Here is a 72,089-nt window from a genome sequence, read left to right as displayed (position 1 = left end):
ATGTAAAATTCCTAATAGAACTTGTCTTGTGCTTTAGCATTAGTAAGGAGTTTAATAATATTACATGGAGGAAAGGTTTTCAAGACATTTTTGTTTCCATGAGTCAAATGAGTTCGTCTAACTCAATGTTTCTCTGTCTGTTTTGACCTCTGCCACTTTCCTGCTCAGCTGCTGGCTCCCCATATTCGTGTTTGGGATTCCGTGAGTCTCAACACGCTGCATGTGCTCGGGATGGGAGTGTGTGACAGAGCAGTCACATGCGTAGCTTTCTCCAAGTCGGTAAGCAGCTTCACGTCCTGTGGCGTTTACTGAGGGTGTGACACCGTGCAAAGTTCAATCAAGTACTGACGCTGTGATTTACAAATGAGTTCTAGTTTTAATAAACACATCTTAATGTAGATGTAACTGCTTATTCTTGCCTTCAGAACGGCGGCACCTTCCTCTGCGCCGTGGACGATGCCAACGATCACATCCTGTCGGTCTGGAACTGGCAGAAGGAGAAGCAACTGGCTGAAGTCAAGGTATCCTGAACTTTGACCTTTGACCACCTGAGCCTTATCCCATTTACACAGCTCTATTATTATTCATGCCACTTCCTGGTTTGAAAGTTTAATTGCCAAATAGTATGGATCACCAGAATGGACAAAAAGGTTGTAATATTACAAGTTCTCTTCAGAGTGAATCTGGTAGAGATTCATGCCGTGTCTTCTCGCCTCCTGTCTGTGCAGTGCTCCAATGACTCTGTACTGGCTGCTGTGTTTCATCCCATGGACGCCAACGTGATCGTGACCTGTGGAAAATCTCACATCAACTTCTGGACCATGGAGGGCAACACTCTGACCAAGAGACAGGGCCTGTTCGAGGTATAGCCATGATAACAGCTGCTCTGCGCTCCACAAATATAACACACCCTCCTACCTCAAATGAATCTCATTAAACCTCACTGTGATGAAGATACATGTGTTATTTGATTAAGTACACTCAGCCAAAACAAACAGTCTAGTCTGCAACAGCCTCGCAGTAAATCCCATCATCTCTCTCTCTCTCTCTCTCTCTCTCTCTCTCTCTCTCTCTCTCTCTCTCTCTGTAGAAACACGAGAAACCAAAGTATGTGTTGTGTGTGGCGTTTGCTGAGAATGGAGATGCCATTACAGGAGACTCCAGTGGAAACATCTACGTCTGGGCCAAAGGTAAAATCTAATCTAAACTGAGCCCAACCCTTTGTGCAAGATATTAAGAAATTAAATCTCTCAACACTAAAAGCCTGGCTGCTTACTGTGGTATGAAAATGTTAATGCAGCGGTGGCATTCATGTGAGAACATGATTGGATTTTTGAAAAGCAACCAGTAAAGATGCAGGAAACTAAAACCAATTTGTAAGTTATGGATCATTACTGAAAGGTAGCTGTAAAACATGTTGCCCTCTGTAGCTAAATCCAACTATAAGCGTTTATGTTTGCAGAGCAGGTCATTAATTCCATCATAATATTGACTCCGAGGTAGAAAATTGTTCTCTGGGTTCATCATCAAGTGATGCAAATATACAGTTTAATTTGTTTCTCTCACATATTGAAAAGTGTGAAGGATCCAACAGAGGCGGGCATCTTCTGTTTGTCTCCTGATGGACAGGTGGTAACCGCATCAGCCAGGTGGTGTCCGGGGCCCACGAGGGCGGGATTTTCTCTATATGTGTCCTGAAGGACGGCACCATGGTGTCTGGAGGAGGGAAGGACCGCAAGGTGGTGCTGTGGGACCACGACTACAGGAAACAGGCTGAGATGGAGGTAAGAGCACTGAACTGTCCTGTGCATATAAAAAGCACGATCAGAGAATAATCCTGCAGAGAGAGGAAGTCTTCTTTTACTTACAGTGTGTGTGTGTGTGTGTGTGTCTCTCCCCAGGTGGGTGAGTCGTTCGGTCCAGTTCGGGCTCTGGCTGAAGGAAAACCAGGAGAGCTGTTTGTTGGAACCACCAAGAACGCCATCATCAAAGCTGCCTTCCCTGATACATTAACTCCTGTTGTACAGGTACACACACACACACACACACACACACACACACAATTTACCTGTTCTGGTATAATAAGAGTACACAAGGATATAATTTTTTTGTCACTAAATATCGTCAGTATTTCCAAAAGGGAGAAGAAGTTGTTTGTCTGTTGTTGTATGTCTTCTTCTCTAACACACTCTTGTTTTCTGCTTCCACACAGACGTCTAGTATTATGTTTTGGGAAATGCAAATAGATGCTAAATGTGTACACACAGCAGCCTCAGGATGTATTTAATAAGACGTGCAATGTGTTACAGGGTCACACAGATGAGCTTTGGGGGCTGGATGTTCATCCCTCCATGGAGCAGTTCGTCACCTGCTCCCAGGACAAACAGGTTCACCTCTGGGACACCAACTCCCATCAGCCCCTCTGGAGCAAGACTATTGATGTAAGGAGGAATAGGATGAAGCATTTAACTTCAGGATGTTAAGCACTGACTTTACAGCACCTGAATACAAAAAATAATTGCGACACTTCTGTCTTTAATAATAAGAGTAATGAGTTAGATAAACTGGTTGATCCTCTGCTCTGCTCCCCTCGCTGCTCCAGGATCCAGGGAGGTCTGCAGGTTTCCATCCCAGCGGGGCTGTTCTGGCAGTGGGGACCATGACTGGAAGGTCGGCCTCTCCGCTGACATTTTGTTCCCACAGTTACATTTCAGAAACTAAAACACTAACAATTCAACAGCAATTCACAACATCTGGAACAACTCTTACACAAGACGACAACTAATCCATTTCTTAGAACACTAATTCTGTGAAACACATTAAGCTTATTAAAGAATGAGTAAGGAGGTACTTCAATTCAAAAATTCAACTTATGAAAGAACACTAATTCAACTTACTGTATGTAGTTGTGGCAACTGCTCTAATAACAATTATTTAATAATAAAAAAACATCAATCAGAACTAATTAACTAACAGAGGCATCAGTAGGTTGTTTTAATTGTTTCCTGTGTTTTGTTTAATTTAGTTTTCTTCTGTTTTATTGATAGTGATTTTAATTATTGTTTCATTTGTTGTTTTTGTGGGTGGACCTCAAGAAAACTAGCGACCACTGTGTGGAAGCTAGTGGGAATCCAAATAAAGAAATGAATGGGTGCAGAAAGAAAGATAAATTGGTTAATTAATATATTTGTTGATCAACAGAAAAACTAAGAAACAGTAACTTGAGTAATTTATTAAGCAAAGATTACACATTCACAATTTCCATCTCACATGATGGACATTTTCACAGATTTCTTGTATGTGTGTGTGTGTGTGTGTGTGTGTGTGTGTGTTGCAGGTGGTTGGTGCTGGACACCGACACCCGGGATCTTGTTTCTATGCACACAGATGGCAATGAAATCATCTCCAACGTCAAGTACTCTCCAGGTAAAACATCACCTGTTCACATCACTGAGCCAAATCCATAAAACACTTGATTATCTCGACTGCATCGTCTCTGCCAGCAGCACCGTTAACGATGTTGACCTTGCGCCTTTTAGATGGTAACTTCCTGGCTGTCGCTTCCCATGACAATTTTGTTTACATCTATGCTGTGACGGAGAATGGCCGAAAGTACAGCCGTGTGGGGAAATGCACTGTAAGTGTACTTTCCCTAAAATAACAACCTTCTTTCACAATTCATATCTCGGCTGTCTGGAAAAAGAAATATTTATTTAAAGCGGGATCAGCTATTTTTCTCTTTATGTACAACTCTATTACATAACTGGGGTTGAAAGATGAATAGTTTTTCTTTGTTATTGTTTGTTTATTGTTAAACTTCACTTGAAGTAGGAAATAAAAGTTAGATGCAGAAAATCTGACCTCTTCTGCTGCCTCCTCCCCAGGGTCACTCCAGCTTCGTCACCCACCTGGACTGGTCGACAGACAGCCAGTACCTCGTCACCAACTCAGGAGACTACGAGATCCTCTTCTGTAGGCCCCCCCCCCTTCCTCTGCCTCTTAGGGCTGAACCATATGCAAAAAAAAACAATATGTAAACTCACATCACTGTTACAAAGATAGAAAAAATGTGAAAGTGACATTTTGTCCGTGTTTTTGTTCTTGTTTTTTTTCTCAGGGGAGGCATCCAGTGGTAAACATGTGACCAACATGGACACGGTGCGCAACCTGGAGTGGGCCACTTACACCTGCACTCTGGCCTTCAGTACCTTCGGTAGGTCCATAAATCTCACTTGATGTCTTTTATCCACCTGAAGCCTGTGAACCCACCTCAGGTCCAGAGTGAACAACAGGTGAATTATCAGATTCATGTAGTTTTATATTCTGTGTGTTTCAGCGTTAGTTGGCAGATGTTTGATAGTTTTTTAACTTCTAACACTTTGGTATTTTGTAATGTTTACCAAACTGAAAAGACTCTATCTTTCTCTGGACTGAGTATCCACCCGTGGCTTTTGGAAGATAGTTTTGTCTACTGTTTAAATTTCTGACTTGTCATTTCTGTTGGTGAAGTGTCAATATTGACCGTTTGATCAAACTGCTGCACGGCGATTTGAATTTTACTGCAGCCTGCAGACTGTTTGTCTTTCTCACACTTTCACTAACTCTCTCTCTCTCTCTCTCCGTCTGTCTCTCTCAGGAATTTGGCCAGATGGAGCAGACGGCACAGACATCAACGCCGTGTGCAGGTCACATGACGGATCCCTGCTGGCCTCTGCTGATGACTTTGGCAAAGTGCACTTGTTCTCCTTTCCCTGTTCTCAGCCAAGGGTCAGTCATGTTCACCCACAGTTACGCTCTGTTAGCGTATCGGCATCAGTGCCTGTGTGTCTGCGTGCACACATCACGTTTGTATTGTCATGTTTATGTCCTGAAGCTTTCCAGCAACTCATCCCTCCACTGTTTTTTAGGGTTTGCTGCGTTGTGACCTTTGACTCCTCAGAGCTGAGCAGCCACACTGCTCTTCTCTGACCACACTGTGATTACGTGTTTATAAACACTGTAAAACACATTGAAAGCTCAGCAGAAATAACATAACACTCGACCGCAAGGCTTTCAGTGTGGCATCACCACCAGACCTATAATGCCCCCAATTTCTACCAGGTGTTTATTTTGTGCTCACAAACGAGTGCTGTTGACTTTTTTTTCTTTCTTTTTTGCAAGTTCTTCAAGTTTAAACGTTAGACTTTTAAACTGGAGTTGTAAACGTAATTGTCCATTCAGACAAGCTGGGTACCATTATCACAGAAACTGCTGAAAGCTACAGCAGCTGCAAATGGTTACAACATATTGGTATTTTAAGCACTCAGAATTAACTCATCGTAAAAGTTTTACGCACATTTAGCGACTAAAACCAGAAGCAAGTAACAGTTTTACTTCATGAAAAATTGAGACTGATTCAAAAATTAACTGTGTACATATGTTTTCTTAAAATTCTGTCACTGTCAAAGGCTTCAATATCACTGCCCAGCCTGCAGGTCATGAGATGATTCATAGGTTAACCTGATGATGAGGTTACATGTAGATAAAACTCCTATAGACACAGTTACATGTTTGCAATTATTTGACCAAAAAACTAATTAGAAAAGCTGAAGTTTAGTATTTTTCTAAACATGGTCCTCATGCGTCTGTGGCTCAGGACGTAGAGTGGGTTGTCCACTATTCGTAAAGTCGGTTCAATTCGATTCCCGGCTCCTCCCGTCTGCATTTCGAAGTGTCCTTGGGCCAGATACTGAGCCCCAAGTTGCCCTCAGTGTTTCACTGGTGCGTGAGTGTGTGTGGAAAAGATGCTGTATAAATGTGTGTGTGAACGGGTGAATGTGGCCTCCATTGTAAAGAGCTTTGAGTGGTCGATAAGACTAGAAAAGCGCCATATTAGCGCAGTCCATTTACCATTTACCCATGCTAAGTGCAACACCTTAACAGCTGATCCGTTGTTTTTGTCTTCACTCAATACTTCGTCACTTTACTATGTGCTCCGCTCAAATTTATAGGCTCCGAGCCACGAGTGCAGTGGCCACAGCAGTCACGTGACCAACGTTGCCTTCCTGCACGACGACAGCCACCTGATCTCCACCGGCGGGAAAGATACCAGCATCCTGCAGTGGGTGGTCGCCTAGGCAACACTATCAGCCCACATCTCTAATCCCCCCACAGGCGGGGACCAGCATCCTCCCTGACCCCTGTCACCTCTTCACTGTTTAATCATCCTGCCAGCAGGGGGCAGCACCTCCTCCGTGCCTCCTGGAAATTACAAAACCACACTCACAACTTGACCGGGCCACACACCACACCAGATGAGATAATGAGTATCATTGTAATAAATGGAATATTATTTAGTGTCCAGCTGTTTGTAATAGAATGTAGAGAAAATGACTTGTTGCCATGCAGGAAGTGAATCCTAACTGTCCCCCCCAAAAAATCAACTACTGTAACACCGACTGAGCTGGAAGCTGCTGCTGGTGACACACAGTAACCTATGATTTTAGCATTACTACTAACTGTGCCTAAACTGTATTCATCTTAACCCCTTTTAACTGGAATTCCACCTATTTTATAGGACTGATGTGTTTGCAGGCTTTAGCTCCTTAATTGCAAATCATGTGCACTTTACAGTTTTGTTGACCTTTTTGAATGCATGCTACATTGTTAGGGTTACATTTATACGTTTGGGTTAATAGGGTATTTTTCCTTCAGCTATTGGTTTCCATTCATTTTCATGAAGTATGAAAATCAATCTGCAAACTCCTGAAATGAGTCTGACTAGGAAATACAGTATTGATTCTCTGTGATTCATTACACAACTAAAATATTTTAAAATATATTTTCATATCACTGAATCCATGGAACCAATGGATTATTGCAATAAAAAATACACCTAAATATATATAAGACAACAGCTTGGTGTGCAGAATAGTGAGCTGTAGTGTAAAGTATACTTGATTTGAAATAACCAGGTGAAAACATGGGCCCTTTAATGGCTGCGCTCCAGGAGAATGTAGTAGATTGTTGTCAACAAGCACTGCTCTTTCCAGAAGCAAACAATGACTTTAAGTAAACCCTCAAATCCATGTGCAGACATGTAGTCAAACAGAATGTAGCCTTGTCAAGGTGTGATATTCCTGTGCATGACCTTTAAGAAAGAGTGATGTCTGTTTGGAGGAAGTAACTGACCTGTCGTGGGGCAAGGGAAGATTGTATTAGAATTCCTAAAATAGGTGGTTTTCCCCTTTAAAATACTTACTATTACCCCATTGCCTTCTTATACTACACTTTTCCATCCCTCAGCCTCATTTCCAAACTCTTAAGGTGCCGATTGTTATTATCACAGACTGTAAAATGGTACGAAGTGGCTGTTTTGTTTCCCCCGACCCCCACCCGGGCTGCTGTGTTCCCCCCCCATCCCCCACCCGGGCTGCCGTGTTTCTGATTGTACTACTACTGTAACTGTGCTGAGAAGGCACTAGATGGCGCTACAATACAAGAGAATGAGCATGACTGAGGCTGTCCTCCTGTAGATGCTGTTAATGTTGCAAAGGTCTCTAGAGTAAAAATATATATTATGCAGTATATCCGAGTGGCTGTGTTATTTTAATATTTAACTGTAACAATGATGGATGTTATTACTATTCTTGTGGCACTTTTAGCGATTGACAGAAGGGTAATGTTGGCTACTGTGCTGTAGAAGTGAGCTTGAGCTGTGCTTTGCCTTCTGTTTTGTTAATAAAGTTTTTACCCAAGTACAACTGAGGGGAGGCTCTTTTTTTGTTCCTATAAATTAGCTAGAAAAAGAGGATAAGAGATACCCTCATCACAAGGGATGATCCTGGTAGAATCAAGGTAAAAATATTCATGAATATACATATACAATAGTCTTTATTATCTATTACATCTTTAGCATGTGTTGCTGTATATAATAAATCATCTGCTCAATTCAACAGCATAAAATGTGTTATTATTCCCATACAGAAATGTAATATATGACACATGCAGTGTGTCCCTATATCAAGAGTGATGTTGCCATATATGTCACCTATTAGGGAATATATATCATTCTCAGATATATACATACGTGCACATGTACGCTAAGTTTATAACAGTTATATGTTTATAACATGAAATATCCATAGTAAAACTTCTATATGTACATATATTAATAATATCTATATGATGAATGTATTATCGGTGTAACATGTTGTCACCATATATGTTAATGATATATATCAAATTTATATATGAAAGTTTATTTTAAAAAAACCTACATATAAAAAAACTTTATGTTTGTATATGTTTTTCTTATTAATTTCTCATTCATTTTAAACATTCTCACATTCTAGGAAAGTGGTCTCAAACGTTTGGACTCTAGTGTATATTAGATCAACATATATTGACAAGCTTTGGGTTTGGGCTATATACTGTATATATTTTTGTAAAGTCTACAATATAAGCATACATACATAAACATACATAATTGTACATGAAATTGTTCCCATTTCTAATAGGTTTCATATATATAATTTTCACATAAATATTTTTATTTTATATGCACACATATTTCACATTTCACTATATGTGTATATATTACATTTGTGTATGGGTTAATACAAAATATTTAGTGGTAAATTAAGAGTAAAGAGAGGAACCAGGGAGGCTGTTATGGTGACAGCTGTATTGTACATGTGAGTGAGTGTGTTTGTGTCCAAAGGTTCAAGTACCCAGATCACACAGTGTTAACCGGAGTGAGTTGATAGTAAACGAGAACTCTCTCTCACCTCTCTAAACAACATCATACCCCTGACCTGGAGTTTTGTTGAGTGACCTGCAACAGGAGCCTGCTGTTCCGTGAAGACACCTCCTTTCTGTTTCCATAAATAAGAGGCTCCACCTGGATCAGACAGACAATATGTTGTATATTTTCTGCATACTATTGGGAGATGGGAAAAAAACTTTCACCTACAGTCAAAAGTCAAAAAGAAATAAATCTAGGGAAAGCCAGCAGTTTCAAACTAACTGTTGAATAGCAGCTGAAATATGATTTTATTCAGAAGTGGTGTAGTGAGCTGCAGAGAGTGTGTGTTGAATTTAAACATGACTTTAAATTAGCTCTAGTGTTATGGACGTTTCAGGGTTAGAAACATCAAACCATAGAAGATGTAACAGCTTGGATAAGAATCAGATACTGCTACTTTTGAAATTGCAACCGTCTGGGATCAGAGTATCACATTTTCCTTTAATGTAAGAATACAAGTATCAACTTTAATCTCAACCTCCCATCTACATCTCTACATCAATGCCTCATCGACTTTCATTACAGTTGTATCAGTTACATATAAATTAGACGTCCTCTTGAAGGATGTTTATACTGATCAGGGTCTAATGTCAATAAAAATGTTTATGAATATAGATTTGTAATTTTCTCATCTTGTTTTTTTTTTAACATAACGTGATAACAACATGCAAACAGAAGCATATATGTATTCAGTACATAAATTATTAATGGCTTTATTATATCATGTAGACAGGTGGTGCATTGAGCTCAGTGTTCCTGCACTTCTGTTGATTTATGTACATGAGATTCTTCAATACATAATTCAAATATTTTTTATTTGTATTTATGTTGTTTCTCTGTGGGCCTTTTCCCCACTCTGCCATCCTTCTGCAGTCGTTTCTATTCACATGATCCAGCGGTGGATCATGTGAATAGAAACCATGAGGAGTTCTCACACACACACACACATACACATTGTACTCTCTGACCTTCTACAGAAGTCACCGAGATCTCTTTGTACAGCAGCCCATGGACCAGAATGCATTGCAACATGTTGCATTTTAAGCTGTTTTCTCTTCATTGCGCTCTCCATCCACACGCATTAAAATTGAACAAATGTCGGCAGGTCCTCTGGGGATGGCTGAAAGGCATTTTGGAAAATATCAGTAATCAAGGACTCAAACAGAGGAAGATTATGGTCAATTACAAAATCATCCCAAACAGTGAGTGCATTATACACAGACCTACTGTGTAGATGATGTGATGATATGTCGGAGTAGGAGACGATGGGGGGGGGGTTAAATGCAAGAGGGAGGATTCCAGTGTTTATCCAGTGTCAGGTTACGCTGGTGTTGTGGTCATGATGGCCTGATGTTGACTGTCAATACCTCTTAGTGTGAAGATGAGGAGCTGGAAGAGGAGGGAGCCACTATAGAGTCTCACAACACCAACGTCACAGACGCTCAGGAGGTTCTGTAGACGGACTGATCCTTTAAGACACTGCAGCACAACCTCAACAGGATGTAAAACAGCTTCAGGCACTCAGTTCTCGTGTCACGTTCAAGTGCATTTCATATTGATCCGCGTTGGTGTGTACAGACTGATCACAAAGCAAACGTTAGCAAGTGCACACAGAGTCAATGGAGAGACACAAGAGGACACAAATGAAGAGAATTTGCCTTCGTCGAGGTGAAAACTTCCACATGAGCTGAAAATGTTTCAGCTCGTGTAAAAAAAAAAAAAAAAAAAAGTTCTAACAAACTAAAACATCATTAATGGAAATTTATTGTGGGCAAATAATTTTACACATCGTGTAGGAGCCATGTATGATTTCAGAGAAGATGTATTTGTAGGTTTGTGATGGTTTATATTTTGGTGTTGTTATTCATTAGTCTTTGTGATATATCAGTTATTAATGTCATTTATTATTGCACGATTGAGAGCTGGATCACATGGACACTGGTGGCGACATTCGTAGTTGATACAAGCACCTGTCCACCTGTGTGTGTATTTTGCACTGGCAGTGAATTTTTCTTTGGAAATGTGAGACAAAGCAAACCAGACCCGACCTCGGCCTTTCAGCGACTTTCAGCCTGTTTCATGAAGTCACTACAGAGCATATTGATGAATTATTTTTTTAATTATTCATTCATTCATGGGGTATATTCTGTATAATTTCTCATAAAAAATATTTACGTCACATTGTCTTATTATTGTCTTATTGTCCAGTATAGACTTCTGTAGCTTCATAGCTTTTCCATTCCAAATAAACAAGAATTTGTCTCGGGCGCTTCTGGGAGTTTTACAGGACGCAGGGACAACATGGACATCACAAGGACAAAAGGACTTCCCATACAGTACAAGGGAAGAGCATGAGACATACGATACCCTAAACTTTAACACAATAAACATCGACCTTTAGGACAAGGGTGACGCAGAGGACATGGAGGAGGAGGAGGAGGAGGAGGAGGCAGTGCGAAGGCCTCCTACAGGACACTAACACTTCTCAGAGGTGGAAGATAACCATGTTACCAGTGTGTTGGCATTTAGAAGGTAATTGTACTGAGTCTTAAATCTCTCCTGAAGGGCAGGGTCACGCACAGCGCAGGGAGTAACCGGGAATAATGGAGCCAGGAGCAGACACTCTTCAAAGTGTTAAAAACCTGTGTTAATGATTTTTTTATTGATATCATCAGTCACTTTGTCCTCCTTGTTGTTGTTTTTTATTCGTACTACTCTGTGCAGCAGGTATAATGAGCTTTATCTGTCCTTATCTTGGCAGGAGATTTCACGGCAACATCAGCTGATCACAGTTAAAGCCACATTTATCCTCCCATGTTTCCTTTAGCTTCGTTCTCAAGGTACATGACTGATAAATGATGTCATTTAATCATGGGTAAATCAGAAAGAGAGGTGACTTCAAGTTTAGGTGCAGAGTACATTTACTCATCGAGAGGATACTTGCAATTTATATATAGTATATTGAGTTTGATCAATCTTATACCGGCTGTTCAAAGACAAATCTTGTGCTTTTTACTGAACTATATTTATCTGACAGGTTCTCTGTCATTATAGAGTTACTACTAGCTACAATCACAACACTGTGATTTCTTGCAGATTTGCAGGCAGTTGGAGATATTAAGCGCATTTCCATTGACCTGCTTAATGCGCATTTTGAAACTGCAAACTTAAAAACGAGTAATGGAAACAAGTGAATTTAGGAAAAACTGTAAAATGTCGCCAAAAAAAAAAAATGAGATGAGAACTGATGGCTGGACGTCAATTTTAAGCGGCAGTGTGTTCCAGGATTCAGTGAGTGTCAGTGTGTTAATATACGACTGTCTGGCAAAGCAGGGATGAACTTAGATTTATTGACAGCGAACTGGCAGTTCTCCAAACCAGCAGAGGCAGTTTGTGTTGCTGAAGATCATGTTGGTTTGGTTAGTTTCCCAATCACACCAACAACCTTTGGTTTTTTAAAGCAGTGGTTCTCTAATGTTTTCAAATCAAGGATCCAAAAGTGACACAAATTAGAACGACAGACCCCCATAAGATTTTTGCTTGTTTGAAACCCATGAACAATATAGTCAAACATTCTATTACTGTGTTTCTTATGGATGGAATTATAATGGGAATAAATTATTTTCCTTCTTTCTTTTTTTCACCCACTTTGACACTCACTGTTTTCTGCATCATCATCATCATCAGCAGCAGCATCATCATCAGCAGCAGCAGCATCATCATCATCAGTAGCAGCAGCAGCATCATCATCAGCAGCATCATCATCAGCAGCATCATCATCATCATCAGCAGCAGCAGCATCATCATCATCAGCAGCAGCAGCAGCAGCAGCAGCAACATCATCATCATCATCATCATCATCATCATCATCAGCAGCAGCAGCAGCATCATCATCATCATCATCATCAGCAGCAGCAGCAGCATCATCATCATCATCATCAGCAGCAGCAGCATCATCATCATCATCATCAGCAGCAGCAGCAGCAGCAGCAGCAGCAGCGCGTTCCACTGTCTCCTCACCTTTCATACAATTGATGATTGATGGGAGATTTCTTGTAAACAAATGTTTAAACACATTCCCGTCAGAGACCAAACAGCTTCAGCACTGGAGACAAGCACACCATCTGGAACTGTTTCTAGGCTTGCATCCAGCCATGATGCTCCCTCAGACAATCAAATACAACATTAAATATATCATCGTCTGAGGGGAGTTTTTTTTTCCACTGAAAATACACTGATATAAGCTTATTACAATTCATGATCTGGACAGTTTCTTTTTCCCAGAAGACGAATCAGAAAAACTGAATTATTGGCCTCTGTTGGGTCGCTGCGTGTAGTTTGACTGCATACAGTGACCCTGCAGTTTGAAACCAGATTATTTTCATTGATATGACCTTTGAAAGCATCTTAATATATTTTGAAATACATCTAGATGACAGAGAGAATATTTAACATCTTGATAATTCAATGATTATCAAAATAGTTGATTGATTTTCTGCCAGTTAACTCAATCACTCAGCAGCCAGTGAGGGCTGAGGGCTGGAGACTTTTATTTTGACAGTACTGTAGATGGTGATAATGTTTTGGAGTGGATGCGATTTAGCTGGAGATGAAAGATCAATCAGCATTTTGTGCCAAACACTGAAGAGCGGGACTTTAGCTTGGCACCGCGGTGAGGTGGATTTAATGCAAATCAGTCAAGACGTGGGCTGTAATTTATTGATTTTCAATGAAGGAGAGCAGTCTGCTCTCGTTAGCATTGTCTTCACCGAGACAACAGGAGGATGGAGTAAACCTCACATTAGAGAAGATTAATGCAGTTTCTCTCTGCTGGGACCAACAGAGTAACAGTATATTCGGTGTAAACCTGCTCAGTGGAAGGGGGGGGGGGGGGGGCTGGACTGATGGGGAGATAAAGCAGCAGAAATGAAGATGAATAAATGCCAGTCGTGCTAATTTCAAATGATCATCCAATGAGACAATTTTTTTGTAACTTATATTGTGTCTGTGAAGTTTTCACAGTTTCCATTCCTGTTTTGTCTGATGGGAAAAACTTCAGAAAGAAATAACACAGCTGATTGTGATTTTTTTTCCGATGGGAGACGAGTCATGAGAACAGAAAACAGTCGGAGTTGTTCTCAGAGACACTTAATCAAATAACACAGGATGGAAGGTTCTGACAGTCTGGGGTCTCAACCACAAAATGTCCAACCCTGAGGCACACACACACACACACGTGCGCGCACACACACACACACACACACACACACACACACACCATAGCGATGGTTATTGCTATTCCCGTGAGGCTCACTCACTGACACTAACGCATTCCCTCGTCCCATCCCCTCCTCTGAACCATCATAACTGAATGCCGAACCTCTACCCCAGCCCCCTAACCTGAACCTGACCCTGACCCCAACGCCAAGTCCCAACCCTCAAAAACAGGGGTCTCCACCCGCAGGGTTCTCATCATGTCCCCACTGGAGTAATAACCCTGCTGTAGGCTTGGTCCCTCAGTACTGACAACACAAACTTTGCAGTGGAGTGTGTGGAGGCTTTCTTCTCTTGACACACATGAGATAAATATGTTTGTGTGTATATCCTGTATCTCTGCTTTGTTTTTGTTTTTTTGTGCTGCACAGTCTGCTGCCCACCATTTTCACTTCTCATGAAGACATTAAAGCGTCCTCCACAGCGCTGCAGACGAACCCTGTGACACCTAGTTTGTGTTTAGAGCTTCTACATGTTCTTATTTCATCCATTTTTTAGTAAACACAGGATGTCTGATGTTCCTGTCTGATGAGTGTTGAGTTGACCGTGACCATGTGTGTATTCCTTCAAAGGTCATAATGAGGATTTAGATTTTTGTATCAACAAACGGGATACCACGTAATACCTCTGATTCACGGCTTTCTTTTTTTTACTAACAATACTTAGTGTTGTTATTTCAAAAGGACACGTTTTTCAAATATTTCTGCTTTAGTGTTTTTCCACTGTTTCAGAGGGGTTTTGGTGCAGGGAACTGACAGTGATGACAGATGGTGAAGTTGTGATTTGATCCAGGTAAATAGCACAAACACTACTGAGTTAAAAACAAGAAGTGATACTGAAAGATAACAGTGCAATTTAACATGGTTAAACATTTTTAAAAATGGCCTTCTATTCATGTCTTTGGTTAACCACAAACAGCCACGATGACAAAGAAACAAGGACAATGTACGTATGTATGTAACCGCCTGAATTCAGCTTCTACAAAATAACATTGCTCATGAAATTCCAAGTCTGGATCTTATATCCTGCTCTGTGGGAGGTTTATTAGCACCTCACATACTGAACCTCTGCACCGCACCACAGTTTATCATCGGTGCTCATGTTGCAGTTTAGTGAATACACCGCAGCGTCTGCCAAGATGTGGTGTTTGGAATAATGCAAACACCAATTAATATTCCAGACACAGTTTCATAACAAGATCAGAGAGTTTAAAAGTTTAAAAGGAGTTTAAAACTGTATATTAAAATGTATATTTTCTGAAAGTATATTTAGTGGGCTACTTACTGTCTGTACTACTGTATCCATTCAGAAGCAATAAACTCAGGTTTGTAGCTATCCTGGCTCAGGATCAGGACAATAATTAACTATGTACTTTTAGTATCATCCATATATTTTTATTACAAGGTTTTTAATATTGTTCAATTACCCAACAAAGAACAATTTGAAATCTCAAGGGTGACAGTTAAAGAAACTAATATCAGAAAGGTAAGAGACTAAGTAAACCCCATCACAGCAGCTCTCTGCTCATGACTGAGCACCTCTGTTTAGATAATATGTGACATTTTATATAATGAAATACCAAGCCAACACTGAAAATGAAAGGCCTCGCCATCAGCTAGCTAACATTAGCTAAACTGTAAGTGAGTTAGAAACTTGCTAATATTAGTAAGCTACTGCTACTTACATTTTCCTACATGGGAGCAAAAACTTGAGGTGAGCCGCTGATGAAGTGAGGCAGGCAGAGGAGATGCTCAGCTAACATCGAGGCTAAGAAATGGTACAGTCTGCTTGTACAGACACTTGGATTCTTCCAGGCATGAATATAGGAAATATATTTATATAATATTTACAACCCCCCCCTGTAATCCGAACCCGGCTTCTGTTGTAGTTGAATCAGTAACTACATGCTTTGTCATGCTTTGCTTGGATGTAGATGCAAATGTTGATTCCACTCGGTAACATATTCATTGCATTTTTTGGAAAAAGAAAATGTGGACATTGGCTAACTGTGATTTTTTTTTTTTTTCCAAAAGCAACACAGATTCTCAGCCACAATTTTGTGAAAGTAAAAGTTGCATCATGTGGCTTACAGCGTAAAGCCAACATTCAGCCTCACCCCATGAACCTGACCCTCATGTAATATGTAGCTGCGCCTTGCATGATGAGTTTACAGATAATTAGCATGAACAATATGTTTTTCTTTGTGAAAGGGGCAGCGGAGAGGAAGAGCACGGAGAGAAAGAAAACAGATAGACAGATGGAGACATCTGAGGAGAGGGCGGGGTAAAAAGTCAGAAAAAGGGAGTGGAGGAAAGGAGGAGCACAGGGAGAAGGTCAAGAATGTAGATAGTGTCTGACAGTCTATTCTCCGTTCCCCCAGGGTGTCTGAGCTGCTGTCGACGGCCTGTTGAGCAACGTGTTGATGTACGGGGCGTTGCTGAATAACAGCGGTTTGTCTGCTGGTCGTCCTGCAGAGGGGAAAGAAACCGCCATGAGAATCGTTTTATGTGCAGCAGGTTTCCATTGGCTGCTGTTACAAAAGCACATTAGAGCAACAGAGCACTTGTCCACCAGTGTAACTGCTATGTGAGCTTCAGCTGTGGCAATGGAGGCAGGTGCGGATCACATTTGCAACGTTTAAAATTAGGGCACTGAATGTTTATGTTTTTCGCGACTGTTGGCAGGAATCGCTCGCAAACACCCAGAAAAAAAGTTCTGAACTTTCCTGTTCCACATCATAAGCACAGGTACCTTAAATCATTCAGATGGAAAACACGTTTGTCAACATGATGTAATATGTTAGTGAAGGCAGCGGCTTGTCTCTAAAGACTTCCAGAAGGTCAGACCTCCTTGAACTTGAGCAGTGTGAACCTAAACAAACCAAACAACAAAGTAAATTCCTGCAGTTTGCGGCCGCACGGCTTCACACAGTGTCACAGAGAGCTACGCACACAGCTGTGAGAGAGAGACGTGTCACTGCATGAAATGAAAACACTGGCCCTGTTGTTTTCACTCCAGGATCACAAAGTCTTTAGGATCCATCCTCTGGGGACCATGAATGTCATGGCAACCAAGGACAGAGCAGCTGACCGACTGTATGGTGCATACTGTGTATAAAATAGGTTGAAACGGCAGATAGAAATGCACAACTAACCGGCAGTGTTAGTTGTGCTGGGTCTGGAACCACCCTTGTCCAGGTGGTGCAGATGTGGAAGCCGCATTTCTGGGTATTGTTCCAGGCTCGCCCACCTCACAGAGACTCCACGTGCTTGTCCTGAAAAAGCCCTAGAAATGCGGTGTGAGGCCGAGCGATGAAGATGAAGCGTTGTCTTTCATCTCTGCGTGGCGCTGATTCTGTATCTGGATCCACTCTGTGTTTGGCAGACTCCACCTGTCTCAACAGAGTTGCTACAGGGTGCGGGTGTGTGATGGTGAAGTGAGCACAATATTTGATACGATGTCACATACAATGCACGGAGACAGTGAAACACATGAGATGGACTGGAGACCAAAATATTCAACACGAGCACATGGCTGAAGCTGTAGAGGAAATGGTTAAACTGTCAACAAGTTCCCACATTTTCTCTTCAAATATTTGTCAAGGAAAATGTTGACGGTTTGAAGGAAGCTCTCAAATTGTAGACAATTAAGTTTCTGACAAACGAAAACTAAATGAAAATACATTTTTGGCAGCTAAAGCTATTAGCGTCCTGCTGCTAACCTGACTCTCTTATTCACCCTGTTGTTTGGCTTTTCTTTTACAGATTTCAAAATTGCAACTGCAAGTGGAATCAGCGTTGGCTTAGCGCCAAAGTTTAGCTGAGAAACTGAAGAAGGGATAACGAGAAGACAACGTTTTTAAACCTTTCAATGTCATTCACATGAAAAAATGTTTTTAAAAAAGATGGCGGATGCTTTTAGACTAGATGATTTAATCCCCTATTGACTCACATCATCATTCATCTTGTGTGCAGTCGAATGTCGGCAAAACATCTGCAGGATTAGCAACTTCCCGAAATGTTTTTCGGTCCACTTGAGAGGTTATATTTCATATGATCTGTCACAGTTCAATGATGTTGACGTAGTAAAGTGGTTCTCTGAGGCAGTTTGCTGGGAATGGGTGACATGGTTTCATACTGGACCAAACTGGGATGGGGCAGAACCAGCAGGAACACCGTGGCTGTGTGGCATCATTAATGACAAGGAGGGGGACAGTGTAGTCGGGGGCTAAGAACAGCTGTGCAGGAGGATGAGGTCAGATGACTTGAGAAGTGAACAGGTGTGACAGCTGTAGACAGGTGAGGAACAGACCTCTGTCTTTAACATTATAAAACTGCCCTACGACATATTTTGTGCCTCTTGCACTTTGTGACTTGACAGTGACCACTTTTCCTTTTATTCTATTTTCCCTCTTTTCTTGTGTCACTACACTTGTCCTCTGCTGCTGCTGTGACTTCTGTGGTGTTTACTGAGTAACTGCCTTGGTGTACTAACAAAATCCCCCTCATTCTTTCATAACACGAGATCATATAAAGGTTCGGGAGCATCTTTAACCATTTACGGGGACAGATCAAGCGGAGGAAAAGCAGCGGGTTGAGCCACATAAATAAACGGAAATGAAATAAAGGCCATTTTCTCTGCAGTGTGTCTTCATCACTCAGAGGCTCTGCCCTGCTCAGATTCCATAAAAACACAGAGTAAATGAGCTGGATGGTATTTTAAAGTGTCTTAATGGGACATAATGAGTCCACTGCTGGGAGACGTTTTACACCAGCAAGCTTGGCTTTTACTTAACTGTTGTTTAGACGTTACACACACACACACTCTCTCTCTCTCTCTCTCTCAAACAGATATCATGACAACACAAACCCACTTGTGAGAACACTGTATTGACTTAAATTAATTCCTGGAGGCTCATCCTGTCCGACCCCAACCCCTAAGTCAGTGAACAATAATTGCAATACTGGCAACAGTCAACAGTTAGATGTGGACAGTTTTCTCCCACAATACAGTGCTTATTACACTGTCCTGCTAACACAACAGTCCCTGAGAGGAAAACACAGACAGGAATCACTTTGTTACAGGATCAATCAAACAGAAAATTCAATGATAACTCAAGATAAAAAAAAAAAAAAAAATCATTTCACAGACGGACAACTCAGCAGAAAAAGTGAAGCCGCACACAGCCGGCCTCCTCCAGCTTTCGCACAGGGCAAACATCAAACACAAAAACACATGGAGTCCATTCGGAGACACACGCGGACATCAGTTTCTGATTCTCCACAGAAACGACACCGTCGTCTTCCAACTCCAGATTCCCAGACGAGCCAGGAAGAGGTCTGTCGCCAGAGAGCTTCATGTGCCGTCTGGATAACACTGACTGCTGGAACAGTCAGTGCTGATATTCTGCTCTATTTTATCACTCCTCTTTGTCTCTCACATTTAACATCGCCCCTGTTATTCTAAATAATTATCAGAAGGTCAATACTTTTTGTGTGTTGACACTGATGTTGATATCAGAAAAAGCGTGTGTCCACGACCACTGTGAATTGGGTTCTCATCTTTAACCTTTTGTCAAATTGATTATCTGGAGCTTAACACTATAGACAAAAATAGTTGAGTGCTTGTCGCCCACAATATGTATTATACGATAAAATATATGCTCAGCTGCCAGTTTACAATGCAGCTATTGCAGTCTAATAGAAAAGTCCCACAATAAATCCTCCTTCATGAGGGCTCTAATGTTCAGCTGTTGTTGAAGCTGGTGCAGAGAGGTGCTGGTTCAGCTGTATGTGTGATCACTTTGGGTGATGTAGTGAGTTGTGTTATACAGAGAGGTGTTGCATACATTTACTCTATTCTCACTGGTGTAAATGAGGCTGTGAGTCTAGCCTATTATATTGACTGCATTAGTTTTACTTAAAGGAGCTAATTTTAAGTTTTCTCTGCTGTTTAACGCATTTTTTTTGTCGGGGCTGGGTGGTGGTGATTGACAAGAGCTTCGACCATCGTTGCGTTTACAAGACAAGAGGTTGTAATACGTGCTCTGAGCAGCGCTACGTCTTCAGGGCAGATTGGAAGCTGCAGTGAGTCGCTATCAGAAAGTGATGAGATGGGCCGGGGCTAGCTGGTTAGCATGCTAACTTCAATAGGAGACAACACGTGAAAGAGACAAGAGTCAGCACTGCCATTGTTTTCCACCTCTGTTGAGAGCTGTTGGTCAGTAAAGGAATGACGTTTGATGCTGAACTCAATGTTTCTTCAAGGCTGGTGAATAAAAAGCTGTTGATGCTAACATTGGCTATGTAGCCATGGCCAAACTTACAAATAGCTCCTTTAAGTGTTCCTAATAAACTGTCAACTCAGTGTTTATTATTGTATTTTTCTTAGTAAGTGCATAATTCATCAATATTCACATATACGTGAAAACACACACACACACACACACACACACACTTGGACAGAGAGAGAGTGAGGGCGTAACAGTCATCAACTCCGGCTGAGTGCCGCCTCTCTCTCTCTCTCTCTCTCTCTCTCTCTCTCTCTCTCTTTCTCTCTTTCTCACTCTCTCTCTCTCAGTCTGCCGGCTGCAGTCGCGCTGCTCACATTGTCTCGCGCTCTGGAGGCTCTTTAACCATCACTGATATCACTGACCGTCTTATCGCGGAGGTTGAATGAAATTAAAAGACTTTTTTTCTTCCTCTCTCTCTGGATGGATGGGAGCTGTTTTGGACGCTGACAGCAGGAGAGTCCGGGAACCCTGAACGTGAGTACAGCGCTGTGGTTTCACTGAGCTGAGTCTTCACACTGTGTCTCACTCCTTCCTCCTCACAGAGAGGGAAGTGTGAGTAAAACTGTCACCTGCCACACAGTTATTATTCATCTGTGTGCGTAGTATGGATGAATAAGCTCAGTGGTTACGTAGACATAACTTGTATTTTTAGACTAATTACAACATGTGCGTTAAGTGCGTGGACCGCTGGGAACATTGCCTATACATGAGGAGTGGGTATACTCTTCATTTATGCTCCAGTTCTTTTTTAAGCAAAGGATAAACGCCCTGTGTTATAAACAGTCACATGTAAGATGTAAGATTGCTGTTGCATATTTAGTTCCCTCAAAAATGGGCCAATAGTTTTTGCACATTGTCACTTCACTTCTGCTACTTGACTTCAGAGAGTCAGGATGACTCTGAAATTCAATGAAAGCCAACATCTATCTATCTATCTATCTATCTATCTATCTATCTATCTATCTATCTATCTATCTATCTATCATTGTTAGCTTTACTCCTGGCAGTTGGATCTTTGGGTCATTATGTCAGCTTATTCACATCCCATAACATTCAGTCACACATTGCCTCAGTGTTTATGATCTGGATTAAACACTCCACAGTTAAGAGATCATAATGCTCTTACTGTACATAATAAACTGTCGGAGGAGTTTTAAGACGTCAAAGAAAATAAAAATGAAGTCAGAACACGCTGTACATAAACGTCTCCTCTGCTCTTTCCCCTCATTTTGAACTCAGCTTGTGCTCTACATCTGACATCACTTCCACTCCTCGCCCAGCAGGCTGGTTTTTGCTCCCATTAACTTGTTTCAAAACCAAGTCAAATTGCATTAGTAGACGGAGAGTGAGCTCAGCTGGCAGCGCAGAAGTTACACTACAGCGGCCACTTGTGTGTCTGCCTGCAGACAATTAATAAATCATGAGGGTGAACAACTAAATCAGCTTCTTGTGCCACTGTGTATTGTCAGTGCGCAGGGGACATAACACAGTTCTTCTGGACAATATGTTTGGTGCTTTCGTTCATTATGTGTCACACCAGGCTGGAGGAGTTCTCCATCAGCCTAGGAGCTTTAAAGGAGACTGCTTGTTGTAGCGTTGTAGCACATATACCACCTATATCCAGTTGAAATGATACCATTTGTTCATTCTATATTGCAGTTTACGGTTGTAGATCTATTCTCCTCCAGTAAAGTACGTGGACGGTTCAATTTTCGAACGTGTCACAGCTGGAGAACAGACTGTCTTTGGCTGAGATTGGTTGATTAGATTTTTTGTTTTGTTGTGCTGTAGCAGTTGTGCTGTGATCACTTGCTGGTGGAACAGTCAGATAAAGGCTCCTAATTTTGCTGCTTCACGGTGCTGTGTTCATGTGTTTTAACTCACATAAGGTGTTAACAGTAAGGAGGCTGTAAGTCTGCACGCTGACCAGTAGTAGTTCCACCTTAAATCATTTTGCATCACAGCCTGAAATTGAGTGCTCTTTGTGTTGGCACCAGCACTCTGAATTGAAAAATGACATGAAAGCGAAGTTTATAAAGTGTCATGTTTTTGACGTATTGTTTCCTGGTAAAAGTCTTCCGTTTCTTACTCTAATGCAGACGTCAGACGGGAACAGAGGGAAACGGCATGGAAACAAAACCATACAATTTAAAGGAGGATAAAGTGAATTTGAACAATTCAAATGATAGATTCATGTTCACTGTGATGGATAATCTCACAGTATGGAAGTTGATTTTCATGCGAACGGCAGCTGAAAGTTTCCTGCGTCTACAAGGCTTAAGAACAGAAGTGAGTTTCTATTCTTACAAGTGTAAAAAAAGAGCTTTTGTTTCGACACTCAACATTGTATGTGCGCCATTATTGTGAAATGATCGAGCATATGAGTCACCTCAGGCAGGGAGAGAGACGGAGATCTCGGGGAAAGCATCGTGCTTCATTGAGCTGCAGGGAAATGCTTCAACCTTAATGGTCTTTTTAGTAAACCGTCGGCACAATGAATCCTCTGTTCCTCCTCCAGAATTCCTGCCTTCAGCTCCAACAGTTGTAATATTAAAATCAGTAGAATCTCCTTTTTCTTCTCATCTCTGTCTGCACTGTTTTCTCTTCCCCTCCTTTCTCCTCGCTCTCCCTGTCTTTCAACCCACTATGAAGAAGTCAGTTTGTCCTCTTCCTTTATCCTTTCTTTTTTCTGTTCTTCCCCCTCTTCCTCACCCCCTCTCTCCACCTCCTCCGTCCCTTGCACTGAACTATTTCTGACCTCATAGGAAAGATAATCTGTGCAGTTTTTGCTCCGACCTTCAATTTAGAAGGAGGACTGTGGTTAGCTAATAGCCCCAGCTTTCCTTACCTGCCGGTTCCTTTTACCACTGCCCAACCAATCACACACACACACACACACACACACACACACACACACTCAAACAGATATTGAGGAAGAAAATACACATTTTGAGTCATGGGAACTTTGACATCAGTCTGTCCACATGAAGTGTCCCCTTCCCTTATCTTATTCATTCTTCTCTGTTCTTACTTTCTTTTAATCCATTGTAATTCTGTCCGATCACAATGCCTGTAACCGTTGATCAACTGTATTTACATACAAGCTGAACGATATGCAAAAAAAATCATATTGCGATTATTTTGGCAGATATCGCGATATGCGATTTCAGTTGGAATGATTGTTCTTGCATTTCATTTTCACTGAAAAAAATATTAAGTGATGGTGATGGGATTTTTGTTGGGTCTCGTACCAAACAAACATGTTCCTTTATGTCTGGAGAATATGATTTGTTGTCCAGGGTGGCTCTGTAGCACCACAGTGCTTATGGTGCTAACATTGCACAACAATGTTGCGATACCGATACCTTTATCAAATAGATTACAGCTCCTGCGATTTTGATATTGCACTTGGCCATGTTGCCATATTTTGATTAATTGTGCAATCCTAATTTACATACAGTTGACCGTCGGCCCTTTGCTCAACCGTATAACTGTCCCCCTGCTGATCAGATCAGATCCACTCTGTGTCAGGAGGCTGGAATACCAATAAACTCACTCCACTACAGCAAACTTTGAAGTGAATTTTCTTCAACAATATCATCAAAAAAAACTCACTTGTGAGAACACTATTGACTTACCTTTATTCCTGGAGGCTCATCCTGTCTGTTTGTGCCAGCTATCCTGGTCAGGACACTGCATTGACTTCCATTCATTGTGGAAACAATAACCCAAACCTTAACCAGGACCTCAGGAATGAGCTTTTGCCTCATTAGGACCAGGCTTTGGTCCTTGTCAGGAGTACGGGTCCTGACAAGGTCAGTTCAGTGTTTATACTGGAAAAGTTCCCAAAGAGGTAACAAAAACTCATTTTCACACACACACACACACACACACACACCCTTGGGTGAAGTTCTGGAGCACAGGACACTGAACAACATATAGTGCTCAACTGTGTATGGACCAAACTACACATTTAAGAGACAACTCATCTGTTTTCTTATTATTAATAGTAGGTCTATTTTTTTAGCCACCTGGCTCTAGGGATGGGAATGCAGGGCAGAGCTGAGAATAAAATAGGGCAGGGGAAAGGGGGAGGGGGAAGTAGAGGATGAGAGGAAAGGAGGGCAGTAGGAGACAGGATACAGACGGGAGAAGGGCGATGGATGGAGGCGAGAGGACTGGAGGATAAAAAAGGGCTTAAGAGGAGGGTGGATGTGAAAGAGAGAGCCGTGATGGTGTCGTTGCTCTCCAGAGGAGTTCTGATAAGCAGCACTTAAGAGCCTCTGTGGTTAAGTAATCACTGTGATTAAGGGCCAGAACGGCTACAGAGGTAGTGAGCGACGCTAACAGCTAGCTTGACTGGAGGATCGACACCCACTGCACACCATGATCACATTATACTGTAACATAACACACAGGTAGAAACGTTTCAGAAGAGTCTGACGTCATCTTCTTCACTTCAGATCCCGTGTTGAGATTCCCACCAGGGAGCTTTGAAGGACTGACGGACAGACAGTGATTGTGTGGCTTTTCTGGATTGTTTGACTTCATATATGTCAGAGTCCGAGGTGACAGTTGACATTGCTGTCGTCTTTTTTACACATTGTATATCTGAACATTGAACATTACAAAACTTTCCCGTCATTTTAGTTCATGCTTCATACAAGCTACTTATCAAGTGACTTGTTTATGAACCATCACAATAATTACAATTTTGTGTGCAGTGATTCAGGCACACTGCAATTTTTCTATGAGATTTATTCTTCCAAACAGCATTGTCTATTAGCAGCGAGTGGGTGGTTTGTTGTTAAACTCGACTTTCTCTCTCTGTTTCTCCCGTTCACACACGCACACGCACACATACACACGGCGAAGTGGTCTTTTCTACTCCATCCCATTCTGCAAAGAGTGTATGAGGAAACTGCCCGCAGGTTCAACAGCTTCTTAGCTCTGACTTCGCTTTAACAAGCTGCTGGAGTGTGAACAAGGAAATCAATGTGTGGAAAACTTGGCTGCTCGTGAAATGAAATTTTTATCATCTGCGAGTGACAACTGCAGAAAATGGCTGCACAATCAGTGCTGCATGTGTAAATTACTCACTCAGTGCTAAACATGCACGACATCACTCAAGGCAAGAGACAGCCTGTTACTTGTCAATCCATATGTGTTACTGAGGCTTCAGATTTCAGTCACAGTAAGTCTTCAGGCTGCAGGTGATGGAGTCCACTGACTTTAGCTAATTCAGTGTAAAGCTGCACATACACATATATGCTTACATATAACACTGCAGACATACATAGCAGTGCTGTCCAAAGGAACACAATTCATAAACAGAAGACACTATTGTAGGCGAGGAAACCACAACCTCCAGTCAGGACTTTCACAATAAAATCAGAGTGGAAACAGAATTATGTTTTAGATCGTTTCTCAGATCGCGGATTGAGATTCTACCCAAAAAGATTGTCACATGATCTTTTGGCCAGATCACCCACCCCTAACTAACAATGATGCAATCAGACAAGGCAAGCTCAGTATTCAAGCTACTGTTAGCGTTGAGGGTGAGACTAATAATCTACCAAGGAAGTTATCAGTGTTTGATAGGCAAATTGACCAACAGACCAAACCAAACCAAAACACACACACACACACGGTGAGGTGATGGATGGACAAACAGATTGTTTTTCTCCAGTTCGGAGTGAGGAACGTCAGCCTGCAGGCCTCACGGCTCAACCCAATTGGATAATTGTTCCGGAGATGCTGCAAGGTGTCACGATTCTGGTCTTTCAATGAAACGGATGACTCATAAGCCAGTGAAGGTGACTGGTTTGAGTCACACCCACTGACAACCCACCCACACACACACACACACACACATCCAGAACAGTTCAGCGCTATGTGTAGTTACATGTTGAACTGGACGTCTCAGAGCAGAGTGCTGTTTTTGTGCCGGTGTGTTTTATCGTAGGCGACTCTGCTTTTGTTTTCCCAGAGTCTAGCGCTCATCTGCATCAGCAGCAACACCTCCTGACAACCTCTGCTTTGTTTGTTGTCACGGTGATAAGACAATTATTTGTTGCCTCATCATCAGCTTCAGTGAATCAGAGACACCAGTTAACTATGAACTGTTCTGTTAACGCATGCAACTTTAGAGAGACATTAGTGATGTGACATTTTACTGCCCCGTTACTTCATTAACTGACTGTGATGAATTAGAAGAAGCTAATTCAATTCCTATCATGAGTCCAAGTGTGAGGAATTAACAAGTCTTTAATTAGCATCATTAGATTTTCAGGTCAGAAACTAGAATTGATGAAGGAGAGCATCAGGCTGAGAATTTCACCATTTCAGAAATCAATGCAAAACATTTTTTTTGTTTTAGCTAATTTATTTAAACACATTGATATAAATCTTTTTTTCTGATCGGTGCTTTCTTTTCCCTGAGGACTAATCAGAGGTGAATCTTGAAGTATGAATTTTTATTTTTCCTGTGATGTCACATCAAACTTTGTTTAAATGACTAGAGTGAAGCTTGTTAGAAGCTTGGGATGAGACATGACAGATCCGTTTTAAGAGTTTGCAGTTCACTCTTACTCCACTGCATCTGTGTTTGTGCTCTGTCACTGCAAGTGACGTCACTCCTTGCAGTTGTGTGTGTCCTCAGTCTGAACAGAAAGGCAAACTCGACTGGCGGTGGAAAAGGGGTCAATCGGCTTTCATTAGCGGATTTACCCGCGTTTAAGAAACCCGCTTATATCCACTAATTTTGGTGGGGAAAGGGTAAAAGTAATACATTCCCAGATGTTGCCAGCTTAGGCCACAATTAGACACACAGTAGCCCTGCATGTAGCCCTCTCATTCATTTGAATGGTGTCAACGCAGCAGAGGCAGAGGGGTCTGGCAAAACAATGCAGGTTTGTCCAGCAAGCAGCATCACCAGTAAGGTGGCTGCACTGGCCAATCACATGTATGCAAACACACTTTCCTTGATTGTGGCCTTAACAGAGTATTTCTACTGTTAAACTCGCTATCGCTGCAACGAAAGGTGAGTTTAGAGTCGTGATAACTTTTTTAGTTGCAAATCCTGTCTGTCATTACTACAAGCTGTGTAGTGTGTAGTGGTGCAGCCTTGTGGTGTCTGTTCAGCTTTTAAAATCATTATTTTGTTCCTCAAACTGGACGTTTTTGATCTGAATCCCGGCTCTAAAACAAACTGCTACACACTCTTGTAACTGTCTGAAGTAGATCATGGTTTGTTGGTGCATTTCTTGAAATGGAAAAAATGGATCCTGGTATCAACAAACTGTGAAAGCCTTCCTAGATCATTGCAGTGTGAGCCTCTGTGATGCAGCAGAGCACATTTCTGGGTGTCGATGAAATGATACAGCTGATGTCCTGCAGACCGGGAGGGAGACTTAAACAAAAGAGAGGGCAAAAGAAAGAGACAGAGCGATACAGAGATCAGAAGTGTGTATGAGACTCTCTCCTCCTGTATGTGTGTGTGTGTGTGTGTGTGTGTGTGTGTAACTGCTGACAGCCTGACGCCGCGTCTAAATGCACCCAGGGCGTGATGAGGTCACTGCTGTCTGTCTGTAAACACTGTTAGGCCTGTTAGACCCCCACAGCACACACACACACACACACACACACACACACACACACACACACACACACACAGACGTCTCCCTCCAGTGTAGAGACAGCATCACCTGTGGCCAGCATTAGACCAGTTGCAGATGGTCGATAACCATCTCATCCTTTCTGCTTCTGTTTGTCTTCCTTCGTTCTTTCCCATTAAACCTCCGTCTCTCTATCCACTTCTCTCTTTCATTTTTCTATCCCTTTTTTCCCTTCTCACTTTACTTTAAGGTCAATACCTTTCTACTTTAATTGTATTCTTTTTTTTCTTCTCCATCAGGTTTGTCTCTCCTTGCTCCCTCTTACATTCTCTTCTTTTAAACATCTTTTTCTCTTTCCTTTCTTCGCTCTCTCTCTTCTTTTTTTTTGTCTGGATCTAAAATGACCCTCTTTTTTTCTCTATTCATTTTGCCTCTCCCCTGTTCCATCCCTCACATTATCTCTCTATCTCTTTCCACTCCTCTTATCTCTCACATTTCCAATGTGCTGGAAAACCATGAAGTTCACTCTCTATTTCTCTTCCTCCTCGGTCATACTGTGGTTGGTCCAGACTGTGTGAGAGCTGTGCTAAGGGTGTGTTCTGTCGACTAACCCCTTTTTCTGTGAAGTTGTGACTTTGATTTTCGACAGTCTTTCTATTTTCAGTCTTGTTCTCTTACCATTTTCTTTCTGTTTCTTCTCTCAGCTGCTGGTTTGAATCCACAAGCGAAACACTTGCAGCGGAGACTGAGCCAGGTTCTCTGCATCAACACTTCCCTGGACAGCAGCAGATAGTCAGATAATACGGTGCAGAGTGTTTTCATGCAGTGCTGTTGCCCCTGTGAGCATAGACTTACTCTGCGGTTGTTCTGACTAGGGCTGTCACTTTTTTCAAATAATCAAGTGCAAACAAATTCAAACCGGCATGTTTGTTTGTTGTTTAAACTACTTGAACTCAGTCCATATGCCGTATGTTATTATTGGGAACCAAAGTTGCCAAACAGCTGTGTCTTTGGTCAGTTTGCCATCTAACGTGATGAACCCAAAATACTTCCACACACTGTTCCTCAGATGCTTTGGTGTCGTGATTTTCGCTAACGTCCATTTTTATGCCTCTACACCGGCGACAGCCAGGGCCGGAGGCATTATGTCTTCCAGTTGTCTGTCCGTCCATCCCGTGCCATTCTCGTGAACACGATAGGTAATTTCTTCAAATTTGGCACCAGCATTCACTTAGACTGAAGGATGGACTGATTAGATTTTGGTGGCCAAAAGTCAAGGTCAATGTGACCACACAAAAACACAGTTTTGGCCTTGTGAACGCGATATCTTAGGAGCTCTTCAAGGGAATCCCCTCACATTTGACTCAAATGTCCACTGGGACTCAAGGATGAACTGATTAGGTGAAAAATCATTTTTAGCCATAACTCAAGACTTCACACAGCAATTATGACAAAACTTCACGCAAATGGTTAATATTTAATATTATTCTGGATTAACAGGGATGTAACCTGAAACTAGTCTTAGTGGTGGAGGCAAACAGCCGCGAGTAATTCTAGTTTATTTATTAGCGTAGTTTGCTGACAGTTCAACAGGACACGCAAAAGGTCGAGCTGATGATGGTGCGTTTTCAGAGCGCCCTCAACTGGACCACAAGGCAAACTACTTCAAACAGTTCGTTGCGCTCATAGACAGTAAATTTTGAATTCTTGCGGGTCATTACTGATTGAATATTTCATATTCCCCCCGTGCTATAAATTTCAAATTTCAAATAATAAGTAATAGTGTCGGCCCTTGTACTTGTACTAATGTGCAGATCTGCTGGAAAACAGTTGTTCTTTCCCTTCTTAGTATGGAGGCATTACAGTCAACTACTATTTCACTCCTGAAGTTGATGGGATACAGTCAGGATGATTAATCACAGGCTTGTTGAGGAAGAGGTTGAAGATGGCCAAAGTGAATCTGGATGAAAGCTGAAATGGACAGCCTGACGGTGTCATAATGTTTACAGTATCAGCTGAAAGACAGGAGGAGATGGCCCCTAGTGTCTTTGTGTCTCCCCACAGTCTCTCATCAGGTCTGCAGCTATCGACCGTTTTAGTAATGGAGTACTGATGATGAATAGATGAATATTTAATGATCTCTGAGGAAAAAAAAATCTGATTTCTGAAGAAACAAGATATATACTGATACATGTACTGATACATATGACGTATATATATTTATAGTTAAATGCTCCACTATTTTTACCAACTAGCTGCTAATGTCGTCTGAAAGCTGCTGTTGCTGGAAATGAGGTTGATGAGTGTAAACTGGAGAACTAAAGTTTGGGGCCACAAAACCAAAATGAGTTGAAAGAGCACTGGAGGAGCTGCAGGGTTGAATGATGATGTGATTCCTCTCACATTACACACAGGTCTTCTATCCATTATGAAAATAAAATATTGATTAGCACTGCTTTAAAAATCAATATTTCAACCCTCAATTAATGTAGTTGAATGATTCATACTGAGATATAATCAAGAGCAAACAAAGGTTAAGTGTTGTTAATAGTAATGGAGTGTTTGAGATGTTAATGAACTGTCAATTCTATTTTGATGCTGTCATCTCAGTCCACATTTTATGTCAATGGACTAAGTGGATGTGTCTGCTGCTAAAGTCCACCATCAACTATAAAGGTCAGTGTTGCTGGAGGGAAACCACAGCTGCTGGTGCTTCACTGAAGTTGACATGTACATTAACTCTGTATCCTGAACGCTCACCTCCAAACAAGACAAACACAAACTGACAAGTTCAGACACATGTTGCGCAACATCTAAAAAGAACAAAAGAGAAAATGGATGGAGGAAAATTCAAATCAAAGATTTTCTCTTTGATGGTTTAATTTCAAGGATTGTTTGTGCTACATCTCATTGTCCTGCTCTCCAGCCAGTTACTGTCTCTCAAATGAGTACGAGTAAACATTGAGGTAAACACTGATATGTGATCCAGAAGAGAAGAGCACTGGAGCTTCTGTAGGCAAAAATAACACATCCTTTACTGGAATCTGCATCCTTTATCCTGCGCTGTTGTGTTGTTGTTGTGTTTTGATTTCTCAGAAGTAAAGTAGAGAAAGCTTGTTTTACTTGTATTTTTGCTGTTTCTCCATACGGTTGAATGGATTTAAAGGACCCAATAGCTGCAAAACTCTCTGGACATAAACTATAAATAGTGTTTTATCGACCAGTGGTGATGATGGACTTTTGGTGGAGCGGTGACACAATGACAATTTGTTGTTTTTACTTATTTAATATTGTAAACAAATGGATTATTTTTGTTCATTAGAGCCTTGCACTAAATGCTCACACAAAGCAGAAAGGATTTATGATACTTTTGGACTGCCACACTGCTTTGAAGGAAAGAGTTCGGGGACGCTGCCATGCACTCTAGCTGAATTATAAGACAGGGTGATCCTTCTGGAACCTATTTATACATATTTTGTATGTTGATTCATGCACAGTTAGTGTGTCAAAGCGTGACCAGATTAATCTGCCCTGGAGAAAAGCTACTGCCTCCACATTTGTTATGTGGTAATTTCATTAAATACTTTCATTTAGGAATTTGCCTCATACAAACACAAAACTGAAATATGAAGCCCAACGAAGGTCGTAAAATTCAACTGAAGATCAGGTAATAAACAAAGCCCACCTTAAAGTTACACTTGTTTCAACACTTTATTTTGATGCCTTTTATAGTCAACATTTTTTTCTGCAGTAATCATTCATCATATTTACACTCAGCTATCGCCTCTCTATAGTTTCTATGGGTGGTGGGAGTTCACCACCGCATACACGTTGTGGCTGCAAGGCGTGTACGTTGTAGCTGAGGAACGTCCTGGTTTTCATTTCAGCACCCATGTTAACGGGTTAAGGCAGACGCATGTGTCACGCCTCGGGATGCGTCACATGATGTAGAGGTTCAGCGTCTGGCTTATTTTTTGTAAGAGCCTGTCTTTTATTTAGATAGAAAAAAGAGCAATTGACCGTCATATTGACATCACACCAGCAACATTACATAAAATTGACACCTTTCACTTTAGTTTAATGTCTAGGCAGCATCTGAATATCACAGACATCAAAAAATATAAACATATTTTTGAACCATTTTAGCAGCTGCATGTGGAAAATGTGACATTTTCTGTAAAAAATAAATCTGAAATTAATTTACAAGGAAAAGAAATCCAACATTCAAGTATAACCTGCAAACTGTGTAGAGAGATAGAGCTGGTGACGCAGTAGACATGCAGCCGGTGTGAACAGACACACGTGTGAGCCGCAGCAGTTCAAGGACCCAACTTCCACGCACACGCAACGCAGACAGTGTGTTCCCGGCGTAAGCACGAAGGATTCACAGGAAAAGGAAGCATACATGTAATCCAGTGGAATTTTATCTCATTGATAACAGCCTCGGCATTTACTGTTTGCTCTCTTTACTCTGTATCAGAACTGTATGACATTGCTGCTCTTGCAAAGGCCACAGTTGCAGCCACGTGTCCACACGACTCACACTGACTGTGATCATTCAACAAAAATGCGTCTACAAAATAAGAACAGCCATTTTTGGCATTTTCTGTCAGCAGATGATGTTTACTCTTTGCAGTGAGGTGTTAGATGACGAGTTTAAGACACCACCCACTCTCAGCAGTGGGTGGTGAAAGGTTGAATAGCAACAAGGGAAAAGGTGATGAAGATGAAAAATTGCATGTTGTCCCTTGGGTTGTTATTCCTCCAACATGGTGGCATTTCCTCTCTAAAACTTAATCCATGTTGTGCATGAATGTCTCACCAAGTCAGTTTTAATTAGCTGTACCTTATATTTTCCAAGATGGCAGCAGGCAGATTTATGAGCGCTCATGCTTTAACCCTGCTGCTCTGAGCCTGAATGACCGCCAACTATTGCCTCAGCCAAGCTGACGGAGAAGCCTGTTTGTTTTTAATGAAATTCAAAATATACTAAATCATACTGAGAGGCATTTTAGTTCACAGAAGCCTTTTCTGTTCTCCAGAGATGAGAGTTTGAGCCTGAAATTATTTTAGTGTCCCTGATCCTGTGACCAATTGCATAAATAAGTTGTAAATCTCTGGCATCATATTTTATGTATTACATTACAATAGATTGAACCATGTATTACATTACTATACCACACAAGACAAATGCTTTTACAGCAAGTGACATGGTTCCATAATTTAGATTTCAGTTCTGGCAGTAAATATTATTAACCTAAATTTATCTGCTTGCACCTGTGTACCAGTGTTTATTAGTTAAATGAATGTTAATGTCCTGGTAGAGTAAACCTGACAGTTTAGTCTGCTTATTCATTATTTGTTGGATTACAACTTTACAACTGATCTTTTAGTGTTTGAAGGACTCATGTTTGTTTTTGATATATCTGACCCTATAAAAGGTTCCTATCACTAACGGGAAACAATATTGTAAATGTAAATGGATGGATATGTGATATGATGAGAGTTAATGCTTCTTGTCTATTAATGACGTCGTCACTGTTTCTGTTTCTATTTATGAAGATGATATGAGCTTGTTTCTGTCACTCTTATTTCTGAGACAGACTCTGAGACAATTGCTAAATGATTTGAATTCAACAAACTTTTTTTCAAAATGTCAATCTAATTTCAAGTTATTCTAAATGAATAAATTTACATATTTACATTATATATAATATGTATATATATATAAATATATATATATATATAACTATTTTAGGGAGTGGTTTGTTTGGTTGACTAAAGTAAAAATATTCTGTAACCCCCTTTCAACAGATCAAAGAGGAAAACCAATTTCAAAATTTTGACCCACCGTTAGTAACCAGAATAGAACTGACCAATCAGATGAAAAGAGACAAAAGAGGAAGTGGCACAGGAAGCAGGCACATCCTGGCAATAGAATGGTGCTGCCGAACACACACGTACACACACACATTCATGTTCTCATCATTTAGGAGGACTCTGCATTGACTTCCATTCATTTCCTAAAAACTTAACCCAACTCTAACCACTACTTACCTGCCCCTACCCATTAACCTAACCTTAACATAAACATAACCTAACCTTCACTTAAATCCAGGTCTTCACCCTCAGATTTAATAATCTGATGATGGGTTTATGAGTCTCCAGAATGTGACTGTGTTAATAGATTAATGTCCCCACAACATGAGTAATACCAGGCCCCACATTGCTGGTTTAAATGAGGCATTCAACCCAATGTAAAGATTTATGATAACAGTGTAAACGTGAATGCTTCACTTCAATTGTAAAACATAAAGAGGAGAGATAAAATAGGTCATGTGATCAGTGCTGAAGAAATAGTTTGTATGACCGCAATGTCACATATATGTACTTATATATTACTGCTGTGTATGTGTGTGTGTGTGTGTGTATGTGTGTGTGTGTTGTGGGCTGTTGGGTGGCAACTCTAGTTCCCTCCTATTTGTCAACACATTTAGTTTCACACCCCATCTACACTTACCCACACACACCCTCACTTCAACAGAAATTCAATCATATGCATAGTCCCTCTTTGCACACACACACACACACACACAGCCATGGATGGATTAGTGGAGGTTTTCTGCAGCCCGTCATTAAAACTGCTGACACCTCCACATCCAAACCTCGACTGGAATATCATTTGTCTGAGGACACAGTGTACAAACCACACACAGTGTCACACCGACGTGCACAACGCTTCACACATGCACAAGTTAAACAGCGAGTAAAAGGACGATTTTATCCTACAAGAAAGATGAAGTGAGTGGAGGGAATAGTTTGTAGATGCCACAGAGCCACAGTATCAGTCAGTACAGTCAGAAATATCTTGATGTCTGTTAAATCCATGTCTCAGCTTCCATCAGACAGAATCAGCAAGTAATTTGGGCTGAATTTGAACATAAAACATTTCTTTAACAGAAATGACCCTGATCACACAGTTTAATTTATATGAATCAAAGTAGCTCCTGCCATAATCAGACGTGATTTATAATAACAATAAGCAACAATAGAAGAAGAAAAGGCCATTTTTGCACAAACCACTGAATCAAAACTACAACACTTAAAGCCAACATCAAGTCAGGATTTAGTGATTGAAGATGAACTGGTTGGGGACATGAAGGGTTAAATGACACAGTCCTCTCTTGTTCCAGCTGTTGGGAAAGAAATTCAAACAAAATGTAATGGTACAAATGAAATGTGTATTTTTTGATGTGCATTGCAAATGACTTAAACTGTCAATTTTGAGCAACCACAACACTGACACATGCTCATAGGAGATATGAGGTTATTGACAGGCAACTGTTACCTTGATTAAAATCCTATATTTCTCTCGGTTTGAGAAATGCTGGAAACATTTGAGATAATGTAAAAGTCATTTTAGACATTTTAAAGTGGGGTAGTTACATATTATAAATTTAACTTCATAGTTTAGTGAAAAAAAGGGATGAAAAATCTCCAGTGTTGAAACTAAAAATCTGATCAAGTAGACAAAAGTCACCCTGTGGAAAAAACAACAAGACCTGTCCTGTCATCCGCTGCCCTGTCAGGCAGACTACAACAACACAGGTGCTCAGCTAAAGACACAAATATCATACATCATGGCCTGTGTACTGGCTGCTGCAGAAAGGAAAGAAGTTAGTCATCTGCGCGCACACACTGACACACACACACCCACACACACAGTGCCTCATTCATTTCTTTCCAGACGTACAGTAACAAGCTGTGGTGATCTGATCAGAGCCAAATTAAGATTTGTCCAATAAAGCTCGATGCGGGAAACGTCACAGGAAAATGTAGCACTTTTATTGAAGTCATTAATTTTCCCTGCAGGGTGTCAGGTCGAGCCTACAAGGGCTTTGAAACATGGACGGCAGCATGACCACCCGAGCATGAAATGAACAGCCAGGATTAAATACCTGCAGCCTTCGTCTTTCTCTTTGTGTCTCTGCCTCGGGCCCTGGATTGTTTCTGTCTTTGTTGAGTTTTTCTCTTCGACTCACTGCTTTCCTTCCACCGCACCCCTGTTGTTTTCCTTCTTCGTGATGAGGACAAAAATTTCTGAATGTAGCAGATGGTCATAGTTTCAGTCAGAGTCAAGTAGGGCTGGGCAAAAAAAAAAAAAAAACGATGATAAACTAATGAAATTTATGATAACTACATCTGGTTTGCATTTGGCTACAACTTCATCTGCTCAATCCGTCTATTTGGCAGTACCAGGCTTGTGTACCTGACATAAGAAGGGACAAAACAAGGGAAAGAAAAGCCATGTTGTTAAACCCGTGTTAAACTGAATGAGGAAATTCTGGCGAAGAGAGGTCACACAACATCTGTGATTTGAAACCAGCTCTGATTTCTAAAGCTGAACAAACAGCAGATATCTGCTGCAAGGAGATGCAGGAGATGGAGATAAAGTGCATGGCAGCGTAACTGCACCCAGTCCATCAAAGCAGTAAATAGTGTTTTTCCACCGCATGGTAATGACTCAACTCGACTTGACTCTATGTGTTTTTGGAACCAGGTACTGCTTTTTTTCCACTGCAGATAGTGCCACCTCAATGCAGTGTTATAACTATAGCGACAACGTGACGTCATCATCAACACGACACACATATGAACAATGGAGGATACTGAAGAGATACTGAACAGAGAAACATCTGCACCTCCTCATCTCAAGCCAGAAACATTTGACACCTCACCACCGGACTAGCTATCAGTGATAGCTGCGCAGAGCGGTCGAACCCAACAACAACAAACAGGAAACCATGGCTCATAATTTGTGGTTTGCTAACATTGTTACAGAGAAAGAGAGAAGGGAAACCCAGATTTTATTTTTATTGTTTCACTCTTTGTTGAATTTCCCAAGTTAAACGTGCTTATAACTGAATTCTTCCTGTAGACAAACATTTTCTGCTGGGGTAGACGGAGCTGCACGGCTGGATGTGGTTCCTTGGTCGGCCATTATTTTTAATTTGAAAAAAAGTATTAGTTTACCCAGAATTCATTGTACCACAGCTTAAGATAGTCAAGAACTAAAATGCTTTGTGCAACGGATGAATTTAGACATCTGTTTGAAGTCTGACTATTTGTTATATCTAAGACATGGTCAAAGTCTGTCTTTGTGACATCGGCCTCAGTTTTGCAGGTTGTCAGACTAACAGAAATGTAACAGGCTACAGGCTTGGCTCTTTAAAAATGGCGGCTTTGTTCAGAGCGTCCCGTGATGTCTCACACAGTAGTGATGATTCTCTTTGACCATTCAGTGGTCTGCAGTGTTTTCACCTCACCAAAAAAAGTACCAGGTACCAGGTAATATCCACAACTGTTGCCAGATGTAAAACCCACAAAAAGGCGTGTTGAGTCGAGCCAGTACCGTGCAGTGGAAAAGGGCTAACAGATGGGAAACACAACAAACTTTTTTACAACATTGGAAACAATAATATTACCACTGAGAAAACAAAGACAAATCTGCCTTATCAAACTGCCAGCACTAGCAAACAAGCCTCTTGTGGTTCAAACCCCTCAGGAGTTGCTCCTGTCTAACTCCTCAGTCATTCCTTCACGGGGGGGGGTTAAAAAAAAAAAGTGTATTTAAGTGGAGTGAGTTCTTATTTTATTTATGTGGATTCAAAACTACATATAACTGTTCCAGTGTGTAATAGTCAATATGTGTCACATAATGTCAATCTTTTGTGTGATGTTTATGTAAAAGCATTGTTGCTGTTGCCTTGCAAAGAGCATTGACTCAAAAGAAGTGATAGTTCTGAATCATAATAAATCTTTTATGTCTACATTTGTGTTACTCGCCAAAACTCATTGTGTGCATACTTGAGGTCCAACAAACATGTTGAATGTTTCCTCTTTAATGGTAGTAAATGTGTATATTCATAATTATCAATATGGTGATAATATTTCTCACCCCTAGTGCGAAGCTACACAGGTTGCGGTGTAGAGAAGTCCATGCACTTTGTAGCTCCACGACTGGTGTCACCGAAGCTGATGTGCACCTCTTCAAAAAAATAACAGTACATTGGGACTACAGCTGTTGAGATACCATGTGGGGACATTTATTTATTTTAGGCGTTTTCTGGCCTTCAGTATAGATAGTGGAGAGATGACAACAATAGAGGAGAGAGAGATGCAAAGATCCTGGGCGGCAATAATCTTCTCTTTTTCAGTAACACCAGGAATATTTTGTGATCTGGCAAAGAATGAATGTGAACACAGGTTCCTCTAGGATATGTAAAGACGGAGGTTTATGAAAACAATTAAAACCTCATGGTTAAAGCCATACAACAATAAAGTTACACGGATATGGAATAAAAGGAAGCAGTAGTCATCAAAGACCTCCCCAGAATGAAATGTGGTGGCTGTGGGGACTCTGTGCAAACCAAACAGCATCTAATTGTCTGTGTAAGCTCTGCCAGTAGAGCATGAAACAGCCTAATAATGTTCGTCACGTAAATCTAGTCTTCTAGTATTGTTGTGTTGTTGTGGTGTCCAGCATGCGTTATGAGTGAAATCCAGCACTCATAACAATACTCTGCATCACTAAGGAGGGGCTGATGAGATGCAGATAAGAGAGCTTTGTGATGGTGATGCAGATAAAAGAAATGTCTTTGCAACATGCAGCAGAGAATCCGTCTCAGCTGCAGCGGAACAGGACTGAACAGTAACTTTGGAGAGGAACATCAGGAACCTTTGTCGCTAACTCTTGTAATTCTCCCACTTTAGTGCTGCAGTGGTGTGAGGTCAGGTACACAGTGTACTCTGGTCTCACTTTGCCTATTAAGCCTGTGTGGGTATTTAATTCCCTCTGAGGACAATAAACCGTCCCTGACACACTGAGCCAATTTTGCATTTATGTTCTCACTAGACTTTCATATCAGATTGGCTCAATAATGATGATGGAAACCAAACTGTGACCTGTGATGTGTGTTTGTCATCTCAGCACTTTAAGTATTTCATTTCTGTATTTGCATTATAGAAATGTGTGGGTTCCAGTTTTTAGTTTCTAGTTTTCTCAACTTTGCCAAGACAAACCATCTTGAAGAATAAAGAATTGAATTCATCCTTTTTTAAAAGGTCAAATCCTCAGAAATAAGAGACGATGACTGCAGTAAGAAAAAGATGTTGTTCTCATAGCATAGATGGTTTCTAGTAATTCGTTGGCTGATCCATTAATAAAACCGTTAGACAAAGGATCAAAGCTGTTATTGTGTCCCTTTAATGAATATCCTATTACTTATCAGCCTTTCTTTCTTTCCCTTTATGGCTTTGTGTCACTGTAAACATGCAGCTGGTCAGCAGAGGGGCTGTGGATGTAAATGGATTCTTGGTGACTGAGTTCGGGCTTCCTTGAGCCTGATATAGAAACAGGAAGTGAGGCACATGAAAGAATGGGCTAATTTCTGAGTGTGTCCTGTACATTGTGGAGTGATATATAGCCGGCACTGAGTTACTCCGTCTGGTAACTGCACCTGAAATGCCTGAGATATTTTACATTGATTTATGTGACAAAGCAGGAAGGAAGAACATTTTTAGGCTGTGAACAAGGAAAGCTATAAATCTGGAAAGTCATGGAAATCTTTTTGGGAATTCAAATCAGTACTGAAGTTAGCTCTACAAAGAAAGTTCAGGAAGGAAGTGAAGCTGTATTTTCATACCTGTCTTTCCTCTCAGCCGTAGGTGTTCTGCTGGTGGGAACATAAGAAAGTTCAAAGTCAGCTACTTTGGATTCATTAGTTACAAACTGTGAAGGAAGAGAGCCGTGTGTGGTTTTTTTTTAGCTCATGTTGTAACTTAAAAAGACTTTGACAGTTCACAGAGCTGATGATCTGCGTTCATTGGCATCTTTTCACTGATCTTTTCTCACTGCCAGTACAATCTGCTTTACATGATATCTATAATCCTATTTACAGCAGAGGCAGATGAAAAATATGACATTAAAATGCAAATGTTTTCCTCCAATATTAAACTGTAAAACTGATCTATTTCTCATGTTACTTTGGTTTACCTTCATACCTGTGTGTCAGAAATAACATGTTAACATGCCAGAGGAATAAGGTGCTTTTTTAGAAAACAAAAACAAACTAGAATTACCACTTCACAGTTGTCTGCCTCCACCAGTCAGACTAGCTCCACATTACATCCCTGTTTATCAAGTGTAATTTAAAATATTAACCATTTGTGAAATTTTGTCATAATTACTGTGTAAGGTCTTGAGTTAGGCTAAAATTTATTTTCTGAGGTCACACTGACCTTGACCTTTGACCTTTAGCCACCCAAAATTTAATCAGTTTGTCCTTGAGTCCACGTTTGTGCCAGAGTTGAAGAAGTTCTGTCAAGGCGTTACTGAGATACCCACAAGAATCAGATGTACATACATAAGGACGGACGGATGGACAACCTGAAAACAATATGCCTCCGGCTCTGGCTGTTGCCTTAGAAAATAAGAAAATAAATAAAACAACTAAGAAAACAATAAAAACATAAAAACCCCATTAAGAGGAGAAAACCGGGGGATATACCTGAAGAATATCCATGGAGAACATGGATCTCATCCATCTTCTTCACACTCTTCATCCATCTCATCATCGGCTCAGACAGATCAAACTTCGTCCACTGTCAGTTTTGGGAAATGGCTTATGTCTCAGCTTTCAGTAGGTTGTTATCCAATCTCTCTTTTTCTGTCTCTCACTGTTGTTAAGCTCCTACTGTGTGTGTTTGTGCGTTCATTTCAGTGAATGTTACTATTTTTCATCAGCAGACAAAACTTTCTGTCCTTTTATCTCTCTCACACAAATGCACACACACAGGTGAGACGGCCACATGATGACGGCGTGGGTCCTCGGGCTTCAGTCTCATGACTCAGCTCAGCAGCTGATGACGGGCTGGAAGCTGTTATCATGCGGTCGCTCTCTCTTGTTGTTCCCTGCTGCTCTCAGCAGCACCATCATCTTGTCGAACATACACTGTGGTGACGGACACGATGTTCAGGCCGCGCCGTAACGGCAACACATCCTGTCCTGATGATTATTTTCACTGGAATTGTAGTTGTGCGACGCGCTCGCTGACACGTAGCCCGTAAGATTCTCATTTGTGAGCTGATTGTTAAGTGTTCGCCAACTTTGGCAGGAGGTCTCGGTTTATGTGGGTGGATGTTTTTGATTGTGGCTCTCACTACTTCTTCTGTTCATTCAGATTAAACCATGATGCATGTTTTCCTGAGAACCAGATGTTTTTTCCCAGACGGTAGCTGCCAACATTGATCCAACACTTTGTTAGATCAGTATTTAAAAGCTTTTATGACCTGGACATAGTGAGAATCACTGTATTGAGTGATTGGATCTGCCTTTTTACCTACTTGCCAGTAGGCTACATAATACTGTAGCTACATGTTTATGTTTGTTCAGCTTTGTGTTGGCTGTATATACATGTGTTTTTAGCGGCAGAAATAAACATGTTTACAGCCTGATACAAAAAAAAAACTGTTTTGGTCTGTATAGCTAATTTCATAATTCATGGCAACTGTACGGGGGGTGAATTTTTACATAACTCACCCGTTTAAATTTTATTTTGGCTGAGTTCTGCATTATTGGGGGCTGACTTGAGTGACAGTTGGGTGAGCATATGCTTGCCACAAACCAGTATACACTGCATTCTCGGCTCCACATGCCCCCCTCCTCTTTACCTGTTTTTGGATTAGCCAGGAGTTAGGTGGAGTCAGGCACTGCCAAGATGTCGACAGTGGAGCAGCCCACTCTTAGCTTTAAATCCACTCTTCAGAAAACCTATGGATGACATCATGGAGGCTACGTCCATCTTTATATACAGTGTTCCGTTTAGCCTAATATTCTCTCGTTCAGTGGCTGTGAGACTTGGCCACCTCCCATCTAAGTAATCCACCACTTCATGTTAAGTATCTATTAAATCTCATGTCAAGCATCTCAACTTCATACGGCTCTGCTCTGATGACAAGTTGTTGGCAGCCGTACTCACATGACACTGATACAGCTAAACTTGTCATGTTTTCATGGGGCAGCTGGACTTTAAGCTGTTGCTTTTGTGAGATTTTGATGATCAAGTTGAAACGAGCAAAGTTTGTTCTGTCACAAGGGTTTGATGAATCTGATTCCGAACACCCCTAAAAGAAAGGCTCACTTAAAAAAGGAAGAGTTTTAATATAAAACTGAAAATGTCCTTGACCCTAGTCCCCACTGTTTTTGGATCTGTGTGTAAGGACATTGAGAGCCATTGGAAACCACACTCAAATTGCTTGTATACTTGTAAAGCTGATTCTGACATTTGATACATTTAAATGCAGAAGACAAACAGGAAAGACTGAGCGACACAGACAACATGTAACACACACGCACGCACACACACACACACACACACACACACACGAACACACACACACACAATTTCAACAACAACGCAACAATTTCCTGCTGAGCTTTACAAATATGACACATGTGAGACTATGACAGACGTGTTCAGTCTTCAACTGATAACAGACATCCACAGACTGCTGCACTGCGCTGACTCACACTCTGCACGGACGTTGAAGTCAGATGCCATAGTGGTGCATTTTACTCCAAAGATACAGAAAGTGATTACCTTGCTGGAGGCTGAGCCTTTCTAATAATACAGTCTGGTTGTTTGGTCCAGATATACCCAATCATCTTCACTGTAATCTAATCTGAAGTCACCGTCTGTTGTGACTCACCTGTAAAAGGATTAGGCCTTTGATGGATCGTTGCAATAACTGTGACCCTGGGCGGCAGCCACACTGCTGGTGACAACAGCCTGTCAGCGTTTCCTGTAACAGAGAACATAAACAAGGCAGAAGACAGATCATGGAAACTGTAGCGTATAGTGTCATTAGCACAGCATATCATTAGCAGACTGTGACAGGTGACACTCACAGGATTTTTATGTGTGAACTTTAACATAAAAAACATTGTATATAAACTTTAAACCATGTTTACTGATAACTTCAATTTTAGATTAAGCTGCTGTAGATCCAAAAGGCACTATTCAAGTGAAAGTGGTTTTCTTTTAGATAATAGTATAAGTATTGGAACTGGTAGCATTGAAGCAGAGCTGTCTGTTGTTAGTTGCCAGACAATCAGACTGGTTGGTGAAGTTAGCATCTTTTATTTGTTTTTGTTGTTTGTTAGTTTGTAACTGGCAGTTTATTTTTCCCGCCCCCTGTCCCCCAAGTTGACAGGATTGGTTAAGTAGTTATGTGATGTGTGAAACCCTGACTGTCATTGGTTCCCTGCAGTTCCAAGGTGGAAATACTTGACCGATTATTTTCCTCATGATATGTGTTGTATTACATAAAACACATTATATGGACATGTTAACAAGGGGATCTTTTTGACTGTATGAAAACTATGGGACCATTGGGAGGAGGATTGCTGCAGTACAGCTGCAGAACAGCTGCAGTGGTGAGGGTCTTGTATAGTCTTGACCCTCACACACAGGAAATGCTCTTTGTGTTTTTTCTATATTCACTTTCTGTGAGGAGGTGAGGGAGGCAGGAAGGCTACTTTTGTGTTAGTGTTTCAGTGTTTAAAGCATTAATGAAAGTGGTACTTAAAGTTTGTTTAGACCAGTGTTAGTGGGATCAGTAGTAGCATGTGTTGTAGTTGTAGCCTTTCCTATAACATACCTGACATGAGTGTAATTTCATTAAACGTCTGACATGTGTAAGTCAGAGTTGAAGGATGTTTTAGCTGGTTTTGGACTGCGGCCGGCGTCTGTGAGTGCTGCCCTGCTCCACCCGCCTGTTTGTCTCCGTGTAACATGAGCGCTGGTGTTACAGCCGCTGGCCTGCTTCCATGTGACACAGCTGATACAGTACGTCTGAGCTCACCACAGACGTTGTGTTTAGGCTAGCAAACCAAATGGGCTAACACTGTGACTATCACAGGAATATCTCTTTATCAGGCCTGAGGCGAGCTGCTCACGAAGGGGCGGCGAACACAAGCCCTCTGTGGGTCTGCTCTGGGAACCCTGATGCATGGTATCTTGTTTGCACAGAGAGGCCACAGGCTGCAGTTTGCTGCTTATGATGTGTTTAAATTAAACAGGCTCATTTCCCTTTGTTGAACTATTTCACTAATATATCACTATTTCTTTTTTTTTTTAAAGCTTGTTTTTGCAAGGTAAAGCGATAGTTCGGGTTGTTTGACATGGGGCTGCGTGAGGTAGTCAGTGTACTACCTGCAGTACATTGAGATGGGCTCGCTGCCAGTTTAGAGAGGCTGCCAGGAGCACCGGCACAGACACTTGAGTGATGTGCTGCTGTGAACAGGGCCGTCGGTGAAAATGTGTTTTTGAAAAATTCCCATGGAAAAAAAGCTAATATCAGTTGAAGTTTACGCTGTTTTGAATATTTTCACCTCTGTACCAGCCTTTTCCTTTGGGACTACATTTTTCTCAACCGCTGACCTACTGTATTCCTACACACAAATGCACGTAGCTCTTTGTGACTGAGGTGTGCTAGTTCAGCGATTGAGAAAATGTAGTTCCACTGGAAAGGGCTTTAAGATAAGTGGTGAAATCATTTTTGTAAAGTGGCTAAAACACATTTTTGCAGCCGGACCCGTTCACAGCGGCACACCACTCGGTCTCTGTGCCGGTGCTCTGGGCTGCTTCTTTAAACTGAGGGGACGCAGATCCGAATCCAATACAGGTAATACACTGACTATGTATAAATACCTCGCACAACCACATGTCAAAAACCTCCGAACTATCCCTTTGACACCTAACTTACTCTTAACGAGCTCACCTCTTCAACACATTGACTTACATAGTTGTCATGTAACTGGTTTTGTGGGATTCTTCACAAAAATGTGATCCGTCACATTAGCTGGAACTGAACTATTACTCAACTCTCACACATATAGATAACACCTACAGCCACTAACATCACTGGAACTCAGTTAGATGGTATCTCTCTCTCCCTCTCTCTCCCTCTCTCTCTCTCTCTCCCTCTCTCTCTCTCTCTCTCTCTCTCTCACACACACACACACACAACACATTTTCATATTTGTAAGTTCAATGTGACAACAGCACACAGTCACAGCACTACGTTTGGATGTATTACTGCATGTTTTTAAGAGCTCAGCTGTGGGTGTTTATTGGCGCGTGAAGTTTTTTTTTTTTTTTTTTTTTTTTTTTTTTTTTTTTTGCAGTAACAATACTCAGGGGGAATAACAGTAGGAACTGTTGAGGCAGTCCACAGTCCCATGAGCCCCATAAGAAGAAAATAAAACACAAACAACAAGCATCAGCCATCTGGAGGCTGCTGCACATGGAACTGAACCAGCGACATTACATTTAAATTACAAGCCTAAACTCTAAATACTAGGCCTTTATCATGAGCCTCAGGCATAGAGAGAAGTTTATCACAACCACTGTATCTAATGGAAACATCTCATACATGTTTTCTGATACTTTGCTTTCATTGATCAGATCACATGATCAGGTTTTTGATATACTAAATGATGACAACATGTGACTTCACACGACAGAAAAGTCCAGTGCAATACACGCCGGTATATTACAGCTTGGGTCTAGTACTCACATGTGTTAGCTGAGGAGCTGGGAGCAGAGTGACATCGCTGAATTTCAGTGAAGCAGCTAGGAAAATAATGGGTCAGATTAACAGACAGGTTGTAAACAAACTTTAAAACCAAATGTGAATGCGCCTGAAGTATCATTAACAGCCCCTCATTGTACAGAAAGCTGGTCTGTAAAGCATGATGGATGATTGTGGATACTTTTTTTTATTATGGCTACTTCTTCATTCTCTCCTCTAAATATAGTCAGTGTAACTGTCAAAGAGTTTGTTTTCAAACTGATCATCTTCTGTCAGCAAATGTAACGCTGAGATGCATGTGTTTTTGAATCACCATATTCAAATCCACAGGATGGGAGTTCTTGTTCTTGTGTTATCTGAACTGAACGTTCATTTGCATCCATTTTGTCGAACAAACAAACTCATGTGAAACATATAAGATATTTCCCCTTTTTGATTGCGTGTGAACATCATTTCCTTCTCCTTGGTGTGTATTGTCAAGTTTAAACAAGCCTGAGATGAACTCACTGTTTGCTGAGTGTAAAAGATGCTGGCACAAGTTTCTCAACTTAGTTTCATCCTCAAGTTTCCACCTGCCTTTCCTCCATCTACCCTCGTCAGTTCTCCTCCTCATTTTTCCTGCTTCATCTCTTTTCTCTTCTCCCACCTCTCCCTCCCCTTCCCTTCATACCCACTCTTTCTGTCTTCTCCTTCCTCCTCTCTCAAGTGAGAGTGTGACTGTGTGCTGTATAGGAAACTAAAATGTCCTCACTTTCCACAAATGTCCTGTCTCTGAAGACTAAAACTCAGACGGGTCCTCACAACAGCTGACCAAAAACACACACACAAACACACAGAGTCATTGGTCAGTTCAACCTGACTCAGTCACTGTGTCTGCACATGTCATGGAGCTGTCAAAGTCAACTCTTTCCCACCAAACCTCCTCTTCCTCTTCCTCTCCTCTCCTCTTCCTCTCCTCTCCTCTTCCTCTTCCTCTCATCTTCCTCTCCTCTCCCGCTCCCTCTCCTCTTCCTCTCCTCTCCTCTTCCTCCTCCTCTCATCTTCCTCTCCTCTCCTCTCCCTCTTCCTCTCCTCTCCTCTTCCTCTCCCTCTCCTCTTCCTCTCCTCTCCTCTTCCTCCTCCTCTCATCTTCCTCTCATCTCCTCTTCCTCTCCTTTCCTCTCCTCTCCTCTTCCTCTTCCTCTTCCTTTTCCTCTCCTCTCCTCTTCCTTTTCCTCTTCTCTCCTCTTCCTCTTCCTTTTCCTCTCCTCTCCTCTCCTCTTCCTCTTCCTTTCCTCTCCTCTCCCTCTCCTTTTCCTCTCCTCTCCCTCTCCTCTTCCTCTCATCTCCTCTTCCTCTCCTTTCCTCTTCCTTTTCCTCTCCTCTTCCTCCCTTCTCCTCTTCCTACCATCTTCCTCTTCCTCTCCTCTCCACATGCTGTGTTTATTGTTGCTGGGTTCGGCAGGACGATGCCGGGGCTTTTCCCACCACACTTATGGGAGCTGACACCGAGCCATCCTCCCTCCTGTTTACAACTCATTATGACAGTCAGGCCCCTCTGGGACGCCTGTCTTAAACTCGGAGCCATGAGGACAGGAGATGAAGTCCAACTGTCGTCTCTGACGCCGGTGGCAGTCACGAGTGTTTAATGTTACATGAGCTCTGATTTCCTGAAACTCAGCTCAAAGAAACACCTGAGATGTAAGGCAGGTGGGTGCGACCAACTTTTTGTGTGCAAACCTGCAGCATGGCATGTGGTAGAAAAGCGTCCTCAATGATACATTTGATAGGGTGGACAAAATATTAGAAACACCGCTCAGCTAAAAACAATCCAATTCAACAGCACCACAAACTACAGCCTTAGTGGTAGCTATGGGTGTACCGAATAAACTGGAGGCTGGTGTGTCGCCCATTTGCAGTTATACATTTATTTTTTTTCATTGCTTTATTATAACAGTGTTTGTTGCTGTTGCAGCTCAGTATCCCACAGGGATCATTAATGTTTTATCTGATCTAATCTCATCTCTTATCTTTATTGCTGTGTTCGGCATAGCCATGGGGGAAAATGTATTGTAAAGCTGTTAAACTGGTGTGTTTTCTTTTCCATGAAGATTCTCTGTAAACATGAAAAGCTACTATTATACAAAAAGAGAGAGAAGAGCTTCACCGTCATGGATGAGGCCGGTGGAAAACATGGAGTTAACCATGGGGATATTTGCCATAAAACTCAGCTACTGCAGCTTCATTCTGTTGGTTTTCTGCTTCGCAGTTGTTACACAAATCTTATGACAAACAAGTCTGGCGCCATCAGGGAGGTCGACTGGAGAACTGACTGTGTGGAAATAATGGTTAAATATACAACCACCGGGTCAGCAGAACAGACCTACCTGATGGACGACCTGTTTGATGTGGACCATTCTGGGCTTTTTCTTCCATCCTGATGCACAGAGTATGGCAGCCGGGCTTTTTCCTGGCGAAGCTGCTTTGTCATCAGACACAGGTTGTTTTACTCGTCCTGGACCTGTGTTCATGTTTAAAGAAGAAATGTCCCTGACTTTGAAAGTCAAAGGTCACTGTGACCTCAACCGTAACCCATAAATACCCAAAGCGACACAATGTAGACTCAAATATCTAAATTAAGTGATGATATTATATCCAAAGGGTCAAAGGTCAACTTCACTGTGACATCATAATATTCTGCAAAGACATTTTCTGGCTATTATTCAGTGCTGTAACTGTGGAAGGGAAGATTGTGAACATATTTCCTGTAACTCGGCTGGCTGGAGGAGGCAAACAACCGAAAGGGGGTTATTGTAACGCTGCAGTTTCCCGCACATTCATGACACCCTCTCACATGCCTCGAAAGACACATCAAACAGCCTGACGCAGCTCAGCATCACAATGTGATATACAACAAACCTGCAACATTGCTGTTGTCACAGTGTTTCCCTCCAGTGTGTAGAGAGGGGCCTTTAAGGACACACACAAGCTTGTTAAAAAAAACGACAAATGTTTTCATCATTTAACAGAATCTCACTCTCTATTTCCTCTCAGAAAAACAAGCATTCGCACAATCTTTACCTTCTTGAGATGAGAATGTTTAGGAAAAGTGTGTGTGTGTTTAAGAGAGAGAGAGAGAAAAAAAAGAAAAACTAGACGTAAGCTGAAACTCAACATCAATCATTCCTTATTTAATTCAGGTTATTACTTGGGTAAAAATAGCAGCAGATAAAACTGTGAGCAACACTAGTTATCGGTAACACACACTGATCAAATTTCATTGGCTAGACTGATACAATCGGTCAGGCATCCAGTTGCAAATATATGAGATATGGAGGCTCTGTGTCTGTGCTGCAAGTGTGAGGTGGTCGTCCTGGCCGTCTAAGTCAGTCTTTTTATTGTCTTGATGTTCCGATAAAATCTAACATTTCATAATGTTATAGTAAGTTTTTTAGTCTTGGCTCATGCAAATAGTGACGTTCAATGACGCTTCTCCAGCACTGAACAGGAAGCAGCAAACCCAGTTGATGTTGAGCATGTGAGTGGTCTTGTGTAAGGCGGGCATTAAATACAGAGGTGGGGGGGGGGTGATCCTTTACAAAATCTTATAGTGTATGGGCGACATAAGACAATAAAAAACAGACTTTAATTATAAAGACATACAATGGGCAGCAGTTACATGTGAAAGCAAAAATAGAAACATGATTAAAATGAAAGCTGATTTGTCTTTGTATGTAATTAGGAATTGAAGAGTATAGACACGCAAAACAAAAACTGTGAGTTCTCCCAGCCGTGTGAGCATAAACAGATCCTGTTCAAAGGCTGAATTATTCTGGTCAGATGACATGTTGGCCCACTGAATGTGTTTTAAATAGTAGGGATTCAGTATTTTTCATTTTAGCTATGTATACAGTAGATGTGTTCTCATTCGACTGAATCCTTGATAAACAGAATAAACACTGTAGGGAATCTACCCCCCAAAACATTTGTGCTCACAGTGAGAACTGTGGAGGCGGCTGCATCCCTCTGCCAGTGGATGGCTGCTGACGCTAACATCCACTTCCACCCCTTCTCTCCCTGTTGTCCGCTGCCAACTTATCTGTGGAGCACGAAGAACACAGCAACACATCATCTCCTCAGAAGCTAATTTAGCACCACCACAGTGCCGTTTGTAGTGATTCTGCAGTTACAATATCATCGACCGAGCGCGTGATAGACGAGGGTGAAAATAGACCGGACTGAATTTATTCTCACTGTCAGCGTACGCCACTAAATGTGCCAGTTTTATGGAAGATGCGTCAGATCTGGACGCAAGTGGTGACCAGGATGTGAAATATGCGCTCAGGGTTACTGCATAAAAAGCAATAATCAGTGACACACAGGCAGATGAACATAACAAACTGCTCCAAGCCTGAAATTACTGTTTGACTGCAGCAGAGTTCACTTCAAAAGGTCTGTGTCGTGTGAAAACATGAGAGACCTGGACACAGGAAACACCTTTTTGTAGTCAGATTTTTAGTCACCACTGCCATCATTGTGTTACAGTGAAATTAAGGCTGTAAGGCTAAAGGTTTCTGGGTAGGATGGAAACATGACGCTTTGGGAGGAGATCTCACCCTGGGGTCTTTGTTTCTCTAGCAAAAAGTTTCCTAATTTCCTTCTGTTCCCCGTAGACCTCCCCCCTCCAGTTGATCTTTTTCTTTTTATCTTTTTTAAAGATGCCCAAATGTCAGCCTGATCTCAGGGGAAGCCTGCTTTTTGACTATAGGGTTGCCAGTTTTAATCTCCAGAGGAGTTGGTGAAATCACCCTGAACAGCAACCACTGAAATAACATTTTCAATAACTGAATATGTCTCTCCTGCCCTCTGTGGAGGACTGCAATTATAGGCAACCGGTCTGACCAGCTTCTCAGAAGGAAACTTCCAGACCCAGCTGGGTATATACAACACAGCAATGAACTATTTGAATAGACCGGACCCAAAAGAGAATATTAATTGAACTGTGGGAAGCATATTTGCACTATTTCCATGTTCAAAACAAATAGCAATGCAAATGTCTCCCACTCACTCAGATTTGCATTTCCAAGCCCTTGGTTTGCTTATGTTGTGTGTGCAGATTCATCCAGACCACTACTGAAACATGGGGGGGATGAAATATCTACATGTATACATATATATATATATATATATATATATATGTGTGTGTCTGTGTGTGTGTGTGTGTGTGTATCCAGGTGACAATACAACCTTGAATCCTAATATATCAATGTATCAAATGAATCTGCTGAAGTTGAAATATTGAAAAAATTGGAAATATAAAATGGCAAATATATGGAAAATAAATGGAAATACTTGATTTGAAAATGTCAGTGGAGAATGGAAAACTTCATCTCTAACCTTAATTCAAACAGGACATCCTGAAGGGTGGAGACATGCAGTAGTTTTCCAAAAAAATGACCAGCATTCGTATAACTCGGTGTATGGCTGGTAGCAGGGACCTTGGTTGTCACGACAACAGACAGAAAACTGCTTCTCAACATTGGTGGGAATGCAGCAGTGTCTGCGTCCCTGGTGTACACTATACTGAATGTTTGACTAGTTCATATCAGGCCTGGGGTCAGTGATCTCTTAATTCCTTTAATCCAGGAAGTAGATTTCCTTCAAATCTAATGAACTGATAAACTAAAATAAAATACTATGAATTCATGTTTAACAAATTAATTAATTCCCCAGAACAGTTCAAAATGGTCTCATTTGTTGCTGACCAAATTAAAGTGCTTTAATCTCAAGTTTGGACTAATACAGAGCTCTAAAAACCGTTATCCGATCATTTGTGGCCAGTGAGTGCCTCTTCAGTGTAGAGTGTCAGCGCAGGAGAAAGGTCTGATGGGAATTGCCGTCATTCAAGACAAAGTGAAAAAGCATTTTGGGTTATCTGGAAAACTGCTTAAAAAATCTGCTAAACTCTTGGGTGACGTTGCAGAGGAAGTATTGTTGCCAAACATTTATGACACACAGTAGCTAATGGCAGAGATTCATTGAGATAGTTTGACGTCATCTTGGTTTGCTTAAAATCCCCTGAGCCGTCCCGCGGTGCAGTGCACAGACACGTCATCAGGAGGCTCCCTTTGAGAGAGAGCTGGTTACAGTGACATTCAAGTCCGATCCCTCAGTGCGCTCAAAACAAAAAGATGACAAGATGAATTCACTGAACCATCAAAAATGAATTTTTTTTTTTAAAGTCTGAGGTCGGGAACGCTGGAGCATGGGTGGGCCGACCCAGAGAGGGACGACCAGGCTGCCTAATGACCCTGCTGACATCAGCTGTCCTCATGTCTAGTGACCACTTGGCTATAACTCAAGTCCTGGCCCTTATTGGTTCTCATAGAAAGCAAGGGAGACTTTGAAAAGCAAGAGAAAATAGAAGAAAGAAAAGAGTTGGCCAATAAGAGGCTTATCCATCTGTTCACATCAGAATAACTAGGCAGAGGAAGTTAAAACTCACAGTCTGTCACCTGAAGGTCCATGAAACAAGTTGGTTGTGACGCCGTGCGACTCTATTAGTGTCGGGTTTATTCATAATCACATTGCGAAGATCTAAACAAATTTGATTTTAAAAAATGCAGTAGAGTGTTTCCAGAGAAGTGTTTCCACTGTGGTTCTTGCCAGTGAAAATGAAGTGCAGGCGAGATGACACCCAGGGGGTCGATCCTCAGATCTCACTGACACTCCTAATGAGGCTCGTCACAAAAATAAATGAAATAACACCAGTCATTCGGCCACCAGCTTTCAAACATCAAAGACTTCCTGATCAAGGTTGTAGATGAGAGATGCCCTTGTAATGGAAAGAAGGTGTCCTGCATTTTAATGAGGGTAACATTTCTTTAAACTTGTGTGTGTGCTTCAGTGTGTGTCCAAAAACAGGCCTCACAGGTAGGAAACTGGCTTTAATACTCCCTGTACCTGCTGCAGATTATCATTGTTTTGGTTTTTATCATTTTCTCCAGTTATGAGATTTGATTGAGGGCTGTGAGGTTACTGGATCGTGTGTGTGTGTGTGTGTGTGTGTGTGTGTGTGTGTGTGTGTGTGTGTGTGTGTGTGTCGTGGAAGTGACCGAGTTGTTTAGTGAAGTGTAAGAGGCGTGTCGACATGTTTGATAGTGTAGCATTACTGTCTTCCTGCTTCCACTGTTTGACTGTCAACAGGAATGTTTGGCAAACAGCCGCATGGTCACTGCCAAAACACACACACACACACACACACACACGCACAGGTTTGTTAAATCTTGAAGAATAACTTCGGTTTATTTAAAAAGTGGATCGTGTTCTGTTGATCTTGTATTTCAGGAACAGTAACTTTGTGCTCTGCCAGTTAAACACTGACATCTGGACATGTGGTGACATCATTAAGAATAAGTCAGACACAGGAAGCAACGCTATCTGACTCTATTTGTTCTAAACGTCCGTCCCAGTGAACACATGACTCCCTACTTAAGATTTCCTGTTCACAGAGATATGATTAGTTATAATTAGTCATTATTTCAGGTACATTCACTTTGGTTTTACTTCATCAAGTGGTTTGATAATCTGGAGAAACTGTTTGTTTGTCTGGTTGCTCTTTTCTTGCCCGATTGGACGTTTACATGGATACATGTAAATGTGTTTCTGGATCTCTCTGATTAATTAGGTTAGTATAATATTATCACAACTGATGCAAATTACCAAAACAATCAGAGTCTATAGTTGAAATGAGCCGGAATTAACTTTTAACCCACAATCAGTCGTATCAAGACGTCGACCTCCTGATCTAAACATTCCTTCACTTTCAAGGTCTGAAATTCAGTTTGGACCCTCACACACACACACACACACACATGCACACACACACACACACACACACACACACACACATGTACACGCACACACACACACACACACTGAGCCTACTGTATATCTTCCTAACAGGGTAAATGACCCTGGTGTTTCCGTTTTCTAAGATACAGCTCAGGAACTTGTTTGTGTCGTCTTCCCTCCTGGCTCCACATTCTCAAGTGTTTCTGCGCTGACACAGAATAATTAACAAAGACAAACAATTAAAGGGACATTCTAGCAAAAAAACACAAAGGCAGTCAGAGTGCAGAGTACAAAACCTGAATATACTGGATTGTGTATTTTTCTGGATGCTGAACCTTCCGCTCCACATGATTGAAAATAACTACAAAACAAACAAATAAAATAAACTACACCCTTTTGCTTGTTTTAAGATTTGATGATGTTACTACTTCGACATGTAAGTGAGAGTTACTAAGTGATCTGATTGGCACTAAAATGTATTTACATATAACTTACACTCGGTCGCGCGTGATAAGACTTGTGCGGAGTCACATGACTTCACCTCCAGCTTATCAAAGCACAAAGTCGCTGACTTTGACTTTACCTGTCGATGACGCAAACAGCCCGACCTTAACCTTGTAATGCTGCTCTGATGTATAAAAGAAAATCACTAGAGCATCTTTGACTGTTTGCCTTGCGTGCCATATCTCACGCCAAGTTCTTTGTTGTTCTGTGTTGTTCTAGGAGTTTAGGTGTGGAACCGGCCGAGTTGTGATAATCAGAGTTTGGTTACCTGGACAAAGACCATGAGAGCCAAACGTGTGAACAATGGGTGCAGTGAAGGAGGAAAGTGAAAGGAAGAAAAGTACACCGTAAGTGAAGGAAAGGGAGAAACGTATTGTGTCTGTGTCTGTTTGTGTGTGCATGTGTCTGTGTGTGTGTGTGTGTGTGTGTGTGTGTGTGTGTGTGTGTGTGTGTGTGTGTCAGCCAGCGTGCATGCCCGCCTTGACCTAATCTTCTCTGGCAGAAGATCAAACGTTGCTGTGTTGTACCGGACGGCACAGAACAGGTTGATATAGGCCTCCATTGTACACACACACACACACACACACACACACACACACACATTTCTAATTCCTAATTACCAATAAACCTCTTGAACCTCTTTCCAGCTGTGAACTGTGGCCTCAAACCTTCAGCTGCAGCCTGTCCCTGCAGATCTCAACTTTATGTACAAACCACAGAACACAAGAACAGGCTTTTTAATACACACAAGACAGAGCAGTGTGACTGATGGAAAGACACAGAGGAAAGATGATGTCAATATTTGAAATCAACTTTTATTCACAAAAGTGAATCCATGGATTTTTGTAAAAACTCTTGTTAATTTTAAGGGCAGCAAGTCCACTGTTATCTGAGGGACGTGCGACACACTGTTCACTCTACAGCAGCTTCAGAAACTATTCACTTTTTGCACGTATTGTTGTGTTGTACAACAACAACAATAACACATAATGACAATGAGAAAACATGTTTTTAAATCTTTCTTTTTTTTAAATTAAAAATCAAAAAGTGAAATCTCCTATTTGTGCCTTTGGGCAGTTTATCCCGTTCTTCCTGACAGAATTTGTCAAAGCAGTTCAGAATTCATCTTTTTTAAAATCTGCTTCCTCATTTGTCAACCTTTACAATATCAGTCAATGCATCTTTACTAATCTGTTAGTGAGCACAGTGATTGACTGAGAAAATAGACAGATGAAAATCAATCTAATTTCTTAAATGTCTCACTCAAGATTGTGGTCTTGGTTAAGTGTAGGATTAAGCATAAGTCTTTTTCAGTGTTTACCCAAACCACCATCTTTCTCTAACCCTATCAGGAGGTTAAGAGCCTAAACCCAACAAGATGTGGAGCACAGGATGCTGACCCCAGTCTGCGGTGTCAGAGTGCTTCCTCCATAATACGTCACTTTACAGAGATTTCACTAGGAGGCAAATTGCAAAAAGATGGGCAGTGAGACTAAATGGTGTTTTCTTTAAAGGTCCCATATAGTATAAAGGTAGATGTCCATGTGTTGTTTGATTATAAAGCAGGTCTACGTTCTATATTAATACTGTGAAAGTATCAAAGTGCTCAGTCCACAGAGAAATGTACACCTGTATTCAGAAACTGAGCCTTAAAACCAAGCGTCAGGACTTCTGTAACTTTGTGATGTCACAACAAAGCCTGCGAAGCCTGAGAGAAGAGATGTAAAACTAGACTGAGATGATTTTTGGTTCTTAAAACCACAAATACATCTTCTTAAAACAAACCAAATTTGGGCTGATACATCAGATACTCTGATGATGTTGACTTACTAACACTGTACTCTGTGAGCAAGTATTATTCAAAGCACAGAAATAGTCACTGGTACTGAAGGAGATATAAATCCAGGTTTAACCTGACTGAAACATGAAAAGTCAAATCGATGACTGTCCTGCAGTGAGGATTTGTTTGTCTGTGCTGTGACAGGTGTGATGATGATCCATGTGTTTAGTGTGATGAGACATGCAATTACTTTAGAAAGATAATAAAGTAGTTATGAAACTGCAGCACCAAAGCATCTCATTGGGCAGCAGCAGCTGAAAACATGTTCATGGGTCGTCTCATGTTTATTTTTAAATTTTGCTTTTGTCTTCCTGTCTTGTGTATACTTGAGGTCTGTTATAGGTGTAACTTCTTCCTGCCAGTCTTCTTCTTCACTGCATATGTTGGCATATCACTGTTTGTTGGTGCATCGCAGCCACTGACTTTGCATCAGCGTGAAACCACTGGCAGGATATGAATCATGTGGCCCACATGTTTATGCACATAATAAACAAAACAAAGACCTACCTGTAAAAGCACTGCTCCACAGCCCAACTGAAAACTCTATGAAGAGACGTATGTTGACACTGAACATAGTGACATCATTGCTTGTTAACTGGGCGGTTGATAGGATTTATCACAAAATAATTAAAACAGCAGCAGCAACAACAATAATAAAACTAATATTTTTTATATATTTATTTGATGCAGAATGTTACTTCCGTTCAAGAGGACACATCTGTGTGAGTCTGTACGGTCTGCAGACTCTGCAGGTGTGTAACAGGTGGATAAAACTCCTCTGAGACTCTGTCTGAGCGTCACAGAAACAGTAATGCTTCCTGTTTTATTTTGAAATCTCATACCTGTTGTGTTTATGGTTGTTATGCTTCATGCCCTTGTGTCTCATTGTCTTCTGGTTGTCCCAAACCAAACACTGCTGATGTGCGCTGACCAGCGATGACGATCACTACATGTGACCACCAGTTGTCTTCCGCTTGCCTGCTGCTTTGCTCACTTGACTGGAATGTTTTAGGGTCCTGTGTTTGCCGCCATTGGTGCCAACGACGTGTCCTCCTTCCTTGGTCCCCGTTTTCACAAGTTTGGAAATACGTTGGTGGTGTCCATAATTTTACACATTTTTGAGTTTTTTGAACGCCCCATCCAGGTACTTATAGTTCAAAGTTCAGCTCATACAGATGAAAATGAACTGGTTCACGTTCATTTGTTCTGTTTTTTTTTTTTTTTTTAAATAGATAAGCCGCTATTCTTGTCAATAGAACCTCCTTCTACCCATCCATCACCAGCCCCAAACGTGAGAGTGAACGCTGCTCACTGTTCACGTTCATCATTTCTTAACTGATTCGCTCAGTTCAACGTTCACTAAAAAATATCCGTTCATCCAACGCGTTCATGTGTAACACTGCTTATAGTGCACTGCATGTAGCCATACTTTGTCAATGTGAACGCACTAATGTGTGAGTGTGGAAGTGAATTGAGGCACAGCATCTGTGTTCCCCTCACTCTTTCTTATTTCGTCTGGTGTTGTTCCGCGTTACGTTCCTAGTGGTTCCTGCTGCCTGTTCCTGTTTGTTCACCTTCCAGTCTTTCCACCCTTCCCTCTGCCTGCCTGTTCCTCCGTCCACCTGTTAGCCTGAAACCACTCAACTGTCGCAGTTCAGTGAGTTCACGACCCAAATGCAGACACACAGGCACACCACCGCAGTGAAGTAACCTTTAGTGACAAATGTCAGACTTACAGTCGGACAAAAGAATGGTGGAAAAAAACACACAAGGACAGGAAGCAAAACAAACATAAACACAAGAATTTTCAAAATAAAACAGAAAGCATTACAAAAACTCCTAAAGGAACAGATCACATGAACCATAACACCAATAGAGGTGTGTGTGAGTTGGCCATCGCATGCAAACACTACATGATAAATATCTGTAAGTGACTAACCACATTCCTGGTAACAGGTTGGATAAAGATAAACACGAGTGGATTTTGCGACACACAGGGAAACGGGCCCGTGTCACTTTGTGTTAAATTACTGTCGTCTGAACTGACTTCATCTTACATGAACTTAGTTTGTATTTTATTAGAAAGTCAGAATCAAAGCGTGCCCTCCACACACACTGAGAGCACAGATTAAGAGCTGATAAGATTGACTGGCAGTGGTTTTGTCACTGGCATGTGGCCCTGCTGTTTTATCTAATGAGGACATGGGGTGACTCTGTGGTGCTCAGTGGAGACGGATGGGATGTCAGCTCTTTGATAGTGGAGCGCTGCGACTGCAGGGTAAAGCAGAGAGATATTACATTTTGTTGTTCCTTTCCAAACAACCTCACACTGAGACAAGTATCTCAACTGTCTTTGAAGTAAATGTTCATTCTTTATGAAGTTGTTCTGGTGAAAGATGGAAGGTCAATATGTACATTTTCTGAAGTAATGTGCTACAATTTTAAGGTGCTGATATTGTATTTCTGTCATAGGTTTACAGAGTTTACTCTTTAATTTTATGTTTTTTCTTTCTTTCTTTCTTTCTTTGCTTCTTTTATCACATCCTTCTATCTTTGCATTTGCGTTCCTTTTCTTCCTTATCTCTGCATCTTTCCTTTCCTTTCCCCTCGTCCTCAAAACTGGAAGTAAACTCTTCAATATGAAAACTTTTCATAGTGTGATTGTACTGTTTAGTATTTGAAGACTTCATCATCCAGTTAAAGTTAAATGAAATTACTCTACATTTTTGGTTTCAAATTGACAGGCAGTAATTGTTTATCTTAATCATGCACACACGGAAATGTCAGTTTGAAAGAAATGATTTTATTTCATGCTAAATGCAGTCTTAGCTACTGAAATACCGTAAATCAAGACACAGTGCTTAAATTCCTTCTTGCACCAGGTCTGCTGGAGGAAGTTTCTCCTTCATGGAATTACAACATCCTCAAAGCACAAATGATCCTTAAACAGTTGAGAGGAGTGAAGTTTCCCTAAAAGGCTAAAAACAAAAAGCCTTTTTACCCTTGCTGGTGTTCGTTGGTGAGAAGGTTCAGGCAGCATTTGCTTGTTTCAATGTGGAATTCTAACAATGCAAACAAGACTTTTGGAGGATTTGAAGGAAAAACAAGACAATTTACCTCCAACTTGACCTTCACCCCCCCCCCCCCCGTGAAACCATAGCCACAGTAATATTAACGTGTGGAATGCTAACAACACAAACAAGCCTTTTTGGGAAATGGAAGGTTGATGCTAGAAACTTAAACCTCCAATGTGAGAGTTTTTACCATATAAACCTCTAACAGTCAGATGTCTCTGGACTGTGGTGATAATATGTGTGACAACAGATTACAGCAGGAATATGACCCAGCTGTGCTTTAGGTTATCAACATGGGTGTTTCCCCCAACAAAGAGTTATTTGACAAGGTCACTGTAGAAATGACCTCACCAAGCCCTCACGTGTGTGTTTGCTTACGAGTTGGTGTGTATGATTGTAGCGCTGAGTCAGCTCAGTCCAAAGTCACTGTTCCACACCACTGACTGTCACATTATCACAGGCTGAAGCTGTTTCCTTCACAGATCCTTATTTGTTGTGTGGTGACAGACACTTCTCAGGCCTCTTCCTTGGACTTTTTACCAGGAAGTCAGCACAGACTCATCATGCATGTCGCTTTCTTTAGGAATAGGCAATATTTGCTTTAGTCGAGGAGCCAACATATGGGAGTTTCCCAGTGCAACCAGTCTGTCTGTTATGAGACGTGATCATGGACTGTGGTATCATGGAGACCCCCCTCATCTGCTGCATTATGTTATAATTTCCCTGAGGTTTTCTGTGTATGCTAATGGATGATTTTTTTAAAATGTTTTTGATGATACCTCTGACCTTCCCTCCATTAGGTCAAAAAAGGTTTTAAAGGTGTTAAGCACATTCATGCTCTCATAAACCCTTGCCATTTTGCACACTGCATGAACTATTCTTATACACCATGCTCAGATCTACATGTCAGCTTTGTACTGAAGGAATCACATGGCTGGATTTCCTTATCATGTGAGATATTTGTGTATGATCCTCAGAGAGACTTCTGTTGCTCCCCAGCATTACATGACCCTCCATCATGCCATGTGCTGTGGATATTCATGGTCCACAGAGGACAAACTTAGTGGATTATTTTTCTTAGAGGTCCCATATAGTATAAATGTAGATGTCCATCTTCTTTGATTATAAAGCAGGTCTAGGTTCTATATTGATACTGTGAACGTATCAAAGCCTCAGTCCACAGACAAATGCACACAGTTTGTATTCAGAAACTGAGCATTTAAACCAGCTGCCAAGACTTCTATAACTTTGTGATGTCACAACAAAGCAGTCACCGCTCTCAGACATGCCCCAAGCCCCGCCCACCTGGAACCTCTGTCCAACCTTTTTGTGTTGATTTATCTTTTTTAACAACACAATACTGAGTGGTTATTCTCTTGCTAAGCTGTCAAACTACATGACAGAAAAAAACAGAAAATGCTCAAGTTTATTTTTTCTGAAATATGATTTCAATATCAACTCTGCAAAACCTTTTAATATCAATATCATTTCAGTGGGGACTGACCATCTTCATTTGCATTTACCGGTGACTTTTACCAAGCTACAGTAATGGGCTTGTTACCTGTGGTTGGCCTGATCATGTGTCACTCAGAAAACCGCCGGCCAATCAAAAGAGAGTCTCAGGGATCAGCACGATATTACTTGTTCTTGCTAGAGCTCCAGAGAGAAGCCTGACGGAGGAGATGTAAAACTATATTGACTTAAAACCACAAATACATCTTCTTATGGATCAACACTCTTAATAAAACACAGGAAAATTCTAAAATATTGGACCTTTAATTCCAATTCAGTCTTTCCTTTGATAAACATGTCACTGGAATGGGCAGAGGAGGTCACCTACTGTTGGCTCTTCATGCTGAAAAACCTTCACAGTAACTCATGAAATCTGTCGATGCAGGAGGAATGACAAGAAGCTGAAACACACATAAACTCTGGAGAAACAAAAGGTCCCAATGCTTAAAAACATATTTAAGTAAAGTGATTGAAAGCATATGTGCGCTCATATCAGCTGTATGCAACAATATCAAGGCGGTCCAAGATGTATAAACAGAAGCTGAGCTCCGAGTGGAAAGTGAGAAGTTAAGGAGTGAAACAGAAACTGAGCTCCCACCCCTCTCTCTCTCTCTCTGTCTACTCTACATCTATATTCAAGTCATGTTTATGTGAAGGCTTACATAATGCTTATCACATGTCCTGGACTCTCCGTTTGCAAGGTCTTTTTGTGCCTGCACGGCGTGTCAGCATGTTCTGATAAACTCCTGCTGCTTCGCTGTTCTCGCTGCCTCTTTCTTCCCTCTCTCTGTCACTCCGTCTATCACTGTCTTTTCTTTCACACATGTTCCTGGAAGTTGGAGGCAGCAGAATTCAATATATTAGCAGAAAAAAGGGTTTGACTGTATGCATTAAGGGTGTGTTCACTCCAGGCAGTTTGAGTAGTTTGTTTTCACCTCACAAGAGATTCCATTCACTTCAAATAACCAAACCAGATGCCTAGAAAGTGCAGCTCTGAGTCTTGTGACATAAACCGTAGTGCATTACGTGTAAAAGTGTATGTGGACTAGAGGCAGAGCACAGCAAATAAATACAGGAAATGAACTGGAAACACAAAGTTTTTTGGCTATGGTGTGAGGACAGCTCTGACAAGCCAAACAGGGAAAAAGAAGTGAGGACAAGCTGCAGTCTTTTGTTTCTGTTCCTTCATGACCGGAGGAGAGGCTGCAGAGGAGAATGTCAATTAGTGCACAAAGAGCATCATGTTCAGTTAAAGTTACACAGTCATGCTATGCAACCAAAGATTATTCAAACCCAAAGAAATTTTATTTCAAATTCTAGCTTCAAAAAATGTCAAACATATCAGTGAAAGGTTGTCATAAGGTATTAGAATGATGCACAGGACAGGTAGATTAGTGTATTTCCACCTGGTGGAACGGTCCAGGGTTTGAATAAATCGGCTCTGATAAGAAGCTGGAACCAGCTCATTCAGAATATACAGTAACTGCCACAGTCAGACAATAGTAAGTAAAAATTAAGACAAACGTTCACTTGCACTCAAGGATGAACTCATTAGGTCAAAGGTCAAGGTCACGGTGATCTCACGAAACACGGTTTTGGCCTTGTGAATGTGATATCTCAGTAACGCCTTGAAGGAACTTCTTCAAATTGGGAACAAACATTAATTAGGACATCATGATACTCTGCAAAAACACTTCTGGCCATTATTCAATACTGTAGCTCAGGAAGGGGAGATTGTGACCATATTTCCTGTAACTTGGCTGTTTGGCAGAGGCATACAAACACAAGGCAGTAATTGTAGTTTTTTTATGTCTTGAAGGTTTTAATCTTTTCCTCTTTGTCTTTTTTATGTTACTGTTTTATTAGCTTTAATAATTGATGCAAGTATTGAAAGTTTGGGGCGCCCTGATGGCTCAGCGACCATATCAGTCCATACCACAGTCTGACCCGAGGCTCTTTGCTGCATGTCATCCTCTCTCTCTCTCCCCAGCTTTCCTGGTTCTCTCTCACTGCAGCTATAATAAAGGCACAAATGCCAGAAAAATGACTTTAAAAAAAGAAAAAGAAAATGTATGTTAAAATCTAATTTGTTTTACTGACACAAACAGATATTTTTATCTTTGTACAGTTATTATAAAGCATCATCATTTAAAAGCCTCTCTCTCTCTCTCTCTCTCTCTCTCTCTTGCAGATGTCAGGGAGTTCAGAGTAAATGGACGGCCTGTCGGCTCCAAAGTGCTGAAGCTCTGTAAAGTCATTCCTGTGTTTTAGTGCAAACTTCCCTGAGGAGTCTTGTGTGTCATCGGGACCTTGAGACACACCCACACACACACGCTGATGTTGAGCCTCTCCCTCTCACAGTAGACCTGGCAGACCTCTAATCTCTAAAAGATTGATGAGGTCCTGTCCAGGCGCAGGAGACCTGGCACAGTGTCGATAAGGCAGCTTTCATTTCAGCACATTTTAACCCTCACTCCTTCCTTTATTCTCCTCTTTCCTTCATACTGAGGGACTGGCTGCGCAGCGGGAGACAGGATCATGACAAGTCAAAACCCTTTGGCAAGAAGGACAGCGTTTTTAAGAAACAGGAACCATGAGATGCTCCGGAAATGACAGTTCTGTTTTCTTGGGTCACTCCATCTTGGACAGCGGTGTGGAAGCCGAGCAGGATGCCAGAGTCAGCATGTCACTGTCAAACTGCTGGAGCTGTACTATAGTGAAACTACAGAGAGACACACAGAGCTGAAAATAGCTGAACACACTTCACACACCTGCACACACACACACACACACCTGCACACACACACACACACACACACACACACACACTCAGAGTGTTCCACACAGGACAATGTGCAACATCTCGTTCTGTGATGTGGACAGTAAGGTGGACCAGTTCTTCCAGCCCACGCTCTACATCATAGTCATCGTTCTGGGGCTGCCTACTAACTGCATGGCCCTGTGGGCTGCCTACATGCAGGTGAGGAGGACACACACACACACATGCATACATACAGACGTACACACTGCCACCAGCATAGCCAGCAAGATTACTCTCAATACAACGGTGTCAAACACAGTCAGATTAGGATCTGGTAGCCTGTTTCCTTTTGGATTTGGCTCCATGATGTGTAAAGCTTTTAATTGAATGAATCTCACAACAAATCATTTCTCTCTTAAATATCAAACAACAATGTAAACCAAAACCTGCCATGTAGGCACTGAGATAAATAGAATATAAGTAATGTATCTCACACAAATAATGCATGCAGCCACAGTGATGCATTAAGATACACAACTCTCCAAACGCCCCCAATACTGAAGTCAAGACAGTGAGAGGCGCATGAACAGATCTGCGGCTGCGTAGCTTCCAAAACATATAAAACAAACTACATAGTGGCGATCAATCATATATGAAATCGGTTCCATTTGTGCCAAGAATATATCAACATGTGCACTATATATGTCGACTGAAAAAACACTTGTCCGTCAGTTCAACTTGAAATTGCACTTTTGTCTGTTGTTGTACGTGACTTACAACGACACAGTCAAAGAACATGTGCAACAAGACGACTAAAGTGCAGTTTCAAGTTGAATCGACAGACAAATGTTTCGTCATTTGAAGGAACGTATTTAGGGGCAAAGCTCTGAGGCGTGCATCACCCCTCTGAATTTTCATAATACATTTTTTTTCCCCCTTTTGTTTTTCCATTCTCATGGAGGGATATGTATATTATGATTGGTATTAAGTTCAAATGTTGTCAGTTACTGATGAGGGTTTGTGGTGTTCCTTTTGCATGTGGACACACTGAAAGTGATGGAAACTATAAATGAATAACAGCTCACAGATTGATAAGCTTTTTTGTTTTGGGTTGTTGCTTAATGAATGTTTGGGTGTGTGTATGTGGCCAGGGGTTCGTGTGCTGCACGTTGTAGGACGCTGCTGTACTTGAACAAAAAGACAATAAATATAGTTTAAAAAAAAAAAGTTTTGTCATTTGAACAATTGACACAGACAATCTGACTTTCAAAATAGTTTGGTCACAACTGAGGTTTACTTCAAAGTTGAAAAGACAAAATGTTTTGTCACGTGTTCAGTCGACACACATGGACACATTTTTGGCACAAATGAAGCGTGGTTAACACTTAGCTGCTGGCGGGTGCAGGAAAAGGAAAACCATGTAACGAGTCATGTAACAAATTTATTACTGTAAAGTAAGTCTGCAGGTGGCATGATTACGTTTTCACTGTGTAACCAGAGGAGGGTTATTCTTTTATTTTTTTTATTTTGAAGTAACATGTCCGACGCTGGCTGCTATATACAGTCAACAGGGCGCTCAGGATATTTTCCCATACTGCATCAGTCACTTCCACTGTTTCCCACAGACTGTCAGTTTGCTTTGGCAGACGGAGGGAATCGTTATTGACTTTTAATTCAAACAACTTCACTAAATGTTTTTCAAGTGCAAACGTCATGAGAAGCGAGTGACATTTGAACATTAGCTTACTGCTCGCTGCGCTTCCATCTCAGCATCAATGTCACGTTTGAAACTTTCTACATTCAGTTTGTTCCAACGCAAATGAACATGACCGAACGTGAACATGATCGGTCTGCTGCTTATTTACTTGAGAGGTTCTGCCAAAAATTAGCAATGTAATATCAATACCGCTTAGGAAACGGAGCTGTCTCCTAGTCGCAGGATTTTATTTTCATTTTCTTTTCTTTTACATTGTAAAAGTTTGCATAAGAAGGAAACACTGACTTAAAACTCTCCATCCATTTTCTCCTTTAACTGTAAATCCGCTTCCACCCACCATCTCCCATCCCACCTTCCCCTCCCGCTTCCTGCCTTTACCTTTCCCGACCATTCTCTCCTTCCCTTTGTCGCACTGCTCCCTCCAGGTACGCCAACGCAACGAGCTCGGCATCTACCTGATCAACCTGTCGGTGGCTGACCTTCTCTACATCACCACTCTTCCCTTGTGGATCGATTACTTCCTGCAGCACGATGACTGGATCCACGGTCAGGAGAGCTGCAAGCTGTTCGGCTTCATCTTCTACACCAATATCTACGTCAGCATCGCCTTCCTCTGCTGCATATCGCTGGACAGGTACCTGGCTGTGGCATATCCTCTGCGCTTCGCCAAGGTTCGACGAATCAAAACAGGTGGGCCGATGACTCAAGTCGTGGGAGAAAAAGTGACTAACTTTCCAATAGTCCGAGAGTCGGTTCTGTCAGATCACATGGTATCCTGTTTTTACATGATTGAGATATTGCATTTGATGAGTCGTTTCCCAAACTGTGCTACTGCCAAGCCTGGAGGGGATGCACGTCTTCGCATCTGCCAAATCTGATGTAACAGGAAATTCACTTTGTGCGGGGATAAGATCACTTCCATGTCAAAAGAAGTTTTTATAAATAACTACTTAAACGAGGATGTCTGCTAGAGTCATTACTTTTAATAAAATCTAATGATACGTGCAACGAGCCCAGACTAACTTTTCTAGAAACACTTCATCTGGATGACAGTGAGACTCCATTTCATCAAGTTTAGCATCTTCCTGGTTTCTTAGGTTGGTACATTGTGTCAATCAATCAGTCAAAGGTTAAGGACTCTCTGTTGGCTGAGCACCCTGCTTTCCTTCAATACAGAACATTACTCACACAGGCTAGAGGAACTGAAGTTACCACAAAGTCTAATATTTCTTTCCTCTCCTCTCCTGACCCTCCTGCAGCCATCCTGGTCAGCGCCATGGTGTGGATCATTGAGATCATAGCCAACTCTGCTCCTCTCTTCCACGATGAGCTCTTCCAGGATCGCTTCAACCACACCTTCTGCTTTGAGAAGTATCCCATGCAGGACTGGGTGGCAGGGATGAACCTCTACAGGACATTTCTGGGCTTCCTTGCTCCCTGGACAGCCATGCTGGTCGCCTACCGGGGGATCCTGGCAGCAGTTCGCTGCAACGTCTCGACAGAACGTCAGGAAAAGGCCAAAATTCAGCGGTTGGCTTTGAGTTTGATCCTGATTGTTTTGCTCTGCTTTGGACCGTACCACGTCCTCCTCCTGGTGCGGAGCATCATGTTTCTAAGGAAACCATGTGACTGTGGCTCAGAGGAGAGCTTGTTTGCAGCGTACCATGTATCGCTGGCTCTGACCAGCCTCAACTGTGTCGCCGACCCCATTTTGTACTGTTTCGTCAACGAGGGGGCGAGGAACGATGTTGGCCGAGCCCTCTCAGCGTTACTGTCTGCGGCCTGCCACAAGGGCTCCTCTTCCTCACCATCGCACGCTGATATACTGAACGCTGGCTCAGTCACCATGGAAACGCCACTATCGGCAAAGAAGCAGCCTTGTGTGTACGCTGACGGAGGCAAGACAAGCAGCTACAAGACAGAACTGGTGGCTCTGAAGGAAGAGTGTCTACAGATGACCATCCTCAGTGTTAGGAAGTGACTTGTACCTGGTGCTCAGGTTGGCGGGAGGAGGAAGCTCCTGACACGTCTGATTTCTTCTGGCCTGACGGGCTGAAATCGGATGCACTCGTGGCTGCGGTAAAAGCTTCCACTCAGTGGCACTTCAATAAGCCAGAATGGGAAAGAGATTGATGAAGTAGACATGACATACAGTCTGTAGCCATGGTAGCAGCCCCTGAGGGGTTAAAATGCTCACACAAAGTATGTGGAGTGGTCATGTGCACATCCATCGAAACCTCAGTGGGAGAGGTGCTGGATACAGAGAAATCTGTGGAGTACCCGCACAGTAGAAGTGTTTCCACACCACAAAACAAAAATGGAGGAACTACTTTGATATTTTTTAAATCTTTACCACTAGAGGGCCACCACCTGAGGGCGGCAGCTGAAGACAGCTGTAGGATTTATCTTTCTGTGGCCATTTTAAGATATGATGCGATTCAACTTTCATCACTTCAGACTGTAGTGTGTCAGCTTCTGCACAGGTGTACTGCATGCTAATGTTATCATATCAACATGCTAAGTCATCATTAATCCCAGAGTGCAGCTAAGGCTGAGACATTAGCTCCTGAGGTCATGCAGTGTTGGGCCGCAAGAAATTTTGGTCTGCCAGTGGTGCTATATGAAAAGTCAGGGGCTCAGTTCTTAGGATTCGGCCTCTGTGGACCCTAAATGTCCGTACCAAATTCCATGCCAACCATTCCAGATGTTCAGCCACTTCAGTCTGGACAAAGTGTTGGAGCACCAGAACGACGGACCAGCTGACAGCCCTACAGCCAGGTCGGTGGTGTGGCTAACAAGGCTAACATCAAACACAATTTGATAACTCGGATATTTGGACAATTTATCACTGTGCCAGGAGTCATTCACGCCTACAAAGACATTCTTGAATATTTAAGTGGAATTATTTAAACAGACCACCCACCTTATGGGTGAGTATTGGTAGCGGTCTGAGAGGAGAAACCTGTGGATTCAGGCTGCTCGGACACCCAACTGGACATAGGAGATTGGGGTTTGAAACTTAAATGTGCCACTTTGGGATATGAAAGAAGAGCGGAAGGGTAATAAAAAAAGATTGTAAATTACTGGTCAAACACATTTGTGATGCTTGTTGGAAATGTCTTTACTGTGTCTTTAGTTTGTGAAGGAAATAATGAAGCCTTATGAAGTACCTCAGCTCATTAACTGTGACAGAAAGAGGGATTAGAGGAGAAGTGTGTTTCTTCTTTAATGTGAGCCATGTTTTTTTTCTTATACTTTCATTTCTACCACAGAGAGCAAAATAATCAGAAATCAGTTCACAGAGAGGATAGAGGAAAACCTAAAGTAAAGCCTCTTACTGCATTAAGCTCAGTTTGAAAGTTGCCAATACCCATTAAAGAATTGGGGATTTCCAAGCTTGTTTTTTATCTAGAATGGCAAAATTGGTACATTCCCTCTTGATGAAAGCGACACTGCTGACTGCTAACATTATTTGTCATGTTAGGGAAGCAGATTAAGAAATATTTTCCTGTAGTTTCAAAAGTATGCAGAGAAATTAAGACATGTTTTACTGGATATTATTGTAAAACCATCTCCAGGGCTTGGGTGTGTGGCAATGTTCAAAACAGCCATGTAACATTGTTGTTTTCAACAATTTATTTCAAAATTACAAAAGTTTACTACAAGCAAGTCGCCCCTTTCGTATGTGAAGCTGATCATTTTAAATGTAAATATAACTGACAACTTTAACCACCAATGCTGGTTTCCTTGCCATCATTTATCACATGTTTACTACTTTCTGAAGTCATGATGTCAAGTAAGAAAACTTAAATGTGCTGCATATATTTACCATGATTTGACTTCACACTGACATGAATTCTTCATTTTCCTAGTTGGCAGCTTGTTCTCACGGTAAGTCCCAACACAAAGCGACCAGACTTTGTGTTGGATTTAACATTCGCAACAGTTGGGATCCAAAAGTTAACGGCAGCGTCTGCATGAAGCAAGAATAAATGTCACTTTGACAAAACGCAGAGTGGACTCAGCTGTCAGAGCAGAGGCATCTTCAACTTCCAAAATCAAGTCTGTGTGTTGTTTTTTTGCAATCAAAGAATCAGTGGCAGTAACATTTCAACAATGCATCTGTTTACATTACAGGATGCCCTGCTGTATGTTCAGAAATATAACAATCACATACTGACTTTCCTTCTGTGCAGTATTACGGCTCATATAACTCCAGTCCAGCCCGCTGATTTCATGGCGACAGACAGGTGTACACGCTCCGCTTCCACCTCCCAGCTGTTACATCAGACGGATGGGAGATTATTTGAAATGTGTCTCAGTGATCCCAGCTTATTTTTTATTTTATATTGTCCTGGCATGAAAGCGTTTCTGTGTTCAGTGCTATGATGTTAAGGCAGGTTTGTTTTTTGTTTTTTTCCGTCAGGTCCGGCCTAAGCGCTGCTCTGTGTACCACTGCTTTTGTTGTGCATCTGTATGTCTGTCTCAGAGAGGAACCAGGCTTCATAACGTGTATTAGTTGATCGACAGTGTCAGTGAGAAATAAATTATGCATACGAAACTGTGTCCTCCTGTTTGTTTGTTTGTTTGTTTGTTTGTTTGTTTGTTTGGCATCTATGAGCTGAAAGAAAGCAGGACAGAGGAAGCTTTTTAGATGGAAATTACTTGAAGGTGGGGAACTGTTTGTTTGTCATCTTATTTTATTCTTATTTTCTGTCTTTCTTCTTTATCTATTTCATTTTTGTTTTCTTTCCCTCAGTTCTTAAAACCACAAATATATCTTTTTATGGATATCATATGGATATAAACTTCAAATAATTCAACAATCACACACACTTTACGCAGCAATTGGTCAGGAGTGGGAAGCTGTGAAAGGCAGTGTTTGTACTTCTCTCTGAAGCTCTTACTCCAGAATTGACAGCCTGACTGTGTGAGTCCTTTTCCCCACTTAACAACACACCAACAGCAGGTTTTCACTCTCCTTCTAGTGTGGCCATTCAGAACAGCGACCGACACTTCTGGCTTTATAATGGTTGGATGACACGTTGTATAACTCCAGTTCATTTGAAGCTTAAAAATAACCAAACCGATATGAGAGGGGCAGCAGAAAAAACGCTCATGTGTTGTTCTAGTCCACTCCTCTCGCCGACGGCCCACAGACAGGTTCACATGCGCAGACACAGAGGTGAAACTCCTACAAATCACAGTCTGGACCAAGAACTCTGCGTAGTCCTGCAACACTGCAGGTATCCTGTGGTAACAGGTCACTGCACTGACCAGCAGATACAGCAGGTCTGGGATGCTGCCAACACAAAGTCACCTTCTTCACTCTTCACTTTGTCCTGGTCTAGACTCCAAGAGCTGTACGACTAATGAATGACCCGAAGGACACACAGTCGGATCTGTGCATGTGTGAGTGTGTGTGTGTGTGTGTGTGTGTGTGTGTGTGTGTGTGCATGCGTCTGTCTGCATGTAATTCAATGAGCGTACTGTGTGTGTGCTTGTGCGCTTATCTTTGACAGTGTGTGGTGTGTCCTTTCCATTGCTACCCTGCACATCAGACGGAACCCTATATTTACGACCTGTCCTCATGGGGGTGGACACATTCACACTGTGTTATATAAGATAGGACGTGTGGGTGTGTGAGAGAGACAAGGGAGAAACAGAGAGAAACAGAGCTAGACGGAAAAATAATGGATTTTGTATAACACGTAACATAATACAATTAAATGTAAATGTATATGTATACTTGTGTGTTTCACTGCATGTGTGTGGAGGAAAAAGTCAGCAAGAGGCAAGTGCCCACGTGTGCCTTTATGTTTTTGAGAGGAGAGGAAGGACATAACTCATTCTCATAACTCTGAGGGAACATTGTCTCTCGCCCTCTATGCTTCACTGGTCACCTCTGCTATAGCTCTATATATAGATGCTCACCAGAGGCCATTACCAACTGTCATTACCGCCAGCTCACCTGATTATGAGAGTGATTTATTATCAGGTAAGGATACAGAAACACCTCCGGACATAAAAGATGGCTGTGCTGTTATTTTCATGAGATATTCAGATTTATTTCTGGCCTGAGCGCAGCAGAGGTAAAACTGGAGCATTCAGTTCAGCTCTATAAAGCTCAGAGTACCTAAATAGGATTTATAGAAGCTGGAGTGACATGCACTCCTTTCCTCGGTCTTTTACAACTAATTCAGTTTAAACAATTTAAACCTACAATTAAAGCAAAAGATTCCTCTGTGAAAGCATTAACTGAATTTTTGGCCACACTGGGACAACAGAAACAAGCTAGATTAACATTAACACCATTAAAGTGTTATTATCTTTTAAGTTGATTTAGCAAACTTGTTTATTTACAGCGTGATTGCATGATTTACATAAGCATTAAATTGGAAAAATGTATATCCACGTTCAATATTCTCTCTTTTTTTAGCTCTGAGTTTGTCTCCACTAACTCCTGAGGAAAACATCTGGCTCTTTAGCTGCTAAATGCTCCTCTATGTTCACCTCTTGTTTGCTTAAATGGTTTCACATGTGCCATCTGTCGCTGGACAGGTAGTGAACAGTGGGCCTTTAGTGCTTCTTTATTGAAAACAGCTGCCAAATGCTTCTTTAAATGATACAGATGAAAGTAAAGAGAGTGAACCAAAACAATGAGCTGAAAGATGCTAAAATGCTCCGTAAAGCTTAAATGAAGTGCGATATTCTCGGTAGATTTGTTACTAAGCAACCCCTTACACATAAACAGAGTCATTTGATCCATTGTTAATCTAAAAGTTTTGATCATTGCAGCTTTAAGTGAAACTTAAGTGCCTGAAATCAAACGTAGCGTAGTCGGGGTTGAGCTGGACCCAAAATGCAGCCAACACTTGGGAGAGGGTGCAGACAGGTTTAATAAACAAAAGAACTTTAAAAAACAAGCACAGGGAACCACAAGGAACAGCAGGCCAAAACACGAGAAGCACAGGGGACGACAACAGGCAACATGAACAGACTGAGGACAAACCAGACATGAACAGGCAACGCGACCAGATGATGACAAACCCCGACACAGACGAAGGGGAGCAAGGGTGATTGAACACAGGTGAAACACATTAGGGCGGGGCAGACAATCACCACAAAGAAAACAGGACCAAGACAGGAAGCAAAACACTGAGACACACAAGGAAACAAATTACAAAATAAAACAGGAAGTGCACGGGGAAACAGAGCACAAGAC

The 72,089-nt window shown here is 41.5% G+C and overlaps 2 protein-coding genes across 3 annotated transcripts in view; both read left to right on the top strand.

Moving 5' to 3' along the window:
* The window catches only part of eml2 (EMAP like 2), a 30,425-nt gene extending 22,683 nt beyond the window's left edge, over positions 1 to 7,742 (top strand). For both annotated transcript variants that reach the window (XM_023416061.2, XM_023416062.2), the window contains exons 9-22: positions 169 to 279; positions 426 to 521; positions 729 to 863; positions 1,091 to 1,190; positions 1,630 to 1,784; positions 1,902 to 2,027; positions 2,310 to 2,441; positions 2,603 to 2,670; positions 3,338 to 3,426; positions 3,540 to 3,637; positions 3,885 to 3,972; positions 4,118 to 4,213; positions 4,637 to 4,767; positions 5,991 to 7,742. In XM_023416061.2, the coding sequence (XP_023271829.1) occupies positions 169 to 279; positions 426 to 521; positions 729 to 863; positions 1,091 to 1,190; positions 1,630 to 1,784; positions 1,902 to 2,027; positions 2,310 to 2,441; positions 2,603 to 2,670; positions 3,338 to 3,426; positions 3,540 to 3,637; positions 3,885 to 3,972; positions 4,118 to 4,213; positions 4,637 to 4,767; positions 5,991 to 6,116 (1,551 nt within the window). In that variant the 3' untranslated portion in view covers positions 6,117 to 7,742. The remainder of the gene's footprint in view (positions 1 to 168; positions 280 to 425; positions 522 to 728; positions 864 to 1,090; positions 1,191 to 1,629; positions 1,785 to 1,901; positions 2,028 to 2,309; positions 2,442 to 2,602; positions 2,671 to 3,337; positions 3,427 to 3,539; positions 3,638 to 3,884; positions 3,973 to 4,117; positions 4,214 to 4,636; positions 4,768 to 5,990) is intronic.
* A 12,903-nt stretch (positions 7,743 to 20,645) lies between these two features.
* gpr4 (G protein-coupled receptor 4) lies at positions 20,646 to 69,425 on the top strand. Its single transcript, XM_023416004.2, has 5 exons — positions 20,646 to 20,825; positions 54,180 to 54,307; positions 62,578 to 63,366; positions 65,290 to 65,554; positions 66,124 to 69,425. Exons 3-5 carry the CDS (start codon positions 63,238 to 63,240, stop codon positions 66,843 to 66,845), a joined length of 1,116 nt encoding a protein of 371 aa, XP_023271772.1. The 5' UTR covers positions 20,646 to 20,825; positions 54,180 to 54,307; positions 62,578 to 63,237; the 3' UTR covers positions 66,846 to 69,425.
* Positions 69,426 to 72,089: the final 2,664 nt, after the last annotated feature.

This window comes from Seriola lalandi, unplaced genomic scaffold (genome assembly GCF_002814215.2).
Source record: "Seriola lalandi dorsalis isolate HSWRI2012SDOR001 ecotype SW California unplaced genomic scaffold, Sedor1 jcf7180002054560, whole genome shotgun sequence".
Lineage (NCBI taxonomy): Eukaryota > Metazoa > Chordata > Actinopteri > Carangiformes > Carangidae > Seriola > Seriola lalandi.
The sequence above is the reverse complement of the archived record's forward strand: the minus strand, read 5'-3'. Positions and strand labels throughout refer to the sequence as shown.

Excerpts from the sequence above, each read along its gene's own strand:
- gpr4 (XM_023416004.2), top strand. The coding sequence starts at position 63,238 with ATGTGCAACATCTCGTTCTGTGATGTGGACAGTAAGGTGGACCAGTTC. Across the intron at positions 63,367-65,289 it reads TGTGGGCTGCCTACATGCAG|GTACGCCAACGCAACGAGCT; the intron begins GTGAGGAGGACA and ends TGCTCCCTCCAG. Across the intron at positions 65,555-66,123 it reads GGTTCGACGAATCAAAACAG|CCATCCTGGTCAGCGCCATG; the intron begins GTGGGCCGATGA and ends ACCCTCCTGCAG.